Raw genomic sequence first — 72089 nt, 5'->3', positions numbered from 1 at the left:
ATGAACAATGAAACCAAGATCATCAAATTAAAATTAAGCCAACTGGTACGGAGTAATAGGAGTAATAGGAAAAAACCTGGACTTCGACAAGACCAGTGCTTTGGGAGATGACAACTTCGATACTGCCATCGGATTTGGGCCTCCAATAGCCGCTTTCAGCGTGCATAGGCTCTCCAGAGCTAAGTTTCCAAGTCTTTTGAGTATAAGCTATCACAGGCTAGATACCAGAAACGTAATTTGGCCTTATGATCTTTTTTAGCGGTTAAAAATTTGTGAAAAAGAGAAGCAATTGAAAGAACCTTGCCAGAAATAGAGGAGAACTGGAGCTCTTCTCCATAGGAGAATGAACTAATGGTGGGAAACCCACCTTCGCCATGACCCTTCCATGTCCCCAACAGGTAAGAGAGCGGCGCGATTGCTGGGTGCACCGCTGCTGCTTCTGGTGCCGGCGGCATATCAGCGCTCATAGCCTACTTCCCTGTCCTAGACTTCTTGACCGTTCAACCTTTATTTGGGCCGGTTTGGTATAAATGTTTTTGTAAGGTGGAATACATAAAAGAACTTTGCAACTTTAAATCGTGGCACACGAAACTTTGGGAATGACAGTCAATTTTATAATATTACAAGCATTTCGATTATCAATAATTTTTATAATTTTTAGATTTTATTTATAAAATATCGATTTATATTAATTAACGATTTTTAAAATAATAATTTTAAAAATTTTAAATTTTTAATAATATTTAATTTATTTTAATTTTACTAGTTAAAGTATTAAATAAAATAATTTTAAAAATTAAAATATTTAATAGATATGGATTTATAAATTAAAATATTTACCAACTAGAAATGTTATAAAATTAAAGTAATAAAATTCATTATGGGTGAATTTATGTATATATCAATTTATGTAATATTGTGACTTGAATTTATGGCTATAGTATCCGCCATAGCCTATGGGAATGGAAAATACAAGACATTAGGCGATAGCCTATGTCCAAACAAAGAAGACGAAAATTCCAACAATGGGTGATAGCGTACAATGTTTTTAAACCAAATCGGATATGGAACCGATTTTATTACTGAGTCGTGTTTGGATAGGATTGACTCGATTAGACCGAATTTTTGAATTTTAAATATAATTTTTTATTTTTAATTTGTAGTTATTTATAAAAAAATTAAATAGAATTCATCAAATATCAATATAGTATGTTTGACTCTCCGTACCATAATTCATGCCACTTTAGAAATAAAAAAATTTTTTATTTTATATAATTATTTATCAAATTAAAAGCATATTGATGGACAATTTTGATGATTCTAGAATTTTTTTCAAATCATTCTTATATATATTCTCAAATACAATATTAAAGTTATATTTCTTATTAAATTATAGAGAATTTTCCACACTAAAATTAAACATAAACAAATAATAATTTTTTATTATCATTTAATCTCAAATTCAGATTTAATTTAATTTTCAGTAAATTATCATCTCTAATTTAAATTTTAACATGTTCTACTTTTTTTTTACTAGGTGAAAGCCCGCGCTTTGTGCAAGTTGCTTTGATAGTTTATAATTGTCACGACCCAATTCCGTGGGTCGGACCGGCACTAGGGCCCAGGTAAGCTTAAGGCCCCCGAGGCCCGTAGTAAGCCTGAAACACTAGAATCTATTATCTCGGTATAAATTTCAACATTCAGCCCATATGATTATGAAAAATAAACCTCAATATTTTATTATTTCTCGGCCCAAGTTTATCTTCTACAGCATTCCATAGTTCGGGTCCAATTTACAATACATCACATTCTAATATGGGCTTACAGAATTATTTTGTCTATGTTAATACACGACTAAATATATGTAAATCCTACAACTGCGGAGTCACTAACTCTTTGGTATACATAGCTTTGTATACACATAATTACATAGTAAAATAATTGTGGAACTAGAAAAAATTCCTCTATTGTCCTCTATTGCCCTGCGCCGAAGGAACATAGCCTAAATCGAATTTTAAAAAAACTTACTTCCTGAAAACATTAAACAAAACATGTGAGTTTTCTAAATAGTAATAATTATTGCACAATACACGCAGTCACACAAATGTGTAAACATATCAATCTAGTCATCCGACTAGTTATATGCTCACGTAGCCAGTCACACAAATGGCACATCACCAACACTCACAATCATTAACATCTTCATATAATCACATCACGTGGAAATTGGTCTGTGGCGTCACCGAAACCCCCGATGAGCCGTCCTCCCACATAGCCCATCCTCTCATAACGTGTGCACTACGGAGCCGATCCCCCATACTGGTTTACCGGTCTAATCCTCACTTGACCAGCCCTCTCATTGTTTTTCCATTCTCTCTTTTCTTTTCCATACCAACAGGAGGCAACCCAGTCGTCTCCATCAAATCTAGATCATCAGGCGCTCACAACAGGAGGCCATCCTGCGGGCTGCGATCAAATCTAGATTATCAGGTGCGCCCAATAAAAAAGCCAACCTATGGTTTTCCATATCATACAAATCACAACGGTAGGTACACACGGGGGCACCGATCTCCCATTTACCCGGCCGACGGTCCAACCGTCCTTACAAACCCATGGTGACCCACTTCATCCCAACTCCACACAAACAAAGCATAGCATTATCACAACACAATTAATCAAACATTGCAATTAGATGCAAACATATTGATCAGTTGAACATCGTAATGCAATGCACAATTAGACATTCATACTCAAAAGCAAATAAATAAATAATATTAGCAATAAACAATAATGATAGAATAAATAATAATAATAATAAACAATAATAATGAAAATAAATAAGTAATTGAATAATTAAATAAATAATGATGATAGTAAAATAATTAGAGCACTTTATTTACTATGTATTAAGTTATAGAATTAATCTAAATAAACTTATTAATTATATTGTTAATTAAAACTAGTCTAAGTTCTATCGAAATTTCGGCAGCATCTCCCCTAAAAATTGGACTATATACCTGCTCAAATATCACAATATTATATATATATATATATATATATATATATATATATATATATATATATATATATATATATATAATCAATGCACACAGCCCATCCGTCGGGCAATCAACAATTTAAGTCCCATCCTCCTTTCAGTACAAGCATGTCAACGTTCACCAAATAAATTTACAAATTATAATAACCTCCAATATGTTCCAATGATATTGTTAATTGTCATCTAACTAATTATCAAATAAATGTACACTTTATAAATAAAACTTGCATCGATAAGTTAAATTCAACTATTCTCGTTTGATAGTTACTTAGCCTCTATTCATTATAAACTCCCCGTCGAGCCTTTACTTCATCATCCTTGCTTAAGGTATAAACCACATATATTTATACATTTGTTAAAATTCTAAACTAGCCACTAAGAATCTATGCTAACCTAAATAAAAATTCAATATATATATCTACTAAGTAACTTGATTCACTCTTAAACATAGGCTTTATAAATTTCCTTTGTCTTGGCATAGAAATATAATTTCTACTTATGGCAAGGTCTACAATCAAACCATTCATTAATATATTAACTTATATACAATGGCTCTAGCTTCACTTTAGCTGCTGCTTATAAGAACAACAGGTCATACTTTACCCAAATTTACATATTATATTCTAAGCAACTCATATCATCCAATTAACAATATCATATATAAAACAAAATACACTAATAATCCTTAATTAACATTCAAATACATATTACTTAATAATATTAACCCTTATTAGTATTAATTTCATAGAAACTAAAACCTCCTAATTATTATAAAATTCATCCATATAAATTATTTTGAATACTAACCAAATTTAATTACTTTGCTAACTAGCTAATTAAACCTTTCTAAGATCGTATAGTTCTTGTTTATCGACTTCCTTGATTTTTCAGCCTAAAGCCTAATTTCTAAATATACGTCAATCCACATATCAATATCAATTGATGTCAGATAGTAAAACTAATTATATATTCATACTCTACACGAAAAATGCAATGTTCTGCCTCTTGGGAACTCCGGTCACCGGAGCCACCGCTGTCGCCGCCGTCTACGGTGGCCGGAGGTACCATGGTTCCTAAATCTTGCAACTCTTACGCCAAGACATAGCAAATTTCATATAGAACTCAGTTCTATAGCCAACTTATGTCAATATCTAACGAAATCCCAATTTTTATTCCTAAATCCCTAAGTCCCATTTTGATCAATTCCTTCAATAAATCGCCTAATCTATACAAAATAATTTCTAAAGGAGAGAAGTGGGAGGACAATCAGCTTACCTCATCGGAGATAGTCGTCGGAGTTGCTCGGAGGGAAGGACGGAGACGCGACTGTCTCGATCGGGCTGAAGTCCCAGCTTCGCTGTGACTTTTGCGCTCACCAGAAACGAAAACGAAGAGAAGGGAAAGGAAGGCCGGGCTGCTATGGCGAGGAGTCGACGGCGAGGAGGCGCGGCGCGGGTCTCTGGTCGTCAGAAAAACGAGAGGAGGAGAGGGGAGGGTGAGGTCGACGCTGGAGGAAGAAGAAAGGAGAGAAAAAAAGAAAGAAAGAGAGTCGGTGAAATACCCCGAATTTTTATTTTCGAAACTTTTGAATTTTTATTAAATCAAAAATCTCGATTTTCAACTATATGGGCTATAAATACCAAACAATCTCAATTCGAGCCCAAGTTTGTGAGTTGGGCCTAAGCCCAAATATATCATCGGATTGTCGATTTGAGAACGATTAAAATTTTTGGAGAAATAATACGAAACTCCTTAATTTAACTTATTATGAATATATATAAATTAATTATCCAAAAACCAAATATTGTTACTATTAATATTTTTATTATTAATATTGAGTAAATGGAGAAAATATAATGGAACCAAACTAAATAATTAAAATAAATCGAACCGAACCCGGAAATCGAATTGATTTTCGAAAACCACACGAATAACTTGAGAACCAGTGGAAAAAATCCGAGAATCAAGCGAAAATCAAGCAAAATCATCAAATTAGACCAAACCGGTTTGAATCGAACCGGAATGGCCTAGAATTTGCTAGAAACCGACTTTCTTTCTTTCCTTTTTTCTCTCCTTTCTTCTTCTTCCTCCAGCGCGCGACCTCACCTGGCCGTCTCCTCCTCTCGTTTTTCGATCACCGGAGACCAGCGCCATGCCTTGCCGTCGCCTCCACGCCACAGTGGATTCCGGCCTCCCTTCTCACCTCTCTTTCGTCTCTGGCGTGCGCAGAAGGTGCAGGAGAGCCGCGACATCCTTCGATCGGAAAATTGCGTCGAGCCTCCTCCCGCTTGATTTTCCGGCGGCATCGAGTTCTCTCTTGTTGGTGAAGAAGCTTCGGTCTCTTCTTCACTCTCCCCTTCCTGTTCCGGCTGGCGCAGCAAACCCAGGAGCTGCTCGCAATAGGTACAGTCGCGCTATCTGCTTTCTTTTCAAATTTTCGACTAGTCGGGTAAATTATTTTCAACTCTATTCAATACATTTCATGAATTTTGATCCTGAATAGGAGAGTTGATATAGAAATGGAAATTCTTAGCTACTGTTATGAAGATTAACTAGGAAATTTTGATAAAAAGAAAATAAATAATATATATATATATATATATATATATATAAATGGAAGCTATAAATTGAATTCATATATAGAATAGCTAGATTATTGAATCTATTGTGAATTTTTGTAAGGAAATAATGATTTGTTAGTATGATAGTAGGTACTTGTGGTCGTTGGTTGAGTTCTTGGTATGTATGAAGGAAACCTTAACTGTACCATTTCAATTGGACTATAAACTGAAATGGCGAATGAATTGAGAAACTTTTGGTAGTGGCAGCAGCTATTTTCAATCATTTATATAAATTATTGCTTGATATGGAATATTTGAAGTAGTAGATTTAATTCTTGTTAAGAATTAGTTAGTTGGTATATTTTAAGTTGTAAATTGGATTTCTTGGTAAGATGTACTCATTAAATTTTAGTTTAATTGAGGCATTTGTTCTTATTGGCTAATTTAAAGTATGATAAAGGTATGAATATGTGATTGTCACCTTTAAACAAGGATGAAGAAATGAAGGTTTGATAAAGAGCTCTATAATATTTAAAGGCTAGGTAACTATCAAGTGAGGATGGCTGAATTTAACTTAATGATACAAGTTTTGTTTATAAATTGTACACTTATTTGATAATTAGTTAGAGAATAATTAATAATGTCGTTGGAACACGCTTGGAGGTTATTATACTTTGTAAATTAATTGGTGCGTGTTGACATGGTTGTTTTGAAAGGAGGATGGGAATTAAGTTGATTGATTGCCCGACGGATGGGCTGTGTGTATTGATTGATAAATATATAATAATATTGTGATATTTAAACAGGTGGATAGTCCAATTTTTAGGGGAGGTGCTGCCGAAATTTCAATAGAACTTAGACTAGTTTTAAGTAATGACATAATTAATAAGTTTATTTAGATTAACTCTATAACTTAATAACTATTAAATAGAGTGCTCTAATTATTTATTTATTTTCATTATTATTCATTGAATTATTCAGTTATTTATTTATTGTCATTATTATCATTTATTTTATTGTTTGTTTATTGTTAATACTATTTATTTATTTATCTATTTGCATTGATTTTGGATGTTTAATTGTGCATTACATTATGATGTCTAATTGATTAATATGTCTGCATTCGATTGCAATGTTTGAATAATTGTGTTGTGATATTGCTGTGCTTTGTTTGTGTGGAATTGGGATGAAGTGGGTCACCATGGGTTTGTGAGACCGTTACCGTTATATGGATCCAATATGATTACTGTTAGCCGGGTAAATGGGAGATCGGCGCCCCCGTGTGCACCTACCGTTACCGTTACCGTTAACCACGGGTTGGCTTCTCGTCGTTGCGCACCGGACAGTCTAGATTTGATCGCAGCCCGCAGGGTGGCCTCCTGTTGTGAGCGCTTGATGATCTAGATTGGATGGAGACCACCGGGTTGCCTCCTGTTGGTATGAAAAAGAAAAGAGAGAATGGAAAAACAATGAGAGGGCTGGTCAAGTGAGGATTAGACCGGTCGGCCAGTATGGGGGATCGGCTCCCTGGTGCACACGTGAGAGGATGGGCCATGTGGGAGGACGGCTCATCGGGGGTTCGGTGACTCCACTGACTAATTTCCACGTGATGTGATTATTTGAAGGTGATATTGTTTGTGAGTGCTGGTGACATGCCATTTGTGTGACTGACTGCGTGAGCATATAACTAGTCGGATGACTAGATTGATATGTTTACACATTTGTGTGACTGCGTGTGTTGTGCAATAATTATTACTCCTTAGAAAACTCACATGTCTTGTTTGATTTTTTTCAGGAAAGTTTTTCTTTAATCCGATTTAGGCTATATTTCTTCGGCGCAGGGCAATAGAGAAATTTTCCGAGTTCCATAATTATTTCACTATGTAATTATGTGTATAAAAAGCTATGTATACTAAAGAGTTAGTGACTCCGCAGTTGTAGGATTTTTCATATGCTTAGTCATATATTAACATAGACAAAATAATTCTGTAAGCCCATATTAGAATGTGATGTATTGTAAATTGGGCCCGAACTATGGAATGCTGTAGAAGATAAACTTGGGCCGAGAAATAATAAAATATCTTGAGGTTTATTTTCCTATCAATATGGGCTGAATGTTTAAATTATATTGAGATAGTAAATTTTTAGTGTTTCAGGCTTACTACGGGCCTCGGGGGCCTTAAGCTTACCTGGGCCCTAGTGCCGGTCCGACCCACGGAGTCGGGTCGTGACAAAGTTGGTATCAGAGCTTAGGTTAATGTTCTAGGACACAACTGCGGAGTATAGGAAGTTTCTTTATGTTGGGATCGGCCGTAACCAACATAAGGAAAGAAGCTTGGGAATTTCCTTCTTAGGGAGAGTGGACGCACTGAACCCTATGAAGGAAAAATCCATACCTGTTGTGTAAACCAATGGTTCATAGAAAGAAGTAATTGAGGATTAGAGTGAAAGTAGTGGACAATAGGATGAACCCATTGCAATACCTATAGAGGCTAGAGTTGGTATCAACCCTTAGGCTAGGGAATAGAGTAATACCTGATGGTAGTGGATTGGTCTGATCACCCAGTACACTACTTTTCATGTGAGCTCTATTCCTACAGTGAATAGGATAGTGTAGAGAATAAATAGGTTTTCTAATTGTATGGTGGATTGATGAATTTTGGGTGATTAGGAATCGGTATTTTAGTATTCATCTCGGCTACTGAATTTCTTTAGAATTTATTCAAAAGATAATCTTTTTAATTATTTTATTTATTTGATATTTGATATTTAAATTTAAAACCCCATTTTTATTTTGAATTCAAATTGTGTTATGATAAATAATTTGAAATTGATTATTTATATAGAAAATTGTTTTTGAAAGTTGTCTATTTATATCATGGGGCCAATTGGATTAGATCATGAAATGAAATGATTACAAGGATAGAAAAATTTAAAAGAATATTGGAAAAAGGAGAATAAAACTGGTGGTGATAATAATAAGTAAGTAGACAGTTAGTAGTCAAGTTGAGAACATGAATGCTAGAAATGTCGGGTAGCCAATTTTAGTATAGAAGTTGGGTTATTATGGTCTATCTATTTGATGATATATCTAGATGGTGTGGCAGCATTAGGACAAGAATTAAGAAATTTTATTAAAAACCTTAGTATTGATGAGTATTAGGTATAAGGTGAATATTTAGGGCACATAATAAATGTTAGGCTAAAATGTTAGTGATTAGGTAAGTCGTGAATAATGATGATTAGTAGTATGAGAGAAACCAAGTGGACAAATAATTAAGGAATATTTAATCTCCTTAGGATGAACAATAGCAACATTGGTGGAATGAAAAGTTAGTAAAAATAAGAGCTAAGAGAGATGAAAGGTGTTATTATGAAAGTCCATTAGGTGATAAGTTTTAGGGTAATTTGAAAGATTAAGTTAAAGAGAAGTTGATGGTTGATTCAAAAGCATGAGAATCTTTGTAAAGGTAAGATATTTATGTAGTGCAGTGAGGTCCTTTAGTCCAGGAGTCATCGAACAGTGGGACTGGTATAGGATAAGAATATCATAAGAAGAATAGGACTTGCATAGGTAAGAACCAAGAGAATGAGCTTGAGTCGCCCTGTGATACTAATAGACATCGAAAGTTACAAGACGATTTTTCTTAAAATTTTGGATTAAAGTAGTGGTTTCTGAACTTTTGATTAAGAAAAGTTTTAGTACTAATATATGTAATTAGACGAGTTAATTCTTATTATTATAAATGAACTAAATTCCAATAGTTTTGTATTTGTAAACTATGTGTTAAGTTTTCATGAAGAAATGCCTAGAGAAAGTTTAAATTTTCAAATGAAATTAAATAATCTTGAGAAATATATATTATGTATCTTCTTGATAAACCGGGTTTTATTGTAAGACTTAATTTAAAGAAAGATTTTCTAAAGATTTCAGTAGCTGTCTGAAACTAGTAATTGGAGATTTGGGTAATAAATTTACGGTTCTTGTAAGTTTTAGCTAGGTGGCACTAAATAGGATGGTTAACGGTAGAATTACAATTAGAATTCCTGACCCTTTTCTTTCTTCGGTTCATGTTATCCACTCTTGAGCTATCTCCCTAGTGATGGAAGTAATTTCTTATGACCTTGAATTCCCTATGTATCCATTCTTGCTCTCTCATACTAGATTTCAATTCGAGGACGAATTGTCTTAAGGAGGGGAGATTGAAATACCCCGAATTTTTATTTTCGAAACTTTTGAATTTTTATTAAATCAAAAATCTCGATTTTCAACTATATGGGCTATAAATACCAAACAATCTCAATTCGAGCCCAAGTTTGTGAGTTGGGCCTAAGCCCAAATATATCATCGGATTGTCGATTTGAGAACGATTAAAATTTTTGGAGAAATAATACGAAACTCCTTAATTTAACTTATTATGAATATATATAAATTAATTATCCAAAAACCAAATATTGTTACTATTAATATTTTTATTATTAATATTGAGTAAATGGAGAAAATATAATGGAACCAAACTAAATAATTAAAATAAATCGAACCGAACCCGGAAATCGAATTGATTTTCGAAAACCACACGAATAACTTGAGAACCAGTGGAAAAAATCCGAGAATCAAGCGAAAATCAAGCAAAATCATCAAATTAGACCAAACCGGTTTGAATCGAACCGGAATGGCCTAGAATTTGCTAGAAACCGACTTTCTTTCTTTCCTTTTTTCTCTCCTTTCTTCTTCTTCCTCCAGCGCGCGACCTCACCTGGCCGTCTCCTCCTCTCGTTTTTCGATCACCGGAGACCAGCGCCATGCCTTGCCGTCGCCTCCACGCCACAGTGGATTCCGGCCTCCCTTCTCACCTCTCTTTCGTCTCTGGCGTGCGCAGAAGGTGCAGGAGAGCCGCGACATCCTTCGATCGGAAAATTGCGTCGAGCCTCCTCCCGCTTGATTTTCCGGCGGCATCGAGTTCTCTCTTGTTGGTGAAGAAGCTTCGGTCTCTTCTTCACTCTCCCCTTCCTGTTCCGGCTGGCGCAGCAAACCCAGGAGCTGCTCGTAATAGGTACAGTCGCGCTATCTGCTTTCTTTTCAAATTTTCGACTAGTCGGGTAAATTATTTTCAACTCTATTCAATACATTTCATGAATTTTGATCCTGAATAGGAGAGTTGATATAGAAATGGAAATTCTTAGCTACTGTTATGAAGATTAACTAGGAAATTTTGATAAAAAGAAAATAAATAATATATATATATATATATATATATATATAAATGGAAGCTATAAATTGAATTCATATATAGAATAGCTAGATTATTGAATCTATTGTGAATTTTTGTAAGGAAATAATGATTTGTTAGTATGATAGTAGGTACTTGTGGTCGTTGGTTGAGTTCTTGGTATGTATGAAGGAAACCTTAACTGTACCATTTCAATTGGACTATAAACTGAAATGGCGAATGAATTGAGAAACTTTTGGTAGTGGCAGCAGCTATTTTCAATCATTTATATAAATTATTGCTTGATATGGAATATTTGAAGTAGTAGATTTAATTCTTGTTAAGAATTAGTTAGTTGGTATATTTTAAGTTGTAAATTGGATTTCTTGGTAAGATGTACTCATTAAATTTTAGTTTAATTGAGGCATTTGTTCTTATTGGCTAATTTAAAGTATGATAAAGGTATGAATATGTGATTGTCACCTTTAAACAAGGATGAAGAAATGAAGGTTTGATAAAGAGCTCTATAATATTTAAAGGCTAGGTAACTATCAAGTGAGGATGGCTGAATTTAACTTAATGATACAAGTTTTGTTTATAAATTGTACACTTATTTGATAATTAGTTAGAGAATAATTAATAATGTCGTTGGAACACGCTTGGAGGTTATTATACTTTGTAAATTAATTGGTGCGTGTTGACATGGTTGTTTTGAAAGGAGGATGGGAATTAAGTTGATTGATTGCCCGACGGATGGGCTGTGTGTATTGATTGATAAATATATAATAATATTGTGATATTTAAACAGGTGGATAGTCCAATTTTTAGGGGAGGTGCTGCCGAAATTTCAATAGAACTTAGACTAGTTTTAAGTAATGACATAATTAATAAGTTTATTTAGATTAACTCTATAACTTAATAACTATTAAATAGAGTGCTCTAATTATTTATTTATTTTCATTATTATTCATTGAATTATTCAGTTATTTATTTATTGTCATTATTATCATTTATTTTATTGTTTGTTTATTGTTAATACTATTTATTTATTTATCTATTTGCATTGATTTTGGATGTTTAATTGTGCATTACATTATGATGTCTAATTGATTAATATGTCTGCATTCGATTGCAATGTTTGAATAATTGTGTTGTGATATTGCTGTGCTTTGTTTGTGTGGAATTGGGATGAAGTGGGTCACCATGGGTTTGTGAGACCGTTACCGTTATATGGATCCAATATGATTACTGTTAGCCGGGTAAATGGGAGATCGGCGCCCCCGTGTGCACCTACCGTTACCGTTACCGTTAACCACGGGTTGGCTTCTCGTCGTTGCGCACCGGACAGTCTAGATTTGATCGCAGCCCGCAGGGTGGCCTCCTGTTGTGAGCGCTTGATGATCTAGATTGGATGGAGACCACCGGGTTGCCTCCTGTTGGTATGAAAAAGAAAAGAGAGAATGGAAAAACAATGAGAGGGCTGGTCAAGTGAGGATTAGACCGGTCGGCCAGTATGGGGGATCGGCTCCCTGGTGCACACGTGAGAGGATGGGCCATGTGGGAGGACGGCTCATCGGGGGTTCGGTGACTCCACTGACTAATTTCCACGTGATGTGATTATTTGAAGGTGATATTGTTTGTGAGTGCTGGTGACATGCCATTTGTGTGACTGACTGCGTGAGCATATAACTAGTCGGATGACTAGATTGATATGTTTACACATTTGTGTGACTGCGTGTGTTGTGCAATAATTATTACTCCTTAGAAAACTCACATGTCTTGTTTGATTTTTTTCAGGAAAGTTTTTCTTTAATCCGATTTAGGCTATATTTCTTCGGCGCAGGGCAATAGAGAAATTTTCCGAGTTCCATAATTATTTCACTATGTAATTATGTGTATAAAAAGCTATGTATACTAAAGAGTTAGTGACTCCGCAGTTGTAGGATTTTTCATATGCTTAGTCATATATTAACATAGACAAAATAATTCTGTAAGCCCATATTAGAATGTGATGTATTGTAAATTGGGCCCGAACTATGGAATGCTGTAGAAGATAAACTTGGGCCGAGAAATAATAAAATATCTTGAGGTTTATTTTCCTATCAATATGGGCTGAATGTTTAAATTATATTGAGATAGTAAATTTTTAGTGTTTCAGGCTTACTACGGGCCTCGGGGGCCTTAAGCTTACCTGGGCCCTAGTGCCGGTCCGACCCACGGAGTCGGGTCGTGACAGTCGGTTTCTAGATCATTCCGATTCGATTCAAACCGATTTGGTCCAATTAAGTGATTCGACTCGGTTTATAGATTTTCACCTAGTTTTCGAAAAACTCAAATTGGTTTACGGGTCCGATTAGGCAATGATAAAATACTAGGTGGTATAATCTCGTTGGTTGAAATAAAAATTTAGTTTTGAAATGAAAATTCTACGAAATTAAATTTTCGGATCGTTTCAATAATTCATAAATACATATTAAAAATTTATTTTTCTAGCAAATTACTTTATTGTTAAATTTTTATTTTATAAATTGTATTTAATATATTAGTATATAATAGATTTATTTTTTCCGCGGGTTACTTTATTAAATTATCGTGTTATAGAATTTTTAATAAATTCCCATTTTGTAGAAATTGTAATGCCATTAATTTATTTTAAATAATTATAAAATTTGATAAATAATGTCTAAATTTTAGTTAAAGTTTATGATTCAAACAACATCTTATCAGATAAAGTTTTAAGATTCATTTCGTTCAACATGGATAACATATAAGTAAATAATATTTATTATTTAATTATTTAACAATAAATATAATTTAATTATTTATATTGAATATTAATTCTATGAAACATAGAAAAATAAAGAAAAAATTAAAATTTTCTATACTAATTTACATTAATCTCAAATAAAAAATAATTTTAGTTCAAACTTGACATATATAACTTTAATGATTTTAAAAATAGAGTTAAGTAGAGAGATATAGATAATTTATAATTTAAAGTTTCTTAAAGCCTAATTATTTTAAAGAAATCTAAAATTTCTAATAAAAAAACTAAACAGATATAGAAAAATTTGAAAAATGAAATAGAGATATAGATAAAGGAAAGAAAAAATGAAAAATTTTCAAAAGATAAATATTATGTACACAATTTTTCACTATGACTCTTTAATACATGAAAAAATAACCTATAAATTTAACCTAAAATTTTAGTCAAAATACTATTCCTATTCTTTAATTAATATATAAAAAAATAGCTTTTAATGTTTAAGTAACTTATTTTATTTAGTTTATTAATGTCACTTTATTTTTGCTATAAAAATATAAGTTCGAGTCAATAAAATAAATTTTCAATAAGAAAATAATAATTTCAAATATAAATAGAAGTAGAACAAATGACAAAAAAATCAATGTCAATTAAAAAGTCCAGATTTTTGGAATAGTAATCTAAATATACAACCTCAACTTCATCTCTTCAAAAAAAAAAAAAAACCTCAACTTCAATTTGCATTCCAATAAATATAGTGTACGGTACATGTAGTATACGGTACAATAGTACTAAAATATATTTAGTTGATCTATTTTTCTAAATTGATACAACATCTATTTTTTAGTACTTTCTCAGATTCTACATCTAATGCACTTGTAGCCTCATCTAACAGTAATATCTTTGAACTCTTCATTATGGCGTGAGCTACAGCTACTCTTTGCTTCTGTCTCTCGGATAACTGTACTCATCGCTCCCCTACCATAATTTCATATGCTACATTTTGGATTGACATAGCAATGCTAATCATGCTTAAGAAAAAATAAAAATAAAAAAGAAAACTTAATGATTATTTTTCAAAAGAAACTTTTGGTTAGCTAGCCAAGTGAAATTATCTGCTTCTTTTTTATTTACTACATGATCAACATTAGCAACAAAAAAAGGAAACACAAAAACCATGGTAAGAAACATATGTTAATCAACACTAAACAGAATATTGAAAATTACCAAGAGAGGGAGAACTTCAAAAGACGAAAAAGTGGAGAGAGACTTTTAACTTCTAATGAAGAAGCATCAATAGAAGATCAGAGATTAGATAATAGAGATCACTATTTATATATTTATTTAACATATAGATAGTTAGAACAAAATAATAAACTAAGATTTTTTAAAATCATAACAAAATAAGATTTTCAAAATCATAAATAATTTAGAATAAATAGTTTGCAAATTGTAAAATTGAAAAAAATGAAAGAAATGCATTAAAATGCAGAAAAATTTGTAAAAAAAGAAAAACACAAATGTTGAAAAAGTGTAGTGTCAAATCAACATTTTTAAGATGTTTTTTTTTGTTTCAGAATTACATATATATAGATATTAAAAATAAAACTATTAAACTATTAAAATTTTCTTTAATACTTGATGAGAGTAATGCATGAAAGTGGACAATTATAAGACACAAATTTAACATTAGAATTTTATTACCATTTTCCGTAGTAATTACTATTATTTTATTTTTATTAATATTAAAAAATAAAATAAAATAAAAAATAAAAATAGCTTACTTTAATATAATAGTACAATTCAATGTCCGGCTTGAAGAAAGCAATTCTTGGGAATTTTTTTCTCAAAGTCTAAGCAGTATATAAAGAGGAAAAAATAGATAGGATTATGTTAGTTTATCAAAATTTAAAATTATAAATTAAAATTTATTAATTAACTAATATGATAATTAAAGCATTAAAGGTTAAAATTCTATTGTTTGTATTAAAACGTTTATTATGTTTTTTCAAAAAAAAAAAAATTATTGTACATCTTTTTATTAGTTTTAAAGTTTTTCTAGAAAACTCCACCATTTAAAATTATTTTTACATGTTCCTAGATAAATTTAAACGGCAAATACATAAATTCATTCCTGCACTTTATGTACAAAATCTTGTGGCACCCTCAACTTTTCTTTACCCGTTGAATATTTCAATTTATAAAATTGTATCAATTAAATACTTTAACTTGTAAACATTATTCTATTAAATACTCAAACTTCTAAATTTACATCAATTAAATACTTATTAGATAGTTGAAAAATGTGAAAATTATTGTTCCAAAGATTATACTAACCACAAAATGTCAAAAACACCACAAAATGTTATTGCTAGTATAGAGAAGGATACAATGTTAGTAAAGTTGGTACCTTCAGGGGGTATAATAGGTTATCCGTAAAATTTAGGATGCCACAAGATTTTTTCCATAAAGTATAGGGGTATATTTATCCATTTGGCCAATCTAAACATATACATGTAGTTGTAATAATAATGGTAGGGACATATTGGGTAAAAAAAAAAAAGTTATTGGGCACAAAAACCAAAAAATAGTGTTTTATTAGGTTTGTCCAGTTTTCTATTTTTCTGGTTCGAACTAGTTCTGTCCGATTTCTTAGCCTTTCAACTTTAGATGTCAAATCAAATTGGATTAACTATGGTCACGGTTGAATCGGTCCAACCGGCCGATTGGGTCCAATTTTAAAAACACTGGATAGAACATGTAGCTTAACTGTCAATAATCTATTCCCTCTAAATTGTTTCAAGCAATTGTTTGTCCTCTCACATTTGAATTTCTCAAGGTTACGTCTCCAATCTAGTGAATGGCAACCCATACCAGCTGTCATTCAATGTACATCAGCTCATAATGTGATAGAAAGGAAAGTTGATATCCTTGAAACTAGCAAATTAGAGTAACCTCCAAGCAAGCCATCACCTATAAATATAGAGCTTGTGTAACACCCCTTCCCGGTCCACCCGTAAACCCGAATGAACCGAACCGAGGCGCTACAAACTGGTTGACTGTATGGCCTGACATGCTGAAATCATAATGTATATTGAAAATAATATCATACTGATGTTGTTTACAAAAATAATGTACTTAATGTTTACAAGACATGATACTAGTTTACAAAATGAAATGGGCCCAACTGTGTGCCCTGTACATGCCATAAAAAGGGTAGACAAAAATACACATTAAGATGCTTAGCTACCCTGAAGACTGAGTCTTCTACAGATGAACTGCAGCAGTTGTACGCGGACTCTCTACGGTCCAAACTCAAAACCTGCGAGTTAAACAGGTAACTCGCTGAGCAAATAAAGCTCAGTGGATATCTCAACATATAAGAAACAATCAAGCACATACATAGATAAAAATAAGCATATAAATGCATATGGATACTTAAACATGTAAGCACATATAGCATGATCCTTTCATTATATCTTGATTATCTTTTGTACTGTTTATAATACTGTATGATTCATGAAATGTTATGTCAAGATATCTGTATGGCTCCATAAGGTTATAGTGAAACCGAAGTGATAAGAAAAACTGTATGAAACTGGATGAATACTATATGCTTGGCTGCTATGGCCGATATATAATCATATCCACTCAACGGCCTGTAGCCGGAGTACCAAACTGTATGGGGCGCAGATCTGCTATCCTATGTCGCGACATAGCCTTATCTACATGGTTTCTACCTAACCTCAATGGAGCATAATGTTGGTATGTCAATAATATAACACAACATCATATTCATAGTTCATAACTTCATAATCCATAATGTTCATTTGATATCACATCATTTGTATGCTTGCATGTTGTTTTGATGCATGATTTAATGTTGTATTTTGGTGTTAAAATGATTGGAGGCATATAAGTGAAGCAAAGGAATACAATTGCAGTGAAAAAGAAGTCCAAAGTGCATGAAAACACAAGTCGCGAGCGCGTACTTCAAAGTCGCGAGCGCGTAGAATGCAAAATGAGAGACAGTGAGTTATTGGGCACAAGTCGCGAGCGCGTACTTGAAAGTCGCGAGCGCATAGTGTGTAACATGAGAGACAGTGAGTTCCCAGGCCAAATACGCGAGCGCGTGATGAAGGTCGCGAGCGCTTGCAGGCCAAGGGCCAAGTACGCGAGCGCGCACTTGCAAATCGCGAGCGCGAGAAATGCCAAATGAGAGTTAGAGAGGTTGCGAGCACAAGTCGCGAGCGCGCACTTGAAAGTCGCGAGCGCGAGATGTGTCAAATGAGAGACAGAGAGTTTCAGGTGGAAGTCGCGAGCGCGAGAAGGCAACGCGAACTCTTCATGCAATTCGCGCGCGCGCTTCCAGCCTGCACTGTCTGTACTCTTTTGGTCATATCTCTCAATATACAACTCCGATTTGGATGATTCAAAAACCCATGTAAAGCTAACACATAGAGGAACAAATAACTCTTCTATGACACTTCCTAATTCCATCATTAAATGGGGTCAAAAACAAGATGAAGTTCCTGGTAAAATTTCCAGCAAGCCCTGTTTCAACATAAACTCAATATTCACTTAATTTATTCAATACCTCCCCTGTTCTCCCCTGTTTCTCACCATTACCAGTCCTCCCACTCAACATAAAGCAATATTGTCTCACTAGCAACACACCACACAATTCTCATACAAAGAAAATGGAAAATAACAAGAGATATCAAACCTTTACTCCAAAAAGCTTGAGTTCTTCTTTAGCTTCTTCTTTCTACACTCCTAGAACTCCCTTCACCTATAAATAAGAATCCTTATGAATTCTAAAATAATAGCACCAAATGATTCAATTATGAACTTAAAGAAGGTTTACTTACTTGGATAGAAGAAAAGTTGAAGTTAAGGCTTAACTACCATTAAAATTGAAAGGAAGGTGGAAGAGGAAAGGAAGAAAATGAAGAAGATGAAGATAAACATGAAAAATGGGAAAGTGAAATGATATGCACGGGTAGGCTCTAGAATATCCATGACTTTGTGTGTAAAAGTTCTAAATGGTACCTCAATTAGCAAAAGGCTATCACTTAATACCCAAGCTTAATCTTTTAATACAAATCAATCCTCACTCATATGCTTTGATCTTTTCTCTCAATCAAGTAAGTCCACTTATAAACTCATTTTACCCCAACCGGGTTTGGTTCAACTCGACTCGACTCGACTCTATGCTAAGACTCGACTCGGTAGGATGTCACAATTCTCCCCTCCTAAATAAAAACTTCGTCCCGAAGTTTACCTGTTGTGAACAACTGCGGATACTGCTGACGCATGATGTCTTCCGGTCCCCAAGTTGCTTCTTCTGTCTTATGATTCCTCCAAAGAACTTTTACCAATGCTATTTTCTTGTTCCATAATTCTTTAGTTTCTCTGGCTAAGATCTGAACTGGTTCTTCTTCATAGGTGAGATCCGGCTGAATTTCAATCTCTTCTGCTGATAACACATGTGATGGGTCTGATCTGTATCTCCTTAACATTGATACATGAAAAACATTATGAATTCGATCTAAGGTTGAAGGTAACACTAGGCGATAGGCTAATGGTCCTACGCGTTCAACAATCTCGTATGGACCAATGAACCTAGGGCTAAGCTTACCTTTTCGTCCAAACCTTAGGATCTTTTTGCATGGTGAAACTTTCAGAAATACCTTCTCACCCACCGAGTACTCAATATCCTTTCTCTTTAAATCAGCATAAGACTTCTGTCGATCACTTGCTTCTTTCAGCCGTTTTCTGATGATTTCCACTTTCTCTTCTGTTTCTCTAACCAAATCTGGACCCAAAATCTTCTTCTCACTCAGTTCTGTCCAACACACAGGTGTCCTGCATTGTCTACCATACAATGCTTCATATGGTGCCATCTTGATGCTTGATTGGTAGCTGTTGTTGTAGGCAAACTCCATGAGAGGTACATATCTGTCCCAACTGCCTTCAAATTCTATAACACATGATCTCATCATGTCTTCTAGAATCTGAATGACTCTCTCTGATTGGCCATCTGTTTGAGGATGAAATGCAGTGCTGAAATGCAATCTCGTCCCTAATGCTTCCTGCAGTTTACCCCAAAACTTCGATGTAAACCTTGGATCACGATCAGAGATAATGGATGATGGAACTCCATGTAGTCGGACTATTTTGCTAACATAAATGTCTGCTAACTTGTCCAGAGAATAGTCCATCCTGACTGGTAGAAAGTGTGCGGACTTAGTTAATCTGTCCACGATCACCCATACTGCATCATGCTTCCGCTGCGTCTGAGGTAATCCAGTAATAAAATCCATCGTGATCTGATCCCACTTCCATGTTGGCACTGTTATTGGATGAAGTAACCCAGCTGGCAGTTGATGTTCTGCTTTTACTTGTTGACATGTTAAACATCTTGTTACAACATTTCCGATATCTTTCTTCATGCCCGGCCACCAATAGCCTTTCTTCAAATCTTGATACATTTTGGTACTACCTGGATGCATTGTGTATGGACTGTTATGAGCTTCATGCAGAATCTTTTGTCTAAGCTCTCCTATCTGTGGTACAATAACTCTGTCCTCATAGAATAAGACTCCACTGTTATCCAATCTGAATTTCCCACCATGATCTTCTTGTACTTGTTTCACCCATAATGCTGTTTGTGCATCCTTCTTCTGTGCCTCTGCAACTTCCTGAACCCAAGATGGCTGTACTTGCATCTGTGCTAGAATAACTCCCTGCTGTTGCAACTCCATACTAACTCTCATTGCTTGCAAAGCAAATAATGATTTCCGGCTAAGGGCATCAGCTACCACATTAGCTTTGCCCGGATGGTAATTAATGACATAATCATAATTAGCCAGAATCTGCATCCACTTCCGTTGTCTTGAATTCAAATCTTTCTGTGTCGGTAAATACTTTAAACTTTGATGATCTGTGTAAATGTAACACTTTTCACCGTACAGATAATGCCGCCATACTTTGAATGCTAGAACAATGGCTGCCAGTTCTAAATCATGGGTCGGATAATTCAATTCATGTGGCTTCAACTGTCTGGAGACATAAGCTACCACTTTCCTGTCTTGCATGAGTACACATCCTAACCCAGTATGAGAGGCATCACTGTAAATCTCAAAGTCTTTACCTGACACTGGCTGGGTCAACACTGGTGCTTCAGTCAACTTTTTCTTCAAAGTGTCAAAACTCTACTGACATCTGTCATCCCATTGGAATACGACTGCTTTCTTCAATAATCTTGTTAAAGGTGATGCAATGATGGAGAATCCCTTTACGAACCTTCTGTAATAATCGGCTAAACCTAGAAAACTTCGAACTTCTGTGACATTTCTGGGTGGTCTCCAATCAACAATAGCATCAATCTTCTGAGGATCCACTCTGATACCCTCTGATGACACCACATGTCCTAAGAAAGAAACTTCTTCCAGCCAAAACTCACACTTACTGAGCTTGGCATACAGCTGTTTATCCCTCAGTGTCTGAAGTACAATCCGCAAATGTTTATCATGTTCGACCTTATCTTTGGAGTAGACCAAAATGTCATCTATAAACACCACCACAAACTGATCCAGATATGAATGAAACACGCGGTTCATGAGATCCATGAAAACCGCTGGTGCATTTGTGAGACCGAATGGCATGACTAAAAATTCATAGTGACCATATCGGGTCCTGAATGCAGTCTTAGCGATATCTTCTTCCTTTATCCGCAACTGATGGTATCCCGACCTAAGGTCGATCTTAGAAAACATACCTGCACCTTTTAGCTGATCAAACAAATCATCGATTCGAGGCAATGGATACTTATTCTTGATTGTTAGTTTATTCAGTTGTCTGTAGTCAATGCATAATCTGAATGATCCATCTTTCTTCTTCACAAATAATACCGGTGCTCCCCAAGGTGATACACTGGGTCTGATAAAGCCTTTATCCAATAACTCCTGTAGCTGAATCTTTAACTCTTTTAGCTCTGCTGGTGCCATTCTGTAAGGTGCAATTGATACTGGTGCTGCTCCAGGATAGACATCTATGGTAAACTCTACTTCCCTCCTTGGTGGTAACCCTGGTAACTGTTCTGGAAATACATCTGGATAATCACACACTGTTGGTATATCTTGCACTTCTGACTGTTCTTTCTCTGCTTGTAATGCACATATCAAGTATGCTTCACAACCTTTCTGAATTAATCTCTTTGCTGCTATGGCTGATATCACATTACCCAGAAACTCTCGCCGCTTCTCGACTACTGTAATCTCTTCCCCTGCTGTTGTATATAGTGTCACCCTTTTCTTTGCACAATCAACTATAGCCTGATGTCTGGATAGCCAATCCATACCCAGAATAACATCAAATTCTCTAAATGACAACTCCATCAGATCTCCTGGAAACTCTTTTCCATGAATAACAATTGGACATCCTTCGACCACTGTATGGGTTTGTACTACATCTCCTAATGGATTAGTAACTACCATACCCTGACTCACATATGCAACTTCTAACCCTTTAACCCAAGGTTTAGGTACACTAATGTATGAATGAGATGAGCCAGGATCAATTAAAGCATAAACTGTATGATCACATAAGGAAAACTCACCAACTATTACATCTGGAGCTTCCTCATCTTCTCTGGCTCGCATAGCATAAACCCTGGCTGGACCTCTAGTATCGGGTTTGTCCACAGTCTCTGATTGCTGTCTCTGCCCTCCTGAGCTCTCACCTCTACCTTTGCCTGTTATGAACTATGTAGGAACTTTTGCTCTCTTCGGACAATCCTTCTTTTGATGGTCTGATGCTCCGCATATCCAACATTTACCAGTCATCAACCAACAATCTCCACCATGCCGTCTGCCACAATGCTCACAAGGTGGCAAAGTATAACCGGCTGACTCTGCACCTCTACTGGTGCCTCTACCAGTTCCTCTGCCTGAACCTCGACTACCTTCGGCAGAACTAGCCACAACTGATACCGCTGGCATGTTAGCACCCCTAGCTGTGCCTTGGCTAAAGGAAGGTCTAGCACTAGCTGAACTACTAGCACCTCTGAATCTCTTGCTTTCTGACTGATAGGTACTGGGTGCACTCTGAGTTTGGTCTCTCCTCTGCTGAGACCGCTGGCGTCTGGTACGCTGACTGGCCTGAATGCGCTCTATCTCCTGATCTGCCTCTACCAAAGCTAAGAACTCTCTGAATCTGGAAGCTACCACTCCCATTTGAATCTCATCGTTCAGGCCTTCCTGAAACTTTTTACACCTTTCGGCCTCTGTAGTCACTATCCCCTTACCATACCTGCTGAGCCTTGTGAATTCTCTTTCATATTCTGAAACTGACATTCTGTTCTGCCTCAGGTATAAGAATTCTTTCCTTCTCGCATCTAGGTAAGCCTCTATGATGAACTTTTTCTTGAATTCATCCAAGAAGAATTGCCATGTACGCTGCTCTACTGATACTCGCTGCTGAATAGTAGTCCACCATGTATATGCCTCATCTATGAGCAATGATGTGGCACAAACCAACTTATCCTCTGGTGTACATTGTAATTGTTCCAGAACTCTTGATGTCCCATCTAACCAATACTCAGCTCTTTCTGGACTATCATCCTTGTTGGCACTGAATTCTTTCGCCCCATATTTCCGAAGCTTCTCTAGTGGGGGCTTTCTTTCTCTTTCTACTACTATTGGTGCTTGAGGTATCACCCCTGCAATCTGTCGAAAAGTATCTGCAAGCTGCTTTAACAACACCTCTTGACCTGGTGCTATTGGAGCCTCAACCTCCATTGCTCTGGCTTGACCTGGTGCTACTGGAGCCTCACCCTCCACTGCTCTGGAGGCGTGTGACTCGCTCTCACCTTCCTGTGACATCCTCCTAAAAGAACAACAACTGCTTAGTTCATCAGGGTAGACATGGCATGTACACTATACTGCCTTATGAATGCAAGCCCGGGGAAACTGAACCTAGGGCTCTGATACCTAAATTTGTAACACCCCTTCCCAGTCCACCCGTAAACCCGAATGAACCGAACCGAGGCACTACAAACTGGTTGATTGTATGGCCTGACATGCTGAAATCATAATGTATATTGAAAATAATATCATACTGATGTTGTTTACAAAAATAATGTACTTAATGTTTACAAGACATGATACTAGTTTACAAAATGAAATGGGCCCAACTGTGTGCCCTGTACATGCCATAAAAAGGGTAGACAAAAATACACATTAAGATGCTTAGCTACCCTGAAGACTGAGTCTTCTACAGATGAATTGCAACAGTTGTACGCGGACTCTCTACGGTCCAAACTCAAAACCTGCGAGTTAAACAGGTAACTCGCTGAGCAAATAAAGCTCAGTGGATATCTCAACATATAAGAAACAATCAAGCACATACATAGATAAAAATAAGCATATAAATGCATATGGATACTTAAACATGTAAGCACATATAGCATGATCCTTTCATTATATCTTGATTATCTTTTGTACTGTTTATAATACTGTATGATTCATGAAATGTTATGTCAAGATATCTGTATGGCTCCATAAGGTTATAGTGAAACCGAAGTGATAAGAAAAACTGTATGAAACTGGATGAATACTGTATGCTTGGCTGCTATGGCCGATATATAATCATATCCACTCAACGGCCTGTAGCCGGAGTACCAAACTGTATGGGGCGCAGATCTGCTATCCTATGTCGCGACATAGCCTTATCTACATGGTTTCTACCTAACCTCAATGGAGCATAATGTTGGTATGTCAATAATATAACACAACATCATATTCATAGTTCATAACTTCATAATCCATAATGTTCATTTGATATCACATCATTTGTATGCTTGCATGTTGTTTTGATGCATGATTTAATGTTGTATTTTGGTGTTAAAATGATTGGAGGCATATAAGTGAAGCAAAGGAATACAATTGCAGTGAAAAAGAAGTCCAAAGTGCATGAAAACACAAGTCGCGAGCGCGTACTTCAAAGTCGCGAGCGCGTAGAATGCAAAATGAGAGACAGTGAGTTATCGGGCACAAGTCGCGAGCGCGTACTTGAAAGTCGTGAGCGCGTAGTGTGCAACATGAGAGACAGTGAGTTCCCAGGCCAAATACACGAGCGCGCGATGAAGGTCGCGAGCGCTTGCAGGCCAAGGGCCAAGTACGCGAGCGCGCACTTGCAAATCGCGAGCGCGAGAAATGCCAAATGAGAGTCAGAGAGGTTGCGAGCACAAGTCGCGAGCGCGCACTTGAAAGTTGCGAGCGCGAGATGTGTCAAATGAGAGACAGAGAGTTTCAGGTGGAAGTCGCGAGCGCGTAATCCAAATTCGCGAGCGCGAGAAGGCAACGCGAACTCTTCATGCAATTCGCGCGCGCGCTTCCAGCCTGCACTGTCTGTACTCTTTTGGTCATATCTCTCAATATACAACTCCGATTTGGATGATTCAAAAACCCATGTAAAGCTAACACATAGAGGAACAAATAACTCTTCTATGACACTTCCTAATTCTATCATTAAATGGGGTCAAAAACAATATGAAGTTCCTGGTAAAATTTCCAGCAAGCCCTGTTTCAACATAAACTCAATATTCACTTCATTTATTCAATACCTCCCCTGTTCTCCCCTGTTTCTCACCATTACCAGTCCTCCCACTCAACATAAAGCAATATTGTCTCACTAGCAACACACCACACAATTCTCATACAAAGAAAATGGAAAATAACAAGAGATATCAAACCTTTACTCCAAAAAGCTTGAGTTCTTCTTTAGCTTCTTCTTTCTACACTCCTAGAACTCCCTTCACCTATAAATAAGAATCCTTATGAATTCTAAAATAATAGCACCAAATGATTCAATTATGAACTTAAAGAAGGTTTACTTACTTGGATAGAAGAAAAGTTGAAGTTAAGGCTTAACTACCATTAAAATTGAAAGGAAGGTGGAAGAGGAAAGGAAGAAAATGAAGAAGATGAAGATAAACATGAAAAATGGGAAAGTGAAATGATATGCACGGGTAGGCTCTAGAATATCCATGACTTTGTGTGTAAAAGTTCTAAATGGTACCTCAATTAGCAAAAGGCTATCACTTAATACCCAAGCTTAATCTTTTAATACAAATCAATCCTCACTCATATGCTTTGATCTTTTCTCTCAATCAAGTAAGTCCACTTATAAACTCATTCTACCCCAACCGGGTTTGGTTCAACTCGACTCGACTCGACTCTATGCTAAGACTCGACTCGGTAGGATGTCACAGCTTGGTGAGACACAAATTGCATGGTGGAGTGTGTGACATAAACACAGTGCGAGAGACAAATATATATCTATTTTTCTGCTTTTTGTTTAGGTACGGTAATTTTGATCAAATTAATTACTGCTACTTCGAGAGAAAATATTGTGACATATTGGGATATATATTTGGATTCAAAACTTTGAGTATTATCTCCCATTTGTATTTTATAGTTGATTTCTTCTCCTTCGCCGTGGATGTAGACTTGTGTTTAACCACGTCTTTCCTTTCATTGTTGCACTATTTTGAATATTCTCTCACCTCTGTCACTGCAATTGGTATTAGAGACAAGGTTTTTGATTGTGATATGTGGTTGCAACTTAGTCTAATCTTCCATATCAGAAAAGATTCTTGGTTATTGGATTCTGTTGTGACAGTTCAAAGAGTTTTGCTAAAACTGGAGGTAACCTTACACTTCACTTCAGTTGCTTATCCGCAAGCTAATGACTGACAGAAGTGACAACAAGAACCATCTTATAAGGACTAAAGGAAAGGCTTGATGAAGAAAAGTCTAATTGGGCAGATGAACTAAACAATATTCTTTGGGCCTACTGAACTACCCCAAGGAAATCTGTAAGAGAGACCCCTCTTCTCATTAGTATATGGAGTTAAATCAGTTATACCCATTGGATAGGTTTCCTGAGCAAAAGAATATAAAATTTCAATATAGATCAGAATGGCTAGTCGTTAAAGATGGAGCTAGACTTGGCAGAAGAGAAAAGGAACCAATCCACTATCCAAGCTATGACATACCAGCACCAAATGATTAAGTACCACATCAAAAGAGTAAAAGCTTACAAGTTCAAGATAGATGACCTAGTATGGAAGAAGACAAAGATCACTAGAGGTTTCACAGGTGTTGGGAAGTTAGGGCCCATTTAGGAAGGACCCTATAAGATTACCTAGAAGTATGGACCAAGCACCTTTAAGTAAAAGAAGGTTGGGGCATCTAGCTATCACGGACATGGAATGCAGAGAATCCATGACGTTATTATGTATGATAATGAAATATAATAAAAGTCACATATTAATAAAAGAACTTAGATAAAGGCTAAGTTGTTTCACCTTAACAATTGGGACTCTAAGATAAGGATATAACATGGAAGTCATTTGACTTAGGTTTAGACTTAAAAGTCCTAACATTTAAGTTTTCTTGAGCTTTTATGATAAAATTCTTTGCGTTGATCTTTAAGCCCTAGCGCTTATCCGAGTCTATGTGCTCACCCAAAAAAGAAAGAAAGGAAGAGCTTAAGCAGCTTCGAGCCTTAGTTTATTAGAGCCTATATGATCACTTGACAAAGAAAGAAAGGAAGAGCTTAAGCAGCTTTGAGCCTTGGCACTCATCAGAGCATATACGCTCACTCGAAAAAGAAAGAAAGAAAGAGCAGCTCCGAGCCCTAATGCTCATCAGAGCTTATGTGCTCACCCAAAACAAAAAGAAAGAAAGAGCTTTAGTAGCTCTGATCCCTGGCACTCATCAAAGCTTATGTTCTCACCTAAAAAAAGAAAGGAAGAAAGAGCTTAACCAACTCTGAGTCTTGGCACTCACCACAACCGATATGCTTACCCCAAAGGAAAGAAACAAAGAGTTTAAGTAGTTTTAAGCCATGACACTCATCAGAGCCTATATGCTCGCAAAAAAATGAACATAAAGTAAGAATAAAGAGGAGGCAAAATCTAGAGAATGAAGAATAGAATGTAACAACATAATACCATGAAATCAAAACACAAAAGGGCAATATTCAATTTCATTATCTAAAATATCATTCACAAACAAAAGAAAAGGAAAATACAAAAAGAGAGAATTTATCTCCAGTAGATACACCCATAAACTAAAACTACTGTGAATAACTTCCTCCCTCTTACTGAAAATTTTGTGTTATTCTAAGAGGATCACTAGCAATTGGAGTATGCCCTTTAATATTTTCGAATGGCTTGGTAGGGTCCTCGACTGGGACAACAGAAATGGTCTTCTTGGTCGCTGCACTGGTGCTTAGCACATCCATTACTCCTAGCTCAGCATCCAAACCCTCTTAGACATTTACCTTTAAGACAATTCCCCAATCTTAGTCAAGGAAATGCTTTTTCAGCTTAAAATAATTAAGCTTGATTGACACACGAGTATGTCATTCATGATTTCAGCCAATACTGAAGCAACAGACTAGGCAATCGCCAGCTTGGTACGCAACTGGGAGATAGAAACATGATGCTCAGTCTTCGCCTTCTCCAACTTTGCCTCTTCCTTTTCAGCTTCTTCCTTATCTCATTTAATTGAAATAGGCTCTCAATAGTACCATCACAAGCCTTCTCAGTTGCTCAGATCTTCTCTTTAGGCTCCTAACATAATGGTTGTGCGAGAGAGTGATTTGCTCGACCCTTTTTTAGGACTTCTCTACCTTGGCATTTTCTACCTCCAAATCTTTCTCAAAATATTGAAAAGCTCTTTTGACTCCTTCAGGAAATGCGTAACTTCATTATTGGCCCCATTGACTTCACAAAAAAGAGAGATTTTTTCAGTAAAAGAATGAATAACTGCATAAGAGAAAAGAGAGAACACAGTGCTAAGTCAAACACAACTTACAATGAGGATATTACAGTCAATCTTGTCCAAGAGGGACTCCTCTTCCAACTCAAAGAAGTCTACTTCTGCTAGTAGATTCCAATACTCAGCAAGTTCCCAAGCCACCTAGGTGTTCCAAGCAAAAGCCTCCTTGCTATATTTGTGTTAAAAGAAAGTAACGACCTTTAGAGTTTTGGATTTCCTACCCCTTCCTTACTCTTCCTTAGCCTCTCTAAGGCACTTCTAAGGCCTTCTTCTCATGGCTGGGAGGTCCTCTAAAGACCCAAAGATAGTGATTACCATCGGTTCTAGAGCAGGAGCACCAACAATAATGAGGTTTGCGAGAGGAGAAGACAGGGTAAGGTTGGGACACTTGATGTCATTGTTGTCTCGAATAGTTAAACTTCCTCTTTGAGAACCAGTTTCTCTCTAAGTATCTATCTTAAAGGTGTTTCTTATTTTTCGAGTATACTCCTCGAATAGAGCCTTCGCTGCAATGCCTTGGAGATTTTTAGGGCCGTATCTGCAAAAAGAATAAAGGTAAATACATAGTCAATGATAGTCAATGATAACTCACTCGAATCTCCTATACTTCCTAGTTCCTGAGCGACTATTATCTACATGGATGTTTTGGTCTAAGAATTATTGAAGATGGGGCGGGTTCTTGACAAAAGCTTTTAACAACTCCACCTACTCTATCTTTTCCCAAGTTTTGGGGCCTAGCAAATTGGGAGAGGGGGCAAACACCATCAATTCCAAGATGAGTAACCAGAAGGAATATCTCCTTCCACCGGCCTTTGATGGAAGTATTTTTTCCCTGAGAATATGTTGCACCCAGACCAAGTAGATAGATGAGGACGATCTTTGCCTTCTTGCCAGATGAATATATATAGGGCATGCAAAAAATAAGGATTCAATGTGAAGCCTTATTGCTGAGTCAGAATTGAAACGTCGAGCAACATTCTCAGGCTATTTGGAGCCACTTGGTTGACAGTGATGTCATTCTCCAAACTTTCGTTTGGAGATCCTCTAGATATACGAGGAGGGAGTCCTGCGGGAGAACAACATTCGCCCTCATTCCCTGGGGAAGGAGACTTAAAGTATATGCTTCAGGAACCTCATACTTTGCTCGAATTTCCACCAAGTATTCTTTGGTTAAAATGCTAACCAAATGGTGAACCTGGATGTTCTTCCAGTGGTTTCTCATTAGTGATGTTTGATTTGGGTTTAATCAAATCCCGCTAGTTACGGGGCCCGAACTATCTAACTAGGGGCCTTGGTTCCTTCTGTAGAGAAGAGGCATTTCATCTTTGGAGTATATGTGGATGTAGTTGAAGGTTGAGGAGGGAGATGGAGCATTGGCTAGACCCTTATATCTGGACGATTGCCCAAAACTCATTTTAGCATAATTTAATTTAGAAAGAATGGGGAGGCAAAAAGAAAAATTTTTACTTATGAAATAGCAAAAGGAACAGATGCGCAAAAACTAAGAAGGTGAACGAGAAAGAGATTTAGAGAGAATAGGTTACAGAAGTGTTATAATGACAAGAAGAGAAAGAAGAAGGCTTTATATAGTGGAGGCCTGACAACTGAAGCGATGGGTCAGTTACAACATTTGAAATTCAAAAATTCTTCATCCTAATTGGCCAAAGGTTATTGCCTTTCCATACAAACTGATGCGAACGCTTCAAGTTGGGCCTACACACTGGGCCTCTATCTTCAGTCGAGGCGCATGCTTAGATGGGCTCTCCTCTTAGACCTTTTTGATTCCAATACCTCATGGCTACACTAATGCATTATTGCATAGCTCAGGACCATGTAGCTCAGATATATTTTGATATGGATCAAGGGAGCAAGGTGAAGGATCCTCTAGCTCTACCTGTTGGGCCAATCACAAGATCTCGTGCTACTAAGCTACAAGCAACCTTGAATGCATATGTTCAAGAACAAGTCACATTGGAGATTCAAGATCATAACTATGCACGATGTGGAATTGAACTTAAAGAAGCACCTAAGTTTATTATAGTGTTTGAGGCGTGCAATGAGGCTGCCCATTGATGCATTGTAAGGCCTATAGGCCCATTTTTCCTGTTTTGTTTAAATTGTTTTTAGTGGACTTAATTATTTAGTGTAAGGCTGGTTGGACTTATTTTCCAAAGTTGTGCCAGCCCTAGATTAGTTAATATTTAAGTTAGGTTTGTTTTAAATAGTTAGCTTGGGCTTTGTATTTAATTAAGCCCATATGGGCCATATTGGGTTAGGCCTAGGCTAGTTTAATTAAAGGTTAATTAGGTTTAGCTTTAGGGTATTATACTTATTTTGTAAAAGATGCAGGGCAGCCAACATTAAGGTTAATCAAACTAAATGTTAGTTTTGTTCTTTCTTTGAAAAGAAATCGTGTTCTTCATCATTGGATGCAAGCAACCAATTTTTCTATTAGTAATTAAGATTGTGAGTTCTACAAGATTAATTGCACCAAGAATTTCAGATTTATTTTTAAGAGTACTTGAAAGTAAGTTTCTGATTTCTTGTTTTTAAATTCCTTTCTTTTTCTCTTCAAGAGTACTTGGGGTTTAGGATCAATGAGTACTTTCATGTTAATTTTCAAAAGTACTTGTTTAATTGGCTAGGGTCGCATTATATTTTGAAATTCGAACTGGACAATCCCACAACTTTGGAAATAGTCCATTCTGGATGCTACTAAGGGGCTCAGTATTGCGCATCTGCTCAGACCTTGGATATTTAGGGTAGATATGTGATAGACACTCATTTGTATTAGTGTCTGACTTGTAAAATGCCAAGGACTTATTTGCAGCCTTGGAGGAATCAATAACTTATCAAGATAGACCCATATATTAAGAGATCTTCTCTTATAATATCTCGCTCAGTTTAGCCCATTCCAACGGTTATGTATCTTTCTATATAAATATATCTCCAGGACCAAGAGAGGGTTAATGCCCTTATTATCAATATAAGTATTACCAGAAATCATTTAATATCACTTATCATTCATTTACTTATTATCATTATAGTTTTGACTCTATTAGTTACAAAAAGGAAAAAAAAACACCTTCACCTTCACCCTCTCTGTTCTCTCTTCCTCCTTTCTTTTTCATTAAAATTATTTTCTATTCTTCTATCAAAATATAAGAATCAAACATTCAGATACAAGGAGTGGTTGATTCTTGTCTCCTTTGACAATCCCTCTCTCATTTTTCCTTTTTTTTTTTTGAAATCTTTATATTTTTTTATCAAATAAATTATAGATCTATGTTTATTTTGAACAAAGCTATTTTTTATTTATGTTTCTTACGATATCGCTTCATCTTGTGTGAAGTTTGTGATTTCTCCATTTTATGTGGATGATTTGTTTTATTTTGTTTTGCATTTAGTTTGTTTGTATTGGACATGTGTGCAATTTATGAAAAATTTCTTAAATAAACAAAAATAATTTATATCTTTTGGAGTCTTGTAGTGCGGCATATTCCTCTATTGGATTTAGTGGTTCAAATTCTTTATTTTCATCATAAATAACTAGTTTATGAATAGCCATTGTGATCTACCCCACAAGTGCTCTTTGCCACTAAGCTACCCCATTCGGATTACGTATTGTTTGTATTACTTCAAAACTATTAAAGAAGTCTTGCCATATTATTTAGAAAAAAAAAAAAACATTTCTTTATTGTTTTCACAACATAGTCGCTTAACTTTGCATCGTAAATACGAGATCAATGGACATTTTTAATTTTTAAAACCATATATATGCACACAAAAAACATTATTTTATAGCATTCATGCAGTGCCTATGATAAAAACTTTTTTTTATTAAATAAATAAAAAATCTCTATGTATAAAACAAACCTATTAGTTTAATTTAATTGTAACAAGTAAATGGGTAAAAGAAAACTGAAGGAACGAAAGCTTAAAATATTTTTTAAAATATTTGTCGAATATTTTTTGCACATAAATTATTAAAGAAAAAATACCATAAATTAAACTATTTAATTGTGCTATTTTAAATACCATAACACCATAAATTATTTTGGTGCATAGACTCTGGTGGACAACAGATTCTAATGTAGCATTTTGAGTTTTAATTATGGTGAAAACCTATTAATTATATTGTTGGGTAATAATATTCATAATAGTTTACATCGGATTCACTTGCCAAAAAAATGAGAAGCCTCTAGAAATTAAGTTTTTGTAGTAGTTTGCCTCTTTAGAGGTTGAAAGAGTGTACCATGAAACATTACTCACCTTAACATTTAGCATGTGAAAGTAATTAATTGAATTTTAAAATTTATTTTACATTTAATAGCTAATCAAAACAACTATTTTTAGCAAAAATTTTTACTTTAAGGCTTTGTTCAATAATAATTTTTAATATAACATATAACAATTTAGTCATATCTCTGTTGATTATATTGTTGGATACTAATATTTCTAGTAGCGTTTAGAGGTTAAAGTGTGTCATGAAACATTATTCGCCTTACCATTTAGTGTTTGAAATTTTTTAATTGAACTTTTTAAAATTATTTTACATTTAACCGTTATTCAAATAACTATTTTTATCGAACATTTCTACTTTAAAACTACTATATAATCACTTAACCATTAATAGCTAATCGCCTCGATTTTGCAACAACTTTTCATATAACTTTTGACATTTTGACTAAACTCTAAACATTACTTCAATCATTTATGGTATTAGTGATAGAAACATTTGTACCATAGTTTTGAAAATCGAATTGCACTGGCCGGTTCAACCGGGTTAACAGGTAACCGAGCTAAGGTTTAGTCTGGATTGGATTATAAAATCGAAAAGGGAAAAACGAGTGAAACCCAGTTTGAACAGGATAAAAACCGGTAAACCAGTTCAATCTTTTAATACGGTTCAAACTTAAATCAACAAAAAAAAAAAAGAAAAATTAAAGAAATTATACTAAAAACGCAATCAAAAATTTTCTTTCTTCCTCTCTGATAGTTTCTTTCTTTAAACCGCAAGCAAATGAAATCCCTAATTTGAGGTTATTGTAAGATTAGGATCAAAGCGAATCCCACTTTAGATGCAAGAAATTATGATCAAAGTGTTCTCCACTACTCTTTGCATAGAGACCTCTCTACTTGAGAATCTCATGTTCTTTTTTTTTTTTTTTTTTTTTTTTTTTTTTTTTTTTTTAACAGAAATTGCTTGTTTTCTATTTATGTCTGTATCTATTTTTTTGATAATTTTAATATTCTCTCTCTCTTACAGGTACTGGTTTCATCCTTTTTAGCTTTTTTTTTCTCGATCTGCTTTCTTTAGAAATTGGATAAATATCTGAGCAAATGGATTTTTTTTTCCTGGGTTTCAATATTTTTTAACTTTTACTTTCTGCTCATGATTGAAATACCAATAGAATAAAAGAACATAGTGATTCTGTTGATTTCCTAGTTTATATATAGCACATGAAAAGCTTACAAAGGATTTAATTCTTTCCTTTTGGTGGTCTTTTTCTTGCTCATGATTCTGTAAATACTATTTAGGGGAAAGGAAGTTTGAAACCTTGAATTGTGATTATGAGATAATTAATTTTTATTATGATTATTTGCATTGAATATGGTACGATAATTAAGGTTTATTTATTTATTTATTTATTTGGATTGAATGTTTAATTGTTTACGAGTCTTACTACTTTGCATTTTAATCTTTTGCCTATTTAGAGCTAATCATAAGTAAATTTAGAGCTAGATAATCAATTAATTGCCTATTTACTAAATAGTATTTAGAGTTTCAAAATCCCATTATTAATTGAAAGTTGCTTAAGTTAATTTGTTTTTGATGTTTAAAACTGATCCTGTTACACCTTTTTCTTTTTTGTTTCTATTGGTTTGTTATGAATAACAACGAACATGAAGACTTATTCACGAGTATGCTTCAAATTCTATGCATTGCCTCGTCACTTTTCTTTTTCTGCACATGTGGATTTGTAACATATGGAGAGTTAAACATTGTTTGAACTAAATAATATGATAGTACTTTCCTTTTTATACGGATTTGAATGATTGAGTTTGATTGAAGAGGTAACGATATTAGTCCTTTTAATCCTTTTTAGAAAAGTTATTTAGTATTTGAAAATCATATATTTTCAATTGTATTTAAAAATATTATATATAAAAATCCAGTTAAATTGTATTTAATCTAGTTAAACTTTATAGTTTAGTGAACCTCTGCCTTCACCGGTTCAATAGCCAGTCTGGTTCTCAGAACATTAATTTATACTAGTATTTAGAGTTTGAGATAACAGATTATGAAATGTTACTTCCATGTAATATTTGATAAAATACTAGTAAAACAATGGAATGCTATTACGAGGACGTTTGATCACATCAGCTACGTTTTAGAGTTTTTTTCATATCACCAACTAGCTATTTTGAATATTATTTTATTTGTACTCCATTAATCTCAAAAAATAACTATTAATAAAATTTCCAAATTAATATTTTTATAATTATTTTATTTATAATTATTTAAAAAATATTTTTATTAATTTTATTAAAAATTTAATTTTTATTTTTATTTATTTAGTATATTAGAATAAAAAATTTATTTCATTACATCGTAATGTATAAAAAAACAGTTATAACCTTAATGGTATTTCATATTTTAACAACAACCGCTATCAAAATTTATCAAATACCAACATTATTAGATAAGCATTATTAGTTATTACCGCCAATTATCAGTAACCACTATCAACTATTGGTTGGTATGAACAACTAAAACAAACGGGTCATAGGATAACTATAATTGCTAAAATAGCTAATGGTTAATAGTAAAATAGTTGACAATTATTATTACTGGACATGCTTGATAATTTTACAATTAAAGAGTTTTAAAATTATTGTTAACTATCAAAATTGAGAATTGAGAGAATTTGAGAATTAGATCCCTGCTAGATTTTAGTTGGACATATATATATTAGGAGAGGAGTAATCATAGTAGGATAGGATAGAGGAAACTTAAATTATCTGTTACTTAGAATTTATTTGGGAATCTAATATATATATATATATATGCACACACACATTATCCTTTTATATATCAATAATATTAATGTTCAATTACTAATGTTATCAAGAATCCACCCAAAAGATGTTGGTCATTTATGTCCAACAAATGTTATAGCTGGTAGAGTGTTATGGTTGAGTAACTTAAATTGGAATGAATGGACTGCTTTAAGTCCGAATGAGTGAGTTGTTTAAGCTCGAATATATATACTGTTTAAGTCCGAACATCAAGGACTGCTTGAATTCATTTAAGGGTTGAGCTGCTAAGCTCATCATGGATTCCTTAAGTATGAACTTCAAAGACTGCTTAAGTCTGTTTAAATATTGAGCTACTTAAGCTTGCCATTGACTGCTTAAGTATGTTTAAATATTGAGTTGCTTATGTTAAAAAAAATCTTTAATATAGTCTAGACCTATTGTTCATAGAATTTGTTTGATGGGAATATACAATAAGCAGAAGCGTACCTTGATCTATGACAATTGATTACCTTGTTGACAATTGATTACCTCGTTGTGGCAATTCGATTCTCACCGTAATATTAGATCCGTGTTTCTTCACTCTGGCCTTTTGTCCGTAAGTTTTCTCTCAATGGTCAGAGAATTATCAACAGCTACGGGAGTTTCTTTTCAGGTTCTCTCAAATAAGCTATCACCGTATGTGTTTGAGGCAGCCGTCACATTCTCTATTTTTTTTTTCTTAACCCTAAGCTGTTGATTCCTTTATCTTTTATAAGGCAGAGGAAGGGTATTAAAACCCTAACTGGTCCTTATCCATTAAGCCCAATAACCATCATCTTGGGTCACCTTAATTAGAACCAGCCCTTTAATCACATGGACCACTCAGATTATTAAAATAATATAACAGCTTAAACTCGCCATGGACTATCTAATTCCATTTAAGTATTGAGCTACTTAAACTTATCATGGACTGCTTAAATCCGTTTAAGTATTAAGCTGCTTAGCCTTGGTGACCTCTATTTGACTCAGAGTAATGGTTCTTTCTTGGGTTGTGCTATCTGCGCCTTTTACCATAGCAACAATCTAATTAATAAAATCGCTTTGTTTTGTAAAATGTGGAGAAAATAAAAAAAAATAGTTAACTGTTAGCAGTCAACTGAAGGTCTACACACGCAGGCCTAAGCCCCCACATATTGAGCTGTTGAATTAGTCATTCAAATTCTGTTTTGCATTTCTGTTTATTTCCTGTTATGTAGGAGGTAGTTCCTCCACTTTCTTTATTCATGCAGTAGTGGGAGGGTGATCCTCCACTTAAGATTCTGCTCCTTGATTGTAGGAAAAGTTAGTCTGCTATTTGTGTATATATTCAGCAGAACTCATGAAATAAAGGATATGATTAAACCCAATTAAGTTTTTTGTAAGGTCACAGTCTCCCTTTGACGAGTCTGTAGATTTCTAAACTTCCACCATAGGTCGTTCAAGGAAAACCCCTAGTCTAAACACCCAAACACCAACTTCCAACCGACCCATAACTCGATCCATAAGTAGGGACTCTACCATTTTGGTATCAGAGCCTACCGTTATGGGCGACTCCGTTCAGGATCAACTTTCCAAACTATTTGAATTGCTTTTGGCAGAGCAACGTGCTAATCAGGAACTTCGCGACCAGGTTAAAAACCTCACTAAAGAATGGGAATCCAACAAACAGCAATTCCAATCCAGCAATACTGGGACCCCCCTCAGGTCCAGCAAAGACAAGGGCGTTTCAGGACCCCATGTTTCGGAAAGATCCAGCAGCAGCTTCATCGTTCCAAAATTTACAAAATTGGATTTTCCCCGTTATGATGGCAAGGAAGATCCCCTCGGCTGGCTTAATAGATGCAAACATTTTTTCCGCCATCAACAAACACCAGAAGAAGAGATGGTGAGCTTAGCATCTTATCATCTGGATGGAATTGCACAGCTGTGGTACTCGCAACTGCTGGATGATTTTCCAAATCCATCCTGGGAAGAGTTTTCGCACCAGTGCAATCTCAGATTTGGCCCCCCAATTCGCAGCAACAAGTTGGGCGAACTGGCTAAATTAAAACAAACAGGTTCTGTTGCCAATTATCAGAACCAATTTGAAGCTCTTATTTCACGTGCTGGTACACTAACCCAATTTCAGAAAGTGCAGCTCTATTTAAGCAGGTTGCAGGACTCAATCTCTGTGGAAGTCGAGCTCCATCACCCCGCTGATTTGGTAACGGCGATGAGTATGTCAAAACTCTATGAACGGAAACTATTCCCTCGTTCTTCCTCTACTCGAGATTCTCGCCGCACCGCCTTTTCACAGGATTCTCGACCTAATCGAGTTGTGAAAAGACTCTCGCTAGAAGAAATGGATGATCGACGGCGTAAAGGGCTTTGCTTCAACTGCGATGAACAGTTCGTGAGGGGTCATCAATGCAAAAAATTATTTTGGATTGAGATGGAGTTATCAGAGGTGGCGGATGATTCCTCGTCTGAACCAGAGATTTCCTTAAATGCAATCACTGGAGTTCGAAGCCCCCAGTCTATGAGATTGTTGGGTTCCTGGTTAAACAGTACGGTTTTGATCCTGATTGATTCGGGCAGCACCCACAGCTTCGTTTCTACAGCAAAGGTCGCATAATTGAATGCTAATTTCGATTGCCAAAATGGGCTTCGGGTTCATGTGGCCAACGGGGAGGAACTGTCAAGCCCAGGTATCTGTTCAGGCACACCAATTACGCTGGACTCTAACTCCTTTTTGGTTGATTTTTTTGTATTACCCTTAACCTCTTTTGATATGGTTTTGGGGGTTAATTGGCTCCGCACTTTGGGCCCTATACTATGGGATTTTGCGACTATGTGTATGAGTTTTTTTCAGCAGGGGCACTTGATCGAATTAAAGGGCATCTCCTCATATGGTTCTTCATACAGTTCTAACCTCCACAGTGTACAGCTCTACTCTGATCCAGAGATTCAACTGCAGAAATTATTAGCAGAATTTGGCTCCCTTTTCAATGCCCCAACTGGGTTGCCTCCATCCAGATGTTGCGACCACAGAATTCCTCTTCTTCCGGGAACGGAGCCAGTTGTTGTTTGCCCATATCGTTACCCACATGGCCAGAAGGACGAGATTGAAAAACAGTGTGCAGTTATGCTTCAGTAGGGCATAATCCGGCCGAGCCACTCTCCTTTCTCTTCACCTGTGATTTTGGTTCCCAAGGCTGATGGTTCTTGGCGGCTATTTGTTGACTATAGAGAACTTAACGCCAAAACCATTAAAGATAAGTTCCCCATACTAGTGGTTGATGAATTGTTGGAAGAGTTGGGTGGTGCTAAGATCTTCACAAAACTAGACCTGCTATCTGGTTACTTTCAAGTGCGCATGCAACATTCTGATGTGGAAAAGACAGCTTTCCGGACTCATCATGGGCACTTTGAATTCCTCGTCATGCCATTTGGCTTGTCAAACGCCCCCTCCACATTTCAGGCTTTGATGAATGAGGTATTCCGTGCTTACTTGCGAAAGTTTGTACTTGGTTTTTTTTGACGATATTCTGGTCTACAGTCAATCATGGACGGAGCACCTCCACCATCTACGCCTGGTTTTTCAATTGCTGCTGAAGAACAGTTTATGCCTCAAAAAATCCAAGTGTTTTTTTGGCCAATCTCAAATATCTTACTTGGGGCACATAATTTCTTCCCACGGCGTCCAGGTGGATCATTCAAAGATTTCTGCTGTATTGGAGTGGCCAAAACCAAATTCTCTTCGCGGTTTGCGTGGTTTCTTAGGGCTGTCGGGGTACTACAGAAAATTTGTATAGGATTATGGCATTATTGCAGCCACTCTCACTTCAATGCTGAAAAAGAACAATTTCAAATGGACTGACCAGGCCGTCCAATCATTTGAGAAATTAAAACAGGTGTTAACATCCACGCCAATTTCGGCTTTGCCTAATTTTGATCTCACTTTTATTGGCGAGTGTGATGCTTCAGGAACAGGGGTAGGAGCGGTTCTCTCACAGTCCAACAAACCAGTAGCTTTTTTCAGTCGCTCCTTAGCAGGCCGCCATCAAAACCTTCTGGCTTACGAAAGGGAGCTGATTGGACTGGTTAAAGCCATCAAACATTGGCACTCCTACTTGTGGGGATGCGACTTTGTCGTCCGTACTGATCACTTTACACTCAAATATTTATTGGAGCAGCGTCATCTTTCAGCTGCGCAACAACATTGGATAAGCAAACTACTGGGATTTTCTTTTTCAGTCGAATACAAAACAGGAAAGACCAACATTGTGGCTGATGCCCTTTCACGCCGAAATGCGGATCAATCAACTCTCTTGGCTATTTCTATGCCTCATTTAAGCTTGTTTGATGAAATCAGGCAGGAACACAAACAGTCCAAAGAAATTCAGCAGCGGATATCTGCAGTCGTCAACAAGTCCATTTCAGAAAAATGGGTCTTTAAGGATGGGTTACTCTTCTACAACAACAGGGTTTACCTCCTTCAAAATTCCCCTTCCATTCAACTGGTCCTTGCTGCCCTCCACAACCAAGGCCATGAAGGTTATCAGAAAACCCTATATCGCATCACCAGAGATTTTCACTAGAGCGGAATGAAACAAATGGTGCGGGACTTTGTGCGTTCTTATGATACATGTCAAAGGCATAAAACAGAAACCTTACAACCAGCCGGGCTCCTTCTTCCCTTACCGGTTCCCACTCAAATATGGGCAGACATATCACTTGATTTCATCGAAGGGATTCCAACTTCGCGGGGAAAAAACGTGCTATTGGTTGTAGTTGACTGCTTCTCCAAATACGATCATTTTCTGGCTTTATCACATCCATACTCTGCTGTGAGTGTCGCACGCACTTTCTTTGACAATATTTTCAAGTTACATGGGTTGCTGGAAACCATTATTAGTGACAGGGATATGACTTTCACCAGCACCTTTTGGAGGGAACTATTCTGACTGAGTGGTACTAAACTGTGCTTCAGTTCTTCTTACCATCCCCAGTCCGATGGTCAAACGGAGGTCGTCAATTGTACTATTGAGATGTACCTTCGGTGCTTCACTAGTTCAGCTCCAAACAAGTGGATAGACTGGTTATCTTGGGCCGAATACTGTTACAACACCAGCTACCATTCCTCTTTGAAATCTACTCCGTTTGAAACGGTTTATGGACGTCCTCCTCCACGTTTGTTGTCTTACTTGCCTGGAAGTTCAACCATTCAAGCTGTGGATGCTGTTCTTCTTCACAGGGATGAGATACTACAATAACTTCGGGACAACTTGATCCATGCTCAACAGAAAATGAAATCCACCTACGATCAGTCCCATCGCCCCTTGGAGTTTCAGGTGGGAGATATGGTTCTGCTGCATCTGAAACCTTACAAACAGCAGTCCATTGCTAAACGGAGCAATCAAAAACTTTCGGCCAGGTTCTATGGCCCCTTTAAAATTCTGGAGCGCATTGGCCCTATGGCATACAGACTTGATCTTCCGACTGATTCTAAACTGCACCCTGTCTTCCATGTCTCACATCTCAAGGCCTATCATGCTTGGCAGTCTTCTCCAGTCCCGGTTCTGCCATTCATTCCACAAGAGGACCCAATCACTCCGTTGGCTGTACTGGACTATCGTTTCAAAGGCGAAATTCCAGAAGTTTTGATCCATTGGCGCAATTCCTCACCTGCTGATGCTTCTTGGATGACAGTTCAAGACATCCACACCCGCTTTCCAAATTTTAAGCTTGCGGACAAGCTTCCTCAGGGGGAGGGAAGTAATGTTAGCAGTCAACTGAAGGTCTACACACGCAGGCCTAAGCCCCCACATATTGAGCTGTTGAATTAGTCATTCAAATTCTGTTTTGCATTTCTGTTTATTTCCTGTTATGTAGGAGGTAGTTCCTCCACTTTCTTTATTCATGCAGTAGTGGGAGGGTGATCCTCCACTTAGGATTCTGCTCCTTGATTGTAGGAAAAGTTAGTCTGCTATTTGTGTATATATTCAGCAGAACTCATGAAATAAAGGATATGATTAAACCCAATTAAGTTCTTTGTAAGGTCACAGTCTCCCTTTGATGAGTCTGTAGATTTCTGAACTTCCACCATAGGTCGTTCAAGGAAAACCCCTAGTCTAAACACCCAAACACCAACTTCCAACCGACCCACAACTCGATCCATAAGTAGGGACTCTACCATTAACTTATCATTAATCTAATCTAAATTTATATATTTTACTTGCCATCATCATTGACTTATTGCTCCTCTCCCAAAGAAAAACATAACAAAAAAGAAACTGTAAATTTTAATTAGCCAAGGTGACTTTGTAAATTTCGATAAAAGAATTCATGATTTACCAAAAAACGTTAGGTGCTTTCGTTATTTTTTTTAAGAATTTAGAACATACTTCTATTATGGAATTAATGGTTTTTTACTGAAATCAAAAGAAAAACATATATGTTTTTGAGGAAAATTTATTAGCAACAAGGATCAACAAGTAGTAAGATAGCTAAAACCAAGAAAGAGATTTCATAAATATTCTAAACTCCATTGTAGCCATCACTCTTAAATATAGAGATTTTTATAAATAAAAAAGAATATATATAGTAATCGAATTTATTTGTCCTTTTTCTTTTTTTTTATACCTGATATATACTCGGGTTTCTTAAATAATATAGTTATATGAATGGCTCCAAATAAATAAACAAGTTCTCCTAATAATAGAATAATCAAAATCAAGTATGAGAAGATCAATTTAATTTGCAGTAATAATGACCAAAATTATTTTTAGATAAAAATTAAGTAATGGTTAATTTGATTCAAGGAAGCTTTTCTGCATTTTTTGCTGGTTTTCTATAAAAAATCCAAAAAAATTCCTCAAGATCAAGTGAAATATGATTCAAGGAAGTTTTGAACAAAAACATAAATAAAACTAAATAAAAACTAATTAAAGTAATTAAAAATACTAAAAATCCTAGTAAAAACTATATTAAAAATAATACTATCAACTACCTAATTCCATTTAAGTATTGAGCCACTTAAACTTATATGGACTGTTTAAGTTCGTTCAAGTATTAAGCTACTTAGCCTCGGTGACCTCCATTTGACTCAGAGTAATGGTTTTTTCTTGGGTTGTGCTACCTGCGCTTTTACCATGGCAACAATCTAATTGATAAAATCGCTTTGTTTTATCAAATGTGGAGAAAATAAATAAAAATAGTTAACTTATCATTAATGCAATCTAAATTTATATATTTTACTTGCCATCATTGTTGACTTATTGCTCCTCACCCAAAGAAAAACATAACAAAAAAGAAACTGCAAATTTTAATTAGTCAAGGTGACTTTGTAAATTTCGATAAAAACATTCATGATTTACCAAAAAACTTTAGGTGCTTTCATTATTTTTTTAAGAATTTAGAACCAGCTTCTATTATGGAATTAATGATTTTTTACTGAAATCAAAAAGCAAAACATATAGGCATTTGAGGAAAATTTATTAGCAGACAAGGATCAACAAGCAGTAAGATAGCTAAAACCAAGAAAGAGATTTCATAAATATTATAAACTCCATTGTAGCCATCACTATTAAATATAGAGATTTTTATAAGTAAAAAGAATATGTAGTAATCAAATTTATTTGTCCTTTTTCTTTTGTTTTGATACTTGATATATACTCGGGTTTATTAAATAATATAATTATATGAATGGCTCCAAATAAATAAACAAGTTCTCCTAATAATAGAATAATCAAAATCAAGTATCAGAGGACCAATTTAATTTGCAGTAATAATGACTGAATTCTTTTTAGAGAAAAATTAAGTACGATAAATTGTCATATTTAGCTAATGATTTTTCTTCATATAAGCAAAAAATAGATATCTTCTCTTTAGTGGGCTCAAATAATTAATTTTTTTTAAACAATAAACTATAAAATATGTTGTTCATAAAATAATTAAAATTAAAAGTACAAGCTCTAAATATATTCCCCCATCACAAAAGTTTAACCACACGCCCAAAGGAATATAAACAATTAATTATTATTTAATTTAATAATAACTTGTTTAAAATTGCAAAAGAAAATTTGACTATATTATTATAATAATGTCTGATGAAAACATCAATATAACCGCATTAAAATCACATTAGCTCCATATATAACAGTAGGTGTAAATGTTAAATTATTTATTAATATTATCGATCATAAAACAAAAGACTTTAGAATTTTTGCTACCATCTTGACCCGACTTGCAAAATCAACCCAGTCCGCCCGTACTCAAGGACAAAGCTCCATATTGGAGGAGGGAAGTACCCCTGCCCCCCACCTTTTTTTCTAAAAAAAATTACATTAATTATTAAAAAAATCAGTAAAATATATCTTTCACTCATGCATATCTAACAAGCCAAAGAAATCTCTCTTTTGCGAATAACCTACCTAGCCGACACTTTTAACTTTCCAAATTTGTAATCCACAATCACAGCCACAGTTGAAACTTGCAGAGATTGTTGGAAACTTGGATTGTATAGGAAAAAAGCTTGCAGAGAATATTGAAGAGGATATTGATGATGATTATAAATATTAGACATACATTACTCAATCAACAAGTTCTTATCCTCCGCTTAACGCAATGATAAAAATTAAGTTTGATTATTATAAAAAATTGTTAATAGATTGACTTGATCTGGTGAAAAATATAGAACAAGAAGAAAGGTAAATGAAAGACAAGTATTAATAGTATTATGCCAAGTGGTAAAGCTAAGAGTAAGAGTTGGACACAAATAGCAATATGCATTTACACAAGTGCCAATTATCAAACCATTCCATTAGTCTCTTAGCATTTGTTGTTTCCAGCTTCCCTTCTTTGAATATAATTTGAATTTTTTTTCTCTTCCGTGTGGAAAAACTAAAAAACAAAATTCATATAAAGTTTTTACTTGGCTATTAATTAATTGATTAATAATTGTTTAACAAATCTCATTAGACTTTTTAATAATTCATCTCATGTTCATATAAATCTCATTAGATTTAATTGGTTGTTTGATTAATTCTTTTCATTAAAATAAATCTTATATAATTATAAAATAAGCTTCTAATCATTTATTATATTTCTTATTCAATGTAGAAATGCTATTTGATTATTAGAAAGTCATGGAAAGATATTTCAAGCGAAAATTTGTCTCTGAGCTTGAATCAACACAACCACCTACTCATGAACAAAACGATCATAATAGAGAATGTTAAAGTTCAAAAAGGAGTTGCTTTGAGTTTGTCAGTGATAATCTTCTAGTAGATCCAAGATTAAAAATTCAATCAAGGATTATCATCCTAATACTCGAGATAAAATTAAAAGAGCATATTTATAAAAGATCCTTGTCATTCTCATTTTCATGATTTCAAACAAACTTTACAAGATAGCGTCATGAGGCGATTTAATCCATCTTGGTTTGATGAATATCCTACTTGGTTGAAATATAGTATTACAAAAGAAGCGACATATTGCTTGTGTTGGGTGGTATTGATGCTTTCATTTTGGAAGGGTTTACTAATTGAAGGAAGTAAGTACATGTTGGTGGACCTAATAGTGCTCATAATTGTTGGCAAAGATATTTTAGATCATTCTTCTTCCAGCTGTACACTTTGTATTTTGAATTCATAGTATCCATTGTTTGTATTTTGAATTGTATAATTAGATTTAGTTGTAACAGCTAGAGATTTTGTAGGTAATTAGTTTTAGTTTCCGCTGTATATATATTGATACACTGTCAATGAGAAAAGTATTCTCTCCCTTTCAAACTCCCTTCTGTCTCAACTTATATTCTACATGGTATCAGAGCACAATAGCTACTGATCCATTTTTTTTTTTCTTCTCTTTTCTCCTTTCCGCTCACAATGGCTAACAGCAGCAACAATACTGGCGTGCAAAATTCTACTGACCCCTCAACCAAGTTCATCATCATTAACACTGCCATACAAACACCAATCAAATTAACAAGCAGCAACTATCCTTCATGGAAACTTCAATTTCAAACCCTTCTTACTGGATATGATCTTCTTGGTTATACCAATGGATCCAAACCTTACCCTCCATCAACAACAACAACTAATGATGATATCACTCCCAACCGATCTCACTAATCTTGGATTAGACAAGATTAACTAATTCTCAATTCCATAGTTGGCTCCCTCTCTCCCAACATTATACCTTTCATAGCCATTTCGGCTATCGCCAAAGAAGCTTGGGATATATTAGCCACCACCTATGCCAAACCATCCAAAGGACGGATCAAACACATCAAGACACAAATAAAATCCTTGACCAAAGGCTCCATGACAATAACAGATTTCTTACATGCCATTAAAGCTCGAGTAAATGAGCTTGCCACATTGGGTTCTCCAATGGATATTGAAGATGCTACTGACATTGTTTTTGCAAGTTTAGGTGATGCTTACAAAGAACTTGCTCGAGCCATTCAAGCTCGAGAATCATCCATCACTTTTGAAGAACTTCATGAAAAACTTCTCACCTTTGAAATTACCAATGCCAATACTGAATCATCTTACTTCCCCACAACAGCCAACGTAGCCACCAAAACAATCACCAACAATCGCAATCAACCCAATTACCGATCCACCAACAACACCAATAACTATCTCAACAACCGATCCTACTCCAATCAAAACAATAGAACCCCTAAACCCTATCTTGGCTACTGTCAATTGTGTGGCATTCAAGGTCACACTGCAAAATGTTGTCTCTCTTTCCGATTGATTCCAAACCAAGTTAACTCTCTTCCTACATCACAAAATAAACAAGGACATTCGTGGAAGCCTCAAGCAAATGTAGTAGTTACAACCAACCATAATCAAAGTTGGCTATTAGACAGTGCAGTGAGTCACCATACTATTGCTGACCTGAGCAATATTGCTTTACACTCACCTTATCAAGGATCAGATGAGGTCATAATTGGAGATGGCACAGGTTTACCTATAAGCCACACTGGTTCTGTTTCTTTACCCACCTCAAACTCAACTTTCAAATTAGATAATATTCGTGTCCCTTCCATAAAGAAAAACTTAATCTCCATTTCACAATTTTGCACAACTAATGATGTTTTTGTTGAACTTTTCCCTAAACATTTTCAGGTGAAGGATCTATGCACAAAAACAATTTTACACCAGGGAGCTATGAAGGATGGAGTTTATGAATGGTCTCTTTCAAATCAACCAACCACCCCACCTATTTTAGCTTTTTCAACTGTCAAAGCCTTATCATCTTCTTGGCATCAACGTCTAGGTCACCTTGCGTTGTCGATTCTTCAACATATTGTTCAAACCAATAATTTAGAATCTAACGTTTCAAATAATTTTTCTTATAACGCTTGTTCTTGCAATAAAGCTCATCAACTTCTTTTTTCTCAATCGTCTCTGTCTACAACTAAACCGCTTGAAATTATTTTTTCTGATGTTTGGACATCACCTGCTTTATCAATTGATAATTTCATGTACTATGTTGTGTTTATAGACCATCACACAAAATATATTTGGTTTTACCCATTAAAAGCAAAATCTGAAGTTAAAGATGTCTTTATTCGATTCAAGTCAATTGTTGAAAATCACTCTGAGCACAAAATTAAAACATTTTACTCTGATAATGGAGGAGAGTTCACTGCCTTAAAATCTTTTTTGGCCAACAATGGGATTTCTCACCTAACCACACCACCACATACACCTCAACATAATGGTTTCTCCGAAAGAAGGCATAGACACATTGTAGAAACTGGTCTAACCCTCTTACATCAAGCCTCCATTCCCCTACAATTCTGGTCATATGCTTTCAGTACTGTAGTTTATTTAATAAACAGGATGCCCATAAAAACCTTGAGGCTTGTGTCACCTTTTGAAACACTCTTTGGCTGCAAACCCAATTACACTAAACTTAGGATTTTTGAGTGTCTATGCTATCCTTGGACTCGGCCATATGCCTCTCATAAACTAGAACCTCGGTCCAAATCCTGTGTCTTCCTTGGATATTCTCTCACTCAAAGTGCTTACTTGTGTTACCATATTCCAACGTCCAACATAATAGTGTCCAAACATGTTCAGTTTGTTAAGTCCGTGTATCCCTTTTCCATATCTCATTCAAAGCAATTAGAATCTCCATCCATCTCTTCCGCTAATTGGACTCCACCAGTTATTAAAATTCCTTCCGTCACTACAGTTATCCCCATTCCATCCTTGGAACACAACAACACAGCAGACGTGCATATGATTTCTTCACCGAATCCACCCCCTTCCAATACAACCACCACCACCAACACCTTTTTAATACCCAACACTGTCCAAACCAATCCACCACCTCCTCCCCTTCATACCATGACTATTAGATCCAAAAACAACATTAAGAAACCCATAACCAAACTCAATCTCACAGCTTAGTTGACCAAAACCACCATTGATCTAGAACCAAATTCGGTGAAACAGGCCCTCTCTGATCCCAAATGGCGTAAGGCCATGAGTGCAGAATTTGATGCTCTTGTCAGTAATGGCATATGGGATCTCGTTCCTACTGCTTCTAGTCAAAATATTATTGGTTGTAAGTGGATTTTCAAAATCAAAAGAAATTCTAATGGTTCTATTGCCAGGTTCAAGGCACGGTTGGTGGCACAAGGCTTCAATCAACGTCCTGGCATCGACTACCATGATACTTTCAGTCCTGTGATTATGCCAACTACAGTTCGGATTATTCTTAGTCTGGCGTTAAGCAACAAATGGACTCTTCATCAATTGGACGTTAACAATGCTTTTTTTGTAGGGCACTTTAACAGAGGATGTCTATATGTCTCAACCAGCTGGCTTCATTGATAAAGATTTTCCTCGTCATGTTTGCAAACTCAAGAAGGCGATATACGGTTTAAAACAAGCACCAAGAGCCTGGTATCATGAACTGCGCACATACTTGCTTCATTATGGGTTTCACAATTCACCTGCTGACAGCTCTCTCTTCATTTTTCATTAGGGTGATATCATCCTATATTTATTAGTTTATGTAGATGATATTATCCTCACAGGTTCTCATCCCACATTTGTTGATCAGTTTGTTAAGACTCTTTCTGCAAAGTTTTCTCTCAAAGATTTGGGTTTCCTTTCATATTTTCTTGGTGTTGAAGTAGTTACAAAATAGCAAGGGGTGTTGTTATCTCAAAAACGATACATTCAGGATCTTCTCACACACACCAATACGCTTGATTCCAAACCAGTCAAAACACCTTTACCTTCACCCTTCACAATCACTAAATATTTAGGCACCACATTGGAAGATCCTACAGAGTATCGTATGGTGGTAGGGAGTCCGCAGTAATTGTTAATCACAAGACCAGAGTTGGCGTTTGCGGTAAATAGATTATCTCAATATATGCAGTCACCAACATCTGAACACTAGTCCATGGTCAAATGGTTGCTTCGTTTTTTGAAAGGTACAATTGATCATGGTCTTCAATTTCATAATCAATCACCTCTGTCATTATTACATGCTTTTTCAGATGCCAATTGGGGTGGCAATAAAGATGATTGGTCCTCTACAACAACTTATGTTCTATTTTTGGGCAATAATCCAATTTCATGGTGCTCTAAAAAGCAACGAACAGCAGCTCGTTCTTCTACCGAGGCGGAATACAGGGCAGTTGCGTCAACAGCAGCTAAAATAATTTGGGTTTGTAATTTACTTCGTGAACTTCACGTCACCTTGCCCACCTATCCTGTCATTTACTGTGATAATGTTGGGGCAACTCAATTAAGTGCAAATCCTGTATTTCATTCTTGGATGAAACACCTTGCCATTGATTACCATTTTGTGAGAGACCTTGTCCAAAATGGTTATCTTCAGGTTTCTCATGTTTCAAGTCACGACCAACTTGATGATGCTTTAACCAAGTCTCTAACGGGTTCAAAATTTCAGATTTTTCGAGACAAGATTGGAGTTTCTTCTTGACCTCCATCTTGAGGGGGAATGTTGGCAAAGATATTTTAGATCATTCTTCTTCCAGTTGTACACTTTGTATTTTGAATTCATAGTATCCATTGTTTGTATTTTGAATTGTATAATTAGAATTAGTTGTAACAGCTAGAGATTTTGTAGGTAATTAGTTTTAGCTTCCGCTGTATATATATTGATACACTGTCAATGAGAAAAGTATTCTCTCTCTTTCAAACTCTCTTCTGTCTCAACTTATATTCTACAATAATAAAGTTTGGAATAATTGTCAAGTTTTGATAAGTAGAAACAACACCTTTAAACGATTGTGAATAAGCAAACAAGTCAAGCTTGAAGTAATTATCGAGTTCGTTTAAATGCCTATATTGATTGTATTCGGTTTCTTTTAAAATAAGGTTTAGTTTTTCGTGGATGTGATGAATCCTATGATTCTTTAAATTGTGAAAATTTTTTAGAAACTTTAAAGTTTCTTGGCGAGCATAATGAAAATATTAGAAGAGTTTATTTTGGTTTCATCATTTGCCTTTTCGTTCTTTTGTTTTCCATATATCTATGCATTTTTGTGTTACTACTGATTAGTGTTTGAAATTGTAATCTTGTCTAAAACACCTACTGGTGTGGCTCATATGATCACTATTTATTATGCTCTTGATTACAGAAACCATTTAATGTATCTGGCCAACTGCAATTGATGAGGTGAATATTCACGTTTGGCTTTTTTAACTGAATTTCCAATTTTTGTGGAACAGTATGATTCATCTGCATTCAATGATTTTTTTTTTTGTTGATTTTGACTGCCCAAATGGCTTGTGTTTTTACATATTTAATTTGTCAACAATTAATGATATTATAAATTCTTGCATCTTTTTATAGTATGGGATTTTTCTTATATATGCCTAGGTTTTGCACCCAACTCCTTAGAATAGATGCTATGGAAATCTTTATTTTGTATTTTTTTTTTGTTGCATTTTCAGTCAATTTGCTGGATTTATATATTTTATTTTAAAGAGTTGTAGTAATATTACAGTTTGTTATGCATTGCTGTTTTTTGTCATTTTATGGGCAACTAAACTTTTAATGATGAGGAGACATAAGAATAGATTATAGAACCTTTTGACATGTTTTAAAGATTGATCGACTCCATGCATCAAATATTTTTCTTTATTTGAATAGCATATTGTAAAGGCAGCACCTGCCGGCTATGTTCATGGGCTTTAAGGCACGGTTGGCCAGCAGGATTTAGATAGTAGTCTTCTTTTCAACATTAAGGGTAGTCAATATTATTTGCATCCAATTGAAATAAGGTGATACCTAGACTTGGTACAGCACATCAATTGCAATTGACATTAAGTGGTTTCACTGCACAATATGCAAAAATTGTAATTAAATTTGTTCTCTGATTTTTTTTTCCAAAATTGTATTATAGAGAAGTGGGAGATTAAATTACCAAATATAAAAAAATATACCAAACATTTAGTTTTGTACTTAAATTTGACTAATTGTTGTTTAAGTGGAACTTATGATGTGCAATAATGCAGGAAAATAACTATATTGAAGCAGAGGATGCCTACAAGTGAGCATTATCAGTTCTGCCTGATAATAACAAAATGTGTAATCTTGGTATATGCTTAATGAAAATTTCTGCCTGTTGACTTCAGTCTGCAATATAAATTGAAAATTTTGCAATTTTCTGCATCTGAAACTTGTAATATATATAAATAAAAGTTCATTTTTTATATATTTGTTCATTCTTTACTTCAGTTCATTTGCTATTGCCTTGATGGCACTGGTACTCCTTTATATTATTTATCTATGTATTTGATTTGTGCATGTGCGTTATTGTTACTTATTACACTGATTCTTGCTGTAATAAGTAACATATTTATTTTGGGGATAAAGTTTTTATTATCGATTTTTCTTAGTTTTAGAAATGATTTTAAGAACCAGGACACTGAGGATGGGAAAAAAAATTTCATAGTTGAACTAGAAAGAATTTTATTCTTTTAAGAAAAGAAGAAAATTGGATTTGCATATTATTTGGAAAACTAAGCAAAAGTTCAAGTTTTATCTAATACTATTGTTTGTGTGTGCAAGAGCTGAGAACAATATTGTCCTCTCAAATTTTAATGATTGATGTAAACCTTTTTATACCTAAATCTGTATTTGATTTGTAGGTTTGGACATCCTTTTATTTGATTTACAATCAGTAGAAACAACTTCAGCCTTACTAATTTAAATAATTCTTCTTTTGTATATAATCAATTTTTGATGAGTTATTTTTGAAACTTTTTGCAAGAGAATCAATTTTTTGATGAGTTATGTTTACATTTGTTGTAAGATAAACATTTTCTGATGCGCTTTTTTTTTTCAAGATAATCATTTTTTGAAATGCTCTTTGTTAGTTTGACTAGATGTCAATTTCTATAGCTTTTTTCCCTCCTCTCCCTATATTCTCCTCATTTTCCTATATATTTTTTCCTAATTTGAAATGTGTTATTCTTTGAACAAGTTCAACAATCCTTTGTGACTGATATTGTAAATGGACCTGATGCTTCATCACAATGTTTCGTGTTAGATTGAATTCTGAAAGACATAACAATAGAGGTAGAAACTCCAAAAAAAGGAAGGAAAGAGGTGATAAGCTTTTTGATGGTAGATGTTCATATTATTGACATGAGCATCTTGGCAATTTTTTTAGGTATTTGTCAAATAGTGGATGTAGAACATTCAAAATTTCAGGAAATATAGCTCTTTAATAATGAGAGATTCCATTATTAATATTAAAAACATTGAGAATGAAACTAGCAATTTATCCTATACATCCCATATTCAACTAGAAGTTTCATCTTTACAAGGAAAAAGGATAGATAGGAATTTATAAGTCCCATGGGAAAGATGCTTGGCATTTGGGTACATTAAGCTTTATGGTGTTACTGTACTTTTGCCTATTGTTGAAACAGTGAATCACTCATTTTAGAGCATTATTAGTAATAATGAGAATAATACTTTTTTTTTTTTTTTTTTTTGCTTATAATGTTGTAGATTTACAATATTGTTATGTTATTGCAAACAATGTCATAATTTTTTTTACTATAATAATTGTTTATATTTAACATTGTTGGATTAAATCAAGTAGGGTTTAGATTGTTCTTCCTAACAGTTTTATAATTTATAATAATTTATCAAAAATAATAATATAATTAACTATAACAATTAATAAAATAATATTTATTAGCACCATTATAGTTATGCACCATTATCAAATCATGAAAACTCCTAAAGAACGATGATAATTTTATTTTATTTTGTAATTTTTATTAATGTAACATAATAATTAACTAATTTATTGCAATTTTATTTTACACAACAAGTCATTTTATTTTCTATAGACAAATATAAAAAATTTGCCCCCTTATTATAGATCCTGGCTTCGTCCCAACCTATACTGATTTCCCTATAAATAGCTTGTCTTGGAATTCGAATAGGGTAAAATTAGCTTGTAAATTGGATTCGGTTCAAGCCAGATCTGGATTCTAACCCGAGAGTTGAATTAAACTATGCCATTTTGGGATACTGGTAAAACGCAGTACAGCACCAGCTTGTAATTCTCATTTCAGTGGCTCATTGGCTCTCTTGCTCTTAGCTTTTAAACCTCAGTCTTAACTCTCTCTGCCTATCTGTCTCGCCCTGCCTTGCCGGATTGTCTCTGAACGCTCGCCGCCAACGGTCATGTCCATCCTAGGACGACTGCTTTGGCTCAGGTAATGGGTATTGTTTTCTTACATCTAGTTATGGTGGTTTATTTGTTGGTGATGCTTGGCTCAACGACAAAAGTTTACTCTTTCTCATTTATGTTATCTTAGTGCACTATTCAAAAAAAATAATCTTGGGGTTTCTACTAATTTTGGTGCAGTGAATAAGTGTTCTTCAAACCATATACATGGAATATGATGATGCTGAATAAATGATCCATGGGGTTTTCAGTATCTTGCAAATACCCAATAAGCATGCAGACTAAAAATATATGGCATCAAAGATATAATTATTTATAAACTGAATTATTGATTATTTATCTTCTTTTGAACCACTTAGAATCGATAAAAATATCACAAAAAAAAAAAAAAAAAAAAAAAAAAATTTATATTGGTTTCTTATGGTTGTGACATGGGAACTAGTGGGATTTACACCAATTCTTTATTTTCAGTCAACATTAAGTTTTTCTTGTTGGCTTTTGGTTAATTCACTTCTTGCTGTTTCACATGATTTTCATTTTTGTTAGTCTAAAAGTTACAAGTAGATCAATAATTAATCTTTCTTATATGCACAAGCTAGTATTAGTCTGCTGGATCTTGTGCCTAGTTTTTGTATTGAGGTTCATGAAATACTAAATGTGGGTCATATTGCCGTTGGGGTAGGCTCTTTTGTACCGTAGTCTTCAATTTACTTAATCATGACCCTTCCAGATATTTAGTAGACAGCTATAATAGACACAGCTACTTGGATATGATCCTCCATATATAAGGAAAAAAATAGAAAATTTATGTTACCTAAGTTCTATCAACATAGAGATTAATAGTGCTAAGTGTCAATATGCGCAGTATATAATTTGTTTCTATGGTTCAATGAGAATAATGGATTAGTTATCGAATCCACTGAGTTTGCTGTGCGGATATAATTGACTTCTTTCCTATGTATCATTGCATTTAGATTGCTTAAGTTTTGATATCCTTGTGCTTCTACATTCCATTATTGTTACCACAAACCTAATTTGATTTTCAACACCTATTTCTACTATCACCAACCACTGTTAAATATATTTTGCATTATAAAATTTTACCTAGAAACTAAATATGCTTTTAAACCAGCTAAAACCCCCCAAAATGCAATGTTTTCCATCCTAACGAGACGTATCAGTTTTATCCTGCATCAAAGGTTTCAGCTTTCAACCCTTTAACACAATGTTGGCTACTTTTAAGACTTTATGTCTACAAGCTCCCAATTTATTCAAGAAGAAGATATGTGAATTCCATTTGTGAAATTGACTTTTTAACTGATTTAGAATGTTGGGATGCTATTTTTTTTAATTTGAAATTTTAATTGAGGCAACATTTGCATGAAGGAGAATATTTTTTGGTAACAGGCTGATCCAGATTCAATAATATATAATATCATCAATGATCTTGTAGCAAATTGATGCAGAATGTATAAGAAAATTTAAATTGAAGGATGCAAGCTTGGAGTTATGCTCTAGATTTGATATAAGATTTAATGGACTACTTAGTTCTTTTAGAGTTTTATTAATGCGTATATTTAAATAAATAAGCTGCTAGTCCAGTATTTCAAAACACATATCCTTCTATTTACCATTCAAATATTTATGCATTACTATTCATGATGCGAAACCCCTAGAATAGTGTCTTGACATCCCAAATCAGATTTGATATATAAACCTTAAATCCCAAATTAGGAACCCTAATTCCCAAATTAGGAATTTCTTGTTGGATGGAAGTGCGGATCTTGACTCAAAACTCAACTAGAAGTATGAACCAAAGATATCAAGGTCAAAGGATGAATGCCACAAAGATTAATTATCTTTGATAAATTCGAAAACAAGTTCAATGAAGAACAAAAGAGAATTTGCCTCTCTTGAAATAAATGCATTGTTGGCTCAATGGTCAAATATTTATCTCGAGATTTTGATGATTAAAACAAAACAAATAAATTTAAATTATGTTATTTGTGCTAATAATATTGTATGCAGATTATATATATGGAAAGATATGAACAAGGCAAGTCCTACAATTTCAAGGGTTATGAAGACGTTTGAAGACCCCAGTGGTTAGATTTTTTATAGGACTCTTTGTAGGATAGAGAGAACATCCAATTATAAGCACAAAATCAATTTTCTCTTACCTTATCAAAAGGATTTTTTGAAAATATTTCTTTAAATTAATTAAAACTTTTTCTTTCGTTTCTTGATTATCTTACCTAAAATGGAGGAGATCTTGTTTCAAACATTTTCGGTAATAATAAATCTTAGAAAAAGCTTGTTTTTATTTTTTGGAAATTTTTTTAAGGTTCGAAATATTCAATTACCTAAATTAAAGAGACTTTGTCTCAAACGATTTTGGTAATAAGAATAAATCGAATAAAATTCTTATGTACTTCATTTTCAGAAACAAACTTTTAAAGAGATCCAAAATTTTGATTTTATTTTCTTACCAAAACGAAGGAAGGTTCTACCTTAAATCGTTTTTGGTTAATAAATCTTTCGAAAAAGATTTTTAAATATTTATTTTCGAAAATCTTTATTTTTAAAGGAAAATTAGATTTTCTCTTATTCGCTTACCAAAAAGATAGAATGTTGACTCAAAAGATTTGGTAACAAAGATTTCCATATCTTCTAAATATGGAAAGTCAATATTTTGATTTGAAAAGGGGATTTCGCTTTCTAAATACGGGATTCTCATCCCTCTCTATAAAATGGGCATTTCGTCTCTAAAAGACGTGGAGAAAAGAGTTTTCGTTTTAGGAGTATTCATCCATTGATCATATCTTTTATCTCTCAAAACTTACTCTCTACCCCCTTATTTCTTTTCGTCTTAATGCTTTACGCTTTATCTTTAAAAGAGAAAAGAAATTTTATAACAACTTCTTTTGAAAAACAGTTCTGATTTCTAAAACGATTTTCTAATCTTAAAAACTGTTTTTCCTATGCTTATATTTGCATTTCTGTCTATCTATTTAGATTTTGTAATCTTTAGTAGACAGGTTTTTATTTGACAAACTTTTGTGTAATAGCTTAGGTGAGAAGCTATTATGAAATAGGTTATCGAGTGACCTTCTCCGTGAGAGAGATTCTAATGTCTTGAGCTAAGTTTCTGTACTCTTCCAAAAACAGAAAGGGTTAAGGTTAACTAGAACCTTTGGAAAATCTAGTGGGACAAAGGATAGATCCAGGAGTCGATCTATTGCCTTGTATTGTTGGTTTGTCTCTTACCCTTGAAAAGAGATAACATAATTGAGGATCTCAAGATGATTTTTAGGGAGTGGATGTAGGCGAGTTAGTGCCGAACCACTATAAATCACTGTGTTGATCTTTTTATTTTCTAAAGTTCTGCTTGATACTATATTACTCTCACTACTGTTCATATTTTAGAAATGTTAAAGTTGTTAATGGTTTTGATGTTCTAAAACTGAAATAAGCTTTATCTTTTCTGAACATTAGAACACTAGAATTCTACTAAGTGAATGTACCAAGTTCTAAAATGTTCTTCTATTTTCAGTATATTTCACTATTTGGGTTTCTAATCAGTTTTCTAATCTTGATTGAAGCTTTGTGAAGCAGTTCAGATTTCAATAACTGTCTCTCCCATAGTCTGTCATATTTATCTAAACTTTATGAGAAAGTTCTAAACATAATAGCTTTTTGTCATAAAGTAGTTTTGATATTGCATAAGAAATTGTGAAGCAGTTTTAATCAATAATTGTACTTTGCAAAGTCTTTCTGTTCTCTGCATAATGGCATTGTGAAGAAAGTTCTAATCAATAACTTATTTTCATAAGTGCATTACTTTTTCCGCTACTATAGAATTCTGAGTTTATTTTTAAAGTTAAATTTTTTATTGTTAGAAAACCCAATTCACCCCCCTCTTGAGTTGTGCCATAAATATTCAGGACCCACATGCATAAACTAAAAAAATTCCCCTACAATGCTTGATAGCTAATTATTTATATGTAGGAAACCTTAAAACTAATTAAAACATATAGCCCAATTGAAATTGGCTCAATTATACTTGTGATATCCCAACTGTGGGAAACATGAATGAATCGGATCATATATCAAAAAGGGGAAAACTAATCAACATGGGCACCTTTTGGTGGAATGGCTTGGAGAGTTGGAAGAACTCCAGGGTTATGCATGCTCACTTAACAGAAATCCTAAGATAGGTGACCACATGGGAAGTTCCCCGCTTCACCTGCTAGACAAAACTGTACGAATCCCGCCAATCCAGTATGTGATAGATTCGACTTGATCCAAAGTAGACAATTCCTCTAGTGATTAAAGTCGGGCATAATAATTGGTATCAGGGCCGGATCCCCTCCAATAGATATATGGTTTGAGGACGAACCATGCTGAAGCTAGTGGGCCTTTGATATCCCGACTGTGGGACACAGGAATGAATCGGATCATATATCGAAAAGGAAAAAACTAATCAATAGGGGCGCCTTTGGGTGGAATGGCTTAGAGAGTTGGAAGAACTCCAGGGTTAGGTGTGCTCGCTTAATGGAAATCCTAAGATGGATGACCACCTGGGAAGTTCCCCGCTTCACCTGCTGGACAAAACCGTGCGGATCCCGCCAATCCAGTATGGGATAGATTCGACTTAATCTAAAGCGAACAATTTTTCTAGTGATTGGAGTCGGGCATCACATATACTAATTTAAACATAAGCTAATTATAAGGCATAAGGTCCACATATTTAGATCATGTGAACCAGCCTTAGATCTTCTTGTAAGCCAATCTCTTTATTTGGCACTTTATCATTAGGCCCAAATATCTTATTGATCAATCCATCAAATGCTTCTTTGACTTTCTTAGTTCTTGCCCTTGTAATAGGTCCATTTAGGAGTAAGATATCTTCTTGTGCAATTAGGTTTTGTGTGTTTGTATCATTCTCCCTCTCTTCAAAAGGATTCTTCCTCGAACTTTCACCTATATCAAAAGGAGAAAGATAAAAAACATTAAATGTTGCGTTCACATACTCACCTGGAAGATCCAACTTCTAAGCATTGTCATTGATCTTTTCCACAACTTCAAATGGACCATCTCCCCTTAGTTGTAGCTTTGATTTCCTCTTATTAGGAAATCTTTCTTTCCTCATATGCACCCACACCCAATCTCCTGGCTCGAATGTGACAAGTTGGCGCCCTTATTGGCCTGTGTTGCATATTGTTTATTTTTCTTCTCTATCTACTGTCGTACCTGTTCATGCATCCCTATTACCCTTTTGGCCTTTTTCTGTCCATCTAGATTAGTAATCTTATTCAAAGGCAAAGGTAATAGATCCAATGGAGTTAGAGGATTAAAACCATAAACAACTTCAAAAGGAGATAAACCTGTAGAAGAATGCACATTTTTATTATACACAAATTCAACTAATGGAATGCACTCTTCACATGATTTTAAATTCTTTTGAATGACAACATGCAATAAGGCAGTTAAAGTTCTATTAACTACTTCAGTTTGTCGGATGACAAGTCGTGGAAAATAAAAGTTTAGTACCCAACTTTCTCCACAAGACTTTTCAAAAGTAGCTAAGGAATTTAATATCCCTATCGCTCATAATTGTTCTAGGAATCCCATGCAAACGTACTACATCCCTAAAGAACAAATCAATTATATTTGTGGCATCATGAGTTTTATGGCAATGTATGAAATGTGCCATCTTAGAAAATCCATCCACTACCATAAATATTAAATCCACACTTGTTTTTGACCTAGTTAAACCCAGTATAATCCATAGAAATATCTATCCAAGGTTCACTAGTTATAGGTAAGGGTGTATACAATCCATGTGGCATGACTTTAGACTTAGCCTATTTACATGCAATTCATTTAGAATAAACTCTTTCCACATCCCTACACATATATGGCCAAAAGAAATGCTCATGCAATATATTTAAAGTCTTATGCATACCAAAATGTCTCATTAATCCCCACAATGAGATTCATGCATAAGCAACTCCCTCAATGAGCAATTAGGCACACACAGTTAATTCTCTTTAAACAAAAAGCCATCTTGCCTATAAAAATTTATGAAATGCCACCTTTTCACATGCTTCATACACATTAGCAAAATCATAATCTTTAGCATACAATTCTTTGATATCTTAGACCCATGTAAGGTTCTGATGTGGATTTCTAATGTCACCATTCTATTTTTAGACAAATCAAAATAGTCAGTTTTCTTTTATTTATTTATTTTATTCTATCATATTTTGTTTCTTTATTTTATTTTGTTTTATTCTATATCATTTTTTTACGGCATTTTTTTATATTGTGTGTTATTTTTTTATTTACATTGTTTTTAAAGTTAGTTCAGTTTTCCTTTAAAACTTGTTTATGCTTTTAGTTTTCTTCTCTCTCCCACACCTCTATCATAACTTCTCTTTTAATTTGTTTCTCTCTTTCCTAAAATCATAACTTCTCTAAATTAATTATTTTCTCTTCTCCATCTCTTTCTCATAGCGAAACCCTAAACACCTGTCTGTTCCAAAACCCTAAATATGGCCAAATCCAGTTCTACCTCTTCCTCCTCTGATTCTTTGACTGAAAAAGAGTTACAACTTCTTAAGAGGTTAACTAAGAAGTATGAAAAGCAAGAATCGAGACTGAAGAATCGATAATGGAATCAAGTTCAGGTAAGGCAAGATTGAAAAGCAAAACAGAGAAATCGAAAGGGAAAGAAAAAGCGAAAGAAAAGATTTTGACTTCTCATGGCAAAAGTAAAACTATCCTATCCCCAAATCCTCTTATGCACTCTTACTTAATTGATTTGAAGTTTTTTGGGAAACCAGAGTTCAATTTTAGGGAGTTATTTGAGTTTCAAGGGTTGATAGAGTTCTTATCTATGAATAAACCTTGCTATGAGAGTGTGGTAAAGGAATTTTATGGCTCTCTTAAAGCTACTAGTCCAGAAGTGTTCTCTATGAAAGTTGATGGATAAACCAGAGTGTTCTCCTACATAAACTTGAATGAAATTTATAAAATTCCAAACAGTGGGTCTAGGGTAACTAAAATTAAGGAAACCACTAGGGTTGATGAGTATAAAAAGGATGATTTTATAAGAAAAATTACTAGAAAGGGAACTGTAGAGAAATAGGGTGTGATTGAATGCTCTAATCTTAATGATAATATGAAGTGGTTGTACAAATTAGTTGTGCACCACATCTATCCTAAGAGCAGCTCTCTCACTTATGTTAATCAGGTTGAATTGTGCATAATGTGGCACATAGTTGAAAAGAAACCTTTTAATTTGTGTCATACTATTTGTGATAAGATGTAGAACAATCCCAAAAAGCTACCCTATGGTATGACGTTGACTCCTATTTTTGAGTTTCTAGGAATAGATTTAGAAAAGAAGGATTGTCATAATGTTTCAAGAAAAAGAAGGTATTTTAGAAAAAGAAAAAGCTGAGAAAGACAGAACAGAGAAGGAGAAATTAAGTTTAGAAAAAGAAGAAGATAAGAAGAAAAGGAAATTGGAAAAAGGAAAAGGGAAATTACAAGTAGAAGAAAAAGAGAAGGGGAAGAAATAGAAAAAGAAAAAGAAAGAGAAGCTGAGTCAGATATGGAACCAGAAAAAGAACAAGGAAAGGAAGATGAGATTGAAACTAAAGCGCCTTAAGATAAAAAGGATTTCGTGGATCCAGGAAGCAATGAACCTGAGACAACTGAAAAGGAAGAAGAAGTAGTAGTTGAGGATGCTAGTGATGCTGAAACTGAGAAATTAGAAATAAGTGATGAAGAGGAAAAGAAGCCTGAAACTAAAGCCAAGAAGACTTCATAATACATATCAGCACAGAAGAGTAGAGAGGCATTGCACCCTTCTTCTAAATGGCCAGAAAGCTCTTCTCAAACTGCTCCAGCTCAGAATCTAAGAAGTTCTAAGAGACTTAGAACTTAGAATATTATTACCCTCCTGCATAAGCACACAACCCAATCCATTATGTGAAGCATCACTATACACATCATACGGTCTACTCGAAACTGGCTGTGTCAACACTGGAGCTTCAGTAAGCATCATCTTAAGCTTCTCAAAACTATTCTGACATTTATCATTCCACTCGAATCTGACATCTTTTTGAAGAAGTCTAGTCAAAGGAGCCGCAATAAGAGAAAATCCCTTGACAAATCTTCTATAATAACCAGCCAATCCTAAGAAATTGCGAATCTCTGTAACATTCTTAGGTGGCTTCCATTCAAGCACTACCTCTATCTTCTTCGGATCAACTCTAATACCCTCAACAGAAATAATGTGACCCAAGAAAGCAATCTCAGACAACCAGAATTCACACTTACTCAGCTTAGCATACAACTGTCTCTCTCTCAATATCTGAAGTATAATTCTCAAATGGTGATCATGATCCTCTCTAGTCCGTGAATATACCAAGATGTCATCAATGAACACAACCACAAACTGATCTAAGTACGGATGAAAGAGCCGGTTCATCAAATCCATGAACACTGCAGGAGCGTTAGTCAAACCAAACGGCATTACCAAGAACTCATAGTGACTGTAGCGTGTCCTGAAAGCAGTCTTAGGTACATCTGATGCCTTCACCCTTAGCTGATGATAACTTGATCTCAGATCTATCTTCGAGAATACACTAGCTCCTCTCAACTGATCAAACAAATCATCTATCAGAGGCAATGGATACCGATTCTTCACAGTAACTTTGTTAAGTTTTCTGTAATCAATACACAATCTAAGTGATCCATCCTTCTTCTTTACAAACAATACTAGAGCACCCCACGGAGATACACTAGGACGAATAAAACCCTTATCAAGCAACTCTTGAATTTGTATCTTTAACTCTTTCAACTCAGCAGGGGCCATCCGATACGGAGCAATGGATATCGGTGCAGTACCAGGCATAACCTCAATACCAAACTCAACCTCTCTCTCAGGAGGTAAACCAGGCAACTCCTCTGGAAACACATCCGGAAAATCACATACTGTGGGTATATCATGGACACTAGGAGATTCTGACTCTGGAGCAAGTACACAGGCTAAATAGGCCTCACAACCATGCTGGATCAGTCTTTTAGCAGTAGAAGCAGAAATAACATTAGAGAGGTAATCCAACCTCTCACCCACAACTACAATCTCCTCACCAGATGAAGTCTGGAGTGTAATCCTCTTAAGTCTACAATCAATCGTAACTCCATGTCTAGATAACCAATCCATACCCAAGATCACATCAAACTCCCGGAAAGGCAACTCTATTAGATCTCCCAGAAACACATGGCCATAAATTACCAATGGACAATCTCTATACACCCGATTAACTATGACACTATGACCCAAGGGATTAGTAACCTCAATACCATGCTCTAACATATCAGTATGCATATTACCCAATCTACCCACATGTATGCATAAATATGAATGAGTAGAGCCAGGATCAATCAAAGCATATATAGAAATATCAAAGAGAGAGAATGTACCAATGATAACGTCTGGGGCATCCTGCTCCTCCCTAGTCCGGATAACATACGCTCTAGCAGGTGCTCTGGACTCAAGTTTTTCCATTGTCTCTGAAACTGGCCTTTGACTCCCAGTACCTCCTGTATCACCACGGCCTCTGCCTCTACCTCTCGGAATAAAGGGAGATGACCTCCCTACCTGAGGAGCTGAACTAGCCAAAGTCATAGGGCAGTCTCGAAGCAAATTCTCTGTAGACCCACATCGAAAGCATGCCCCAGAAAATCTCCTACAAACCCCGGGATGCTTCTTTCCACACTGAGTACATGTCGGAATATCAATGCATGTAGCACCTCCACCACTAGCAACAGATGTGGTCTGTGGAGCTACTCTGCCATGAGTACCCTGTCCATGTCTCTGAATCGGTCTAGACCAAGTCTGTGGTGAACCTCTATGCCTCTTACTACTAGACTGAGCCCCAGAAGTCTGTCCAGATACCATACCCTGAAACCTCTTTTGTTGACCCTGCTGACTCCGTTGCCTCCTAGCCTGCTGCTCATTCCTCACTTCCTCAAGCTCTAAAGCTGCCTTCACTAGGGAAGACAATGATGTATGAGGATGAGCAACTAGATGCATGCGATATTCATCATGCAAGCCTTTCTTGAAGCACTTGCATCTATCCGATTCAGTAGGAATCATCTCAGTAGCATACCTGCTCAACTGGATGAACTCTCTCTCATATTCAGCCACAGACATTCTGTCCTGCTTTAATTCTAAAAACTCAGCTTTACGTTGGTCAATGTAAAGCTCCCCAATATATTTCTGTCTGAACTCAGAAAGAAAGAAGTCCCAAGTCCTCTGCTCAGCACTGACTATCCGTGATACAGTATCCCACCACTGGTAAGCTTCCTCTCTCAATAAGGAAGTGGCACAAACCAAACTGTCTATAGGTGAGCACTGCATCTGCTCCAATATCCTCTCCACAGACTGGAGCCAATACTCTGCTGCAGAAGCCACATCTTTCTACCCCTAAACTCAACAGCTCCATATTTCCTCAGTTTTTCAATAGGGGGACGAACTAGAACAGGGGCTGGAGCAACTAGAGCCTGGGGAACAGCTCCTGCTGCCTGCCTCAAAGCAGCAACTAACTGCTGAACAAATGTATCCTGGTTAGGCCCAGCAGGACCTGCAGCAGCCTGCCCCACCCTCGAGGCGTGCTCCGCATCAGAACCCACAGCACCACTAGCGGCATCTCCAACAGGAATACCACCACTAGGAGGGACATAACTATCCACCTCCTCATCAGACAGATGTTGAGACATCACTCAACTCCTACAAAGACCAAAAGGTTCGCATCAGAGATAAGTTCCAAACCAAATCAATATGGCATGTATTTCACTTATATTACTCATACTCTCACTTCAAAATAGATAAATTCCTATATATGCATATAGTCCTAGAACCGCCTAAACCTATGCTCTGATACCACTAAATGTAACACCCGCCGCCCGATCCCGAAAGACCCGACGGTAGATGCCACATTCGGTGCCGGAGGCACCGTCCTGACCTACATATAAATCATACAATCATACAATCGTATTATGAATTAGAAGTGGCTTAATATTCACAAGTTTAGCAAGTAATAATATTTTGTTTTGAAAATGATTTGGGAGAGTCCTACAGAAAAACTGCAAGAGTTTCCCCTAAAAATAGAAGTCGCCAAACATATGAATACAAAGCACTCCCAAATTCAAACTCCAAACCCCCATCAAACTCCAATATCAACACAATAGCACTTCTATCATTTCATATCCTCAATACCATTTTAATATTCATCAATTCAATACATTCATTTAAACATATCAACTTCTAATGTTCTATCCATTAAATAAGTCCAAGTTTATCTCCCAATATATATACACCAAAATAATTTATAATAACATGCTTAAGTTATAAATGAAATAATACAGTCTCCAAAAATGTAATACTTATACATGCCATAATTCTTAGTTACAAAAAAATACTAAGTAACTACCAAAATATCTCTTCAGCTCTGATGCTACTCTTCAGGTCTTTAAGCAGCAAGCACAATCTCCAACCTGCGCGTGATAAAATCAACGCACTGAGTATAAAACTCAGTGGTGCTCATAAACACAACAAACCAATGTTGTGATGACAACATACTTAAAAATCATTTATATACATAAAATCATTAAATTTGAACATGCATTACATACGTATACCAACACATCATGCTTTAGAAACTCATTTGATATCATAAATAAGTTATGGTAAACTAAGAGTTATTAACATAATGTATCTCATTTATTTCACTTCCTTAAAAATATTTTATAAGGGCTCACATACACTTAGGAGAAAAAGAAGCAGATAAGTTTTCATAGCTTATTCATAATGGCCTTAGGTCGCCAACCTTATCATAACATATAGAGCGCGTCCGCCCTAACATAAGACACCCATGTGCCTAGCATATGATCATAGCTTCTTATCATAATGGCATCAAATGCATGCTCATCATTCATAATAAAATCAAATCATGCATCAAATCCACACCAAGTATATTAGAGCCCAAAAACATTTCTCATAAAATTCATTTTCTTAAGGCTTCTTAAAATCATAATAAAAACTTAATTTAAACTTAAGTAATTCATAAAACTTCTCATACTTAAATAAAATGACTTAACATAGAAAATTTCCAGCATAAAAGTAACATTGACCCTTGCTGTGTTTTTAAAACATAACTTGAGTTAGGGGTCTCCAAATTGAATGAAATCAGAGTCATTAGAAAGCTAAGACAAAATTCTACAAATGTTATGAAGGCATCACAGCCCAGATCAATATGGAAGATAACAAAAAAAAGCTAGGAACACAGACTGACAGACCAGACCTGATTTAGCAGAACCAAGTCCATTGTTTATTGAATTCCTACTAAACCAAACACTCAAATGAAACCAATCTAGAACGAGAGAAGTCTCAAGACACAGGGTAACAACTTTTATGAAGAACTCAGAACCTAATCTTGTCATTATAGTGGTCAAAATGGGCACTCAATTCAGTGATGCATGTGGCCCGACACAAACAGAGTCAGTTTGGGTGTTTCAGCCATAAGTTGAGCTATGTATCTTCAAATTGGACACAAGAGGATGGGTTGGAAAGCTAAGAGATAGACCTACAACTGTTATCAAGGACTCAGACACAAATGGAAACTAGAAAGGATCGAAAAATGGTCCTTAATCTCACTCAAAAACACGTGTTTCCCAAATTCAGCTTCCTTTACCCATGAAAGGAACATGAACAACAAAGATACAACGGAGAAATGTCTACCACAACATAAATACTCATCAAACATCACCCAAGAGCATGTTATTGCAACCAAAATTCAACAAATCAATCATTTCATACAAAATCCCAACATATACACATGAGAGCATAAAGGCACAAAATCAAAACTTTGAGTAAGGTAAGTGTGTTTATGAACACTAACCTTCAAAACAAGCTTTAACAAGCTTTAATCAAAGCTTCTCAAGCTTTGGTCTTGCCCTTATCTTTGTTAGAAGGCTCTCCACCCTCTACATGTAAGAAACTCAAAATCAAATAAAGAAAACAAATAAAAGAAGTAATTGGTGCATGATTAAGCATGTATATGCTAAAAGACAACTCTAAACCCAAAAATAATTCACTTATCATAAAATCACTTACTTGACCCAAGCAGGAAAATCACCAAATTCCTTGAAATTAGTCACCAAAGATTACTTTTCTAGCTTCACTCTCTAAGATTTATGACTTAAATCAAGTTGGATGGGTGTTTACTAAGTAGGAATTGAAGAAAATGAAGAAGAAGAAGAAGAAGAAGGAGGAGGAGGAGGAGGAAACGTGTAAGGCATAAGAAGAAGGAACAAATTTGGTGCTCAATAATTGATGGTTGCCTTTAATAAAGCAACTAGGGGTATTTTGGTCTTTTCTTCAAATTGGAGGGTGCTTTGGTCTTTTCTCCAAATATTCTCCAATGAAATTCCTTCAAAATATTACTTATCTCCACAAAACTCTCTAATTTATTCCATAAAAATAATTCCTCAAATTTCCTCCATAAAAATAATTGCTCAAATTTCCTTACTTAATATAACACCATAATTCACTATTCACGAATTATCTAAATTCTCCAAAAATATTCCTTACTTACTTTCTACCCATAAAAACCATGCATACATGCTCCAAAAATGTTAAATAAAATATAAAACATAAATAGTAATTTTTTCGGACCAAAAATAATACCGACTTCCAGACCGGTGGTACTATTCACAGACCGGTAAACTACTATTGAAACACAGGAAAAATGGGGCGTTACACACATGTTCTAATTTCGCTTCATATTAAGATCTTTTGGCATGCTTAGAACTTATATGCATAAAATTTAGGGGGAGCACACGTTTTTATGTTTGCTAAATTTATTGGTTTTGTCATCATCAAAAAAGGGGAGATTGTTGGCTCAAGGGTCAAATTCTAATCTCGAAATTTTGATGATTAAAACAAAATAAATAAATTTAAATTATATTATTTGTGCTAATATTATTTTATGCAAAATTCTTATGGAAAGAAAAACGAACAAGGCAAGTCCTACAAAATCCATAGTGTGTGAAAATATTCGAAGACCCTAGTGGTTAGGTATTTAGGATACATTGTAGGATAGAGAGAAAATTCATCTATAAGCACATAAACTAATCTTTCTCTCATCAAAAATATTTTTCGGAAATTAGATTCTTCAAAATAAATTCTTTCGTCAAAAATTTTATTTTCGAAAATATTTTTTAAAAATCAAAATGATTTAATTACCTAAAATTAAAGAGATTATGTCTCTAAACGATTTTGTTAATAAATCGTATGTTTTCTTTTTCGGAAATTATCTTTGTAGATCTAAAGGATTTTTAATTTATTCTCTTACCTAAAACGAAGGAAGACCTCATTTTTCGTTTTTAGTAAGTAGTATCTTTTCGAAAAATATTTTCTAAATAAAATGTTTTCGAATATCTTTATGTTTAAAGACAAGGAAGATCGTCTTTTATTTTCTTACCAAAAGGATTATTTTCTTACCAAAAGGATAAAACATTTTTTTTTTTTGGTAACTAAGATTTTCGTATCTTCTAAATAAGGAAAGCAAAAATTATGATTTCAAAATAAAATATCCACTTTCTAAAAACGAGAGTCACAAATCTCTCTATAAAAAGGTGTCTTCACACTTTGAACTAAGTGGAAGAAAGAGTTTTCGTTTTAAGAGTATTCAATCATTGATCACATTCTTTATCTCTCAAAACTTACTCTCTACCCCCATTTTTCTTTTCATCTTTACACTTCACGTTTTTATCTTTAAAGAGAAAAGAATTTTTGTAACTACTTTTGAAAAACGGTTCTGTGTTCTAAACGATTTTCTAATCTGAAAAACTGTTTTTCCTGTGCTTATATTTGCATTTCCATCTGTCTATTTAGATTCTGTAATCTTTAGTAGACAGGTTTTTATTTGATAAACAATTCTGTAATAGCTTAGGTTAGAAGCTATTGTGAAAGAGGCTATCAAGCAACCTTCTCCGTGAGAGAGATACTAATGTCTTGAATTGAGTTTCTGTACTCTGCCAAAAACAGAAAGGGTTGAGGTTAACTAGAACCTTTGGAAAATCTAGTGGGATAAAGGGTAGATCTAGGTGTTGATCTATTGCCTTGTACTTTTGGTTTGTCTCTTACCCTTGAAAAGAGATAACATAGTTGAGCATCTCAAGATGAGTCTTGGGGAGTGAATGTAGGAGAGTTAGTGCCAAACCACTATAAATCACTGTGTTGATCTTTTTAATTTCTGAAGTTTTTCTTGATAGTACATTACTTACACTTCTATTTATATTTTAGAAATGCTAAAAGTTGTTAATGAATTTAATGTTCTAAAATTGAAATAAGTCTTATCTTCTCTGAGTATTAGAACTCTGGAATTCTGATAAGTGAATATACCAAGTTCTAAACTGTTCTTTTATTTTCAATATATTTCACTACTTGGGTTTCTAATTAGTTTTCTAAACCTAGTTAAAGCTCTGTGAAGCAGTTCTAATTTCAATAACTGTCTCTCACACAGTCTTATATGATTTTCTAAACTTTATGAGGAAGTTCTAAACACAATACCTTTCCGTCATAAAGAAGTTCTAATATTGAATAAGACATTGTGAAGCAGTTCTAATTTATAGCTGCTGATAAGTGTTTATTTTATAGTATTTTTAATATAGTTTTTATTAGAATTTTAGCAAGTTTTATCACTTTGATTTGATTTTAAATTGATTTTTTTTGTATAATTTGTTCAAAGCTTCCTTGAATCTTAACCCACTTGATCTAAGAGAAAATTGTAGGAATTTGGCACAGAAAAGAACATTACAAGGCAAGATACTCAACCTCCAGCACACCCAAGCCGTGCTAGAAAGCACAACCATGCTACAAGCTAAGGAAATCAAGGGAAGAGTCAGGAGTAAGCACGGCCTGGGTTGTGCCAAAAGGCACGGCCGTGCCCAAAAGAGGATCAAGGCGTGTCAAGTCTATCATGCCCATGACAATTCCAACTGGGAAGGACAGAAACAAGCATGCCCTAGCCTGTGCTAATTGGCACGCTTATGCCACAAAGATCCATCAGGGTGTGCTTGCCTAGCACACCCTATGCTCCACCAGCGAAACTTCTAGACTTAAGCACACCCCAGCCGTGCATAATGGCACGCCCGTGCTTCGAAGGCAGAACTAGCGTGAACTAAAGACGCAAATCAATCTATTCCTCACACGGGCCCGCCTCGGAGAGTTTCCTAAATGTACTAAACAAGACCTAGACCTATTTTGGAAGAGAAAGGAGTCTCAATTAAGAAGAAATCCAAGGCCTAAACAGTCATGATCTCCTATAGAAGATTTTGCACTAAATAAGGATTCTATTTCCTAAACGGAGTCAGATTTGCCTTCAGGAGCTCTATATAAAGAGGGAAACTTTTCATTGTAAGGCATCTCATTTTTTTGTGCTATTTCTGCATAATTCTCTCTCTCTAAAAAGACTTCAAGCATCCAAAGGTTGTGCCAAGATTCAAGGAAGCCATCCACATAGCTGTGATCTAGTTTTTTATCTCTAAAGTCTTCATCTTATTTTTCTTTTCATTGTTATTGTTAAATATGATGATTGATTTAAGTATGACTGAGTTTTATTTAATTATTATGTCCAGCTAAACTCTTATACTAGGGATTTGATGTAACTTAATTCGATTCCAATTTATAATATTAGATTTGTTTTTCATTGTTCTTGTTATAATTTATTATTGTGCTTAAAGCTTCCAGGCAGAATTCTCCCCTGGATTGAATTATTTCAATAATCACTATCGGAAGAAGGGTTTTTGATATGAAAAAGATAATAAATTACTTGAGAATAATAACTTGATGCGGAAGCTATATGGTTTGACTCAAGGGGGGTTTTCATAAGTTAATGATCATTAGGTTATGAACTCACAGAACAACCACAAAACTCAAGGATCTGATTTATGTTTGATTTCACTATTGGAAGATAGAAAATTAAACTAGATTAAAATAACTAATAATACATCGGGAGAGCTTGTTAGTGATTCTAGGGTTGTTTCTCCTACTTGGACAATTAAAATTGATTAATGAGCTAATAGAATAAGTTGGATAGAATTAAGTGAAATCAAATTCCCTAGTAGTCTAAATCCCTGATTTCTTTTCACCTAAATTTTGTGCTTGATCTCTTTCTGTTTTTATTTTCAAATTTATTTTCCTTACAGCAATTCTCTCTTATTATCGTTTAAATAATAATAGGTTAACATAATTTTGGTACTTGGTATACAATCCCTGTGGATACGATACTCTCTTACTCTATATTACTTGTTGTGATTTCGTACACTTGCGAAAATCACTGTCAGCTGCACTTTGCATAGTCTTTCTGTTTTACAAATAGAACATTGTGAGGAAGTTCTAATTTATTATCTATTCTCACGAGTTCTTTATTTTTCCGCTGCACTTAGAACTCTATGTTCTGTTTTTAAATTCTAAAATATTTTTTGAAAACCCAATTCACCCCCCCTCTTGGGTTGTGCCATACATATACGGGACTCACAATCTGGTATCAGAGCCTGGTTCTTGACTTACCAAAGCTTAACCGCTTAAGAGATAAGATCCCATGGCAACCTCACTTCCTCTTACTTCATTAGAAGGTCAATCTGTTTCTAGACCTCATTTGTTCAATGGTTCTAATTACTCTTATTGGAAAACTAGAATGGAAAATTTCATGAAATCAGTTGATATAAACTGCTGGAGGAACGTTATTACTGGTCCTCGTATTCCCATGAGAATTGTAGGAGATGAGAGTATTAGAAAAATAGAAGAAGAATATACAGATGCTGATTGGAATGATATTGCTGTAAATGCAAAAGCTATCAATATTCTTCATTGTGCTTTAGATGCAACAGGATACAACAAAGTGTCTGGATGTAAATCTGTGACAGAAGTTTGGGAAAAACTTAGAGTTACCTATGAGGGTATAGATAGAGTAAAAGAATCCAGAATAAATATTCTTTGGAGAGAATATGAAATGTTTAGTATGAGGGAAGGAGAAACTATTGTAGAGTTAAATTCTAGATTTACTAATATAGTTAATCCTTTGAGAACTCTCGGTAAGAAAATTTCAGAAGATGAGCTTGTTAAGAAAATCCTTAGAATTCTATCTAAAAAATGGGATTCTATAGGAACTGTCATGAATTACAAAGAGACTCCCGTCACTTATGATTATCTTATAGGAGCTCTTGTTTCAGAAGAAATGAAATCTTCTTTGACTATAGAAGATAAGAAAAAGAAAGGACTGGCTTTGAAAGTAGATTCTAGTGAAGAAAGTTCTTCTGATCTTGATAGTGATGATTTAGCACTCGTTGCTAAAAGATTTAAAAAGTTCTATAGAAAGAGTGGAAGGCCATAGAAAAAGTTTAATGAAAAGAACTTTCCACCCAAAAATGGTAACTTACCTAAGAAAGAACCTTCTGAAGTGGTTTGTTATGAATGCAACAAACCCGGGCATATCAAGCCTAATTGTCCTAAACTGAAAAAGAAGTCAACAAAAGAGAAGCTGAAGCAGGCTTTCGTAGCCGCTTGGAGTGATTCAGATGATTCTAATTCTGAAGGCCACAATGATCAAGTAGAAATTGCTAATATCTGTCTAATGGCTACTATCGATTCTGACTCCAAAGAAATCAGTACTCTGACTTCAACACAGAAAGCTGAAATCAACGAAACAAATGCAACAGTCCAGAAGCATGAAGAAAGCACTGTAAGTATTTCTGAACCAGAATCAGAAAATGATCTTCTAGATACTTAC

The 72089-nt window shown here is 35.0% G+C and overlaps 2 protein-coding genes and 1 pseudogene across 3 annotated transcripts in view; 1 reads left to right on the top strand and 2 right to left on the bottom strand.

The window, feature by feature from the left end:
- LOC149493291 (nitrobindin heme-binding domain protein) overlaps positions 1 to 557 on the bottom strand; it is a 6455-nt gene extending 5898 nt beyond the window's left edge. Inside the window, exons 1-2 of one of the 2 annotated variants that reach the window (XM_089715758.1) lie at positions 300 to 557; positions 77 to 217 (exon numbers count right to left, since the gene is read on the bottom strand). In XM_089715758.1, the coding sequence (XP_089571884.1) occupies positions 77 to 217; positions 300 to 467 (309 nt within the window). In that variant the 5' untranslated portion in view covers positions 468 to 557. The remainder of the gene's footprint in view (positions 1 to 76; positions 218 to 299) is intronic. The other variant, XM_089715757.1, reaches the window with a different exon arrangement.
- A 29685-nt stretch (positions 558 to 30242) lies between these two features.
- On the top strand, positions 30243 to 41534 carry LOC149493290 (uncharacterized; annotated as a pseudogene).
- Positions 41535 to 57964: 16430 nt separating this feature from the next.
- On the bottom strand, positions 57965 to 63777 carry LOC149493289 (uncharacterized). The gene is made up of 5 exons (XM_089715460.1): positions 62017 to 63777; positions 59749 to 59814; positions 58468 to 58601; positions 58252 to 58267; positions 57965 to 58197 (listed from the first exon to the last, which is right to left on the bottom strand). The coding sequence occupies exons 1-5, from the start codon at positions 63653 to 63655 to the stop codon at positions 57965 to 57967; spliced, it is 2088 nt and encodes a 695-aa protein (XP_089571586.1). The 5' UTR covers positions 63656 to 63777.
- Between the last annotated feature and the right edge of the window lie 8312 nt (positions 63778 to 72089).

Source organism: Jatropha curcas, chromosome 10, assembly GCF_041381405.1.
Source record: "Jatropha curcas cultivar XTBG-Jc1 chromosome 10, XTBG_Jcur_1.0, whole genome shotgun sequence".
Taxonomy (NCBI): Eukaryota; Viridiplantae; Streptophyta; class Magnoliopsida; order Malpighiales; family Euphorbiaceae; genus Jatropha; species Jatropha curcas.
This window is presented reverse-complemented; position numbering and strand designations above follow the sequence as displayed.

What these genes read in the sequence shown, in the direction of transcription:
- LOC149493289 (XM_089715460.1), bottom strand. Translation starts at nt 63,655, where the DNA reads ATGCAGTGCTCACCTATAGACAGTTTGGTTTGTGCCACTTCCTTATTG. An exon ending in TCCTAGTGTATCTCCGTGGG is followed by an intron (nt 59,815 to 62,016) that starts GTGCTCTAGTAT and finishes ACTCTTTTTCAG; the next exon opens with TCAAAGAATCAGAGGAGGAA. An exon ending in TAGGGTTTTGGAACAGACAG is followed by an intron (nt 58,602 to 59,748) that starts GTGTTTAGGGTT and finishes ATTCTTCTACAG; the next exon opens with GTTTATCTCCTTTTGAAGTT.